Source organism: Phaseolus vulgaris, chromosome 3 (genome assembly GCF_000499845.2).
Source record: "Phaseolus vulgaris cultivar G19833 chromosome 3, P. vulgaris v2.0, whole genome shotgun sequence".
NCBI classification, from domain to species: Eukaryota; Viridiplantae; Streptophyta; class Magnoliopsida; order Fabales; family Fabaceae; genus Phaseolus; species Phaseolus vulgaris.
Window position 1 is genome coordinate 12,062,816 of NC_023757.2, and position 60,948 is coordinate 12,123,763.

Genomic DNA, 60,948 nt, shown 5'->3' on the forward strand with positions numbered 1-60,948 from the left:
TTAGAAGTTTGGTGTGAATTAGAATAATCGGGGTGCAACACTTATAAAATTTTAAATGGTGTGCATCCCATTTAATTTCTTCATTTTCTGCGAATGCCATAGCCTCACCAGAGCACGCCGCCCCTGCCACCACACAAGACCAACGAAGCCGTCGCTGAAAACCTCATTCTTTTCGCCTTTTTAGCTAACGACAAGTGGGTTTTGACTGGAGCAACCAAATTCCATTTTTTTTGGCCAAAAATTGTCGCGCACAAGTCACAATCTAGGATCGACAACCTCTGTCCATCCTCTGATCCACCGAGCCGCGCGACGCCTTTCCCTGATCCGCTCCCATCCCAATTTGTTGGTCGTGTCACCTTGGTTGGCCCTACAAACTTGCTTACTCAAGCAAGTAAACTCATGATCTTGACAACATTGCATGTAGGGACAAAAGATGACTCGAGCGGTTCAAAAGTCTCTTTAGCTTCGAAAGAACATTCCCCGTGAAGCTAAGGAAGCATGCAAAAAGATATAATTTCATCAAAAGTGACATCCATGGAGGTAAAAAAACTTTCGACTTGAAGGATTGTAATCCTTCTTATGAGATGCATATCCAAGGAATATGCACTTAATAGCTCTAGGATCTAACTTTCCATGAAATTGACTATGAACATGGACAAACACAACACATCCCAACACCCAAGTATGAAGACCAATGTTGTTAAAATCGTGATCTAGATCCTAAGATCGTACGATCTTGCGATTTTTTAGAAGAAACCATGTTAGATCGCACGGTGGATTGCTACCTGAACGGATCGAAGCAATCTTGCGAGTCGGTAGCAGGATCTTTGAGTCTTTGCAATCCGTGAAAACGAGGCACAAGAATGAGGCCCAAAAGTGCACAAAAACACTTATCAAAAACCCTAAAAAAACCCTAATATTAAACTCACGCCTCTGCCTTCGTCGCAACTCCCCACAATCTCCCCTCTCTTTTATTTCATTGTGTTATTTGTGTTTGCGGATGGAGAGGTTGAGATTTTATATTTGTTGCTGCACTGCACACTACTATTGATCAATTCTTGGATAATTTTTTTATTGCATTGGGTGATAATTATATTGGCAAGTAGAAGAAATGATCCTCTGTGGAACAGTGTTATCAATAATCGGTTATGGCGTCACCATGGTAGAAAGCGGTGGCGGATTTTCTGATCACTGCCACAACATGACGGTGGTGGTGCGAGTTTTTCATGGCGGCCGCTTTTTGAATCACGGGATGCTAACGGAGAAAGCGAAAAAGGCAGAAAGAATGAGGCTTAATGTGGCGACACAAGGTCCAATGAAAGTGGACAGCAGCGGCGCGCAATTCCGATAACATTTCGTGGTGGTAGCAGTGATGTGTGTGAGTGAGGAACCCTAACAACAACATAGTTGACCTAAAATGAATTGGACCACATAATACGCAGCCCAATTAAAATATGAACAATAATACATATAACTAGCCAAATAAAATGCTATAATGCTAATCTAATAACAACAAGCAATTGCTATCCTAATAAGTGCAAAAAAACCCTAAATTAAATTGGGCCATGTCATACCCGACCCAATTAAAATACTAACCTAGTAATATTCTATACAAAACACATGAAGAATTTAAGAGGATGCTTGAATTAGTTGCTACATGATGTCAGATTTAAGCCACCATCATATCATGAAATAAGAGTGAAATATTTAAAGCAACAGATTGAGAAGACAAATCTGATTCTGGAAGAACATAAACTGTTTTGGAAAAAACTAGATGTACAATAATGACAAATGGATGGACTGATCGGAAGAAGACTATACTAAATTTTTTGGTAAATAGTCCAAGGGGAACTGTCTTTCTGAAGTCTATTGATGCATCTAACATGCAAGACAGCTAAAAAATCTTCAAAATGATGGATTGATATTGTTGAAGAGGTTGCGGAAGAGAATGTCATTCAAGTTGTAACAAATAATGCAACAAATTATAAGACAGCTAGGGAATTGTTAATGCAAAAGAGGAAAAAGTCGTATTGGACCCCTTGTGAAATTCATTGCATTGATCTAATGTTGGAAGATTTTAAAAAGAGAACACCACTCCATCATGAGACAATCGCCAATGTTCAGAAAATTACAAACTATATTTATTCAAAAACTGGTTTTATCTCCTTGTTGCACAAATATAGTAAAGGAAAAGATTTGATAAGACCAGCCAATACTCGTTTTGCCACCTCTTACCTGTCTTTTGGATGCTTGAATGGGAATAAACGATCACTTATTAGGCTGTTCACATCCTCAAAGTGGCAATCCAGTCATTTGGTTAAAAGTAGAGATGTAGGGTTGGTGGAAAATTTGATATTGGACAAGGGATTTTAGAAAAACATTTTAAATTGCTTGAAGGGTGTTCTTCCCTTGATTAAAGTGTTGCGCATGGTTGATTCAGACAATAAACTACCCATGGGATTTATTTATGTAGAGATGGATATTGCAAAAGAGAAGATACAAAGTCTCTTCAATGGAGTTAGTGGTAATTTACGTTTCACTTGTATTTGATTTCTAAATTAGAAATATAGACATGTTTTGGAGATTAATTTATTTATATTTTATCTTATTTAGCTACCCTCCCCTTTGGGAAATCATTGATCAAAGATGGGACAACCAATTGCATAGACCATTGCATGTTGCAGGCTATTATCTTAATCTCATGTTGCCATATCATCCTGAGTTTAGAGCTGATTATGAGTAGAAAACGTGGAATGTATGACTGTTTGGAGAGGTTGGTGGGAGACATTGATGAGGTGAGTAAAATCGATGTTCAAATTCAGAGTTTCAAGAGCAAGTTTGGATTTTTTGGTAGTCAAATAGCTCAACATGCACTCAAGACCAAAACTCCATCACAATGGTGGGAATCATATGGTGAGGAAAATCCAGAACTACAAAGATTTGCAATTAGAGTACTAAGTTTGACTTGTAGTTCATCTGGTTGTGAGCATTGCGTGCCTTTGAAAGGGTAAGAATTTAAATTATTGAAATTGATTTTATAATTATTTTTTAGATGATAATATGATGTATTAACTAATTTTATAATTATTTAGGTCCACTAAGAAAAGAGATCGTTTACACCAAATGACCATGTAAATTAAAACAGTGAGACAAAAACAAACTTCAGTGATGGTGGCGGCAACGACTCTGATGGCAGGTGGTGATAGAACCACTAGTTGGGTGCACTTCAGGCAACCCCAATAATCAAAGGAAATGGGTGTACTTCTAGCAACCCTAAAAAGAACTGTACTAAGACAAAGAAATGCAGAAGCAGAGCTCCCCGGATCTGGAACTCAGATACCAACTTGAAAGGAATAATCAGAATGAAAAAAGATCTTTTTATTCAATTGAATTAATTGAAACAATACATCGGTCTCTATATATAAAGAACTCTAACCCTAAAGTAATTATTACAAAGAGATCTCTAGAATATTCTCCAACTTCTACCAACTTCTAGTAGTAAATTTAATATCCCACAACCAACACATTATATTCACTTCCTTTTGGTATTTATCTTAATACTACAAATTGCATAACCATTTTCAAAATCATCAAACCATTCTCCTCTGTCAACCCATCTCACCTTAATTACCAACTCATTTTAAAACAACATTTAGAACTTTACATTCACTGTAATTACAAGGTTTCATACCTGATTGACTTTTCAATTCTTCCACGGCTTTTAACTTCTCTTTTGTTTTTTGCAGCTCAGTTTGCAGTGCCTCTATGGTTTGTTTGGCCTCATTATCAACAGTAAGTGTATTCACCATCCGCAGAACTTTTGTATTAGCAGTAGAAAAATCACCATGACCTAACTAAAGAAGGAAAAACAAAGTCTAGATAGTCAGAATGTAAAATGAAAACCATAATCTGAACACCTTTGATAGTAGTACAGTAACATAAGACAGACATAAGAAATGAAGACACAATATTAAAAACATGAGCAATGTAATGGTGTACTAGTGTGCCTTGTGAGAGCACCAAGCCACCAACCTTTGCCTCTAGTAATGAAATCTCTGACCGGAGTCGATCACTCTCCCTCTCCAATGACTTCACTCTTCTTGCTTCACTGTGCAACCTTTCATTAAGTAACTTTATTTCCTCTAATTGACGATTGTTAATCAATCTCTGATCATGCAAGGTACTTTCTAATTCTTTAATGCAATCATCTTTCTTCATAAGAAATGATTCGGGTTCCTGTATGCATTAACCATGCAACAAGCAAAAAAACATTAAGAGAAAACATAATGGTAACGAAATTAAGGGAATTGTAACCTGGACAGTATTTACATTTTTTGATCCATCCAGATTTTCACCACTTCGTAATTTATTTCTTTCCTCAGAAACAACAGCAAGCTGCAAGACAATTAATATATAATTTAAAGTACATAACCAAAAAATAATGCCAACAAAATGATTACATAATTCACACAAAGCTACCTGCGGTAACTATCACTGCCACACAGCAGATCTTAAAGTTACAATAAATAGATTTCCCAGAGCTTAGTAGTGCCCCCAATAACAACCAGTTTCTTCAAAATATACCACATTGCTTCAATGGAGCAAAACAGGTCAAATGCAGAAATAATAAAAAGCATCATCGGGGTGATCTCAGTTGTCAATTTGTGTATTGTGATGCTCATTGAGTAGGATCTCTTGTAGGTCGACGTCCCACAACTAGCTATTGTGTTTTCGTTAGAAGCAATATTATTTCTTGGAAAAGCAAGAAACAAAATGTGGATATTCAATCTAGGCCAAAGTTAAGTATCGGGCAATGGCATTAATCACTTGTCAACTTGTGTGAATAAAACAATTCCTTTAAGAGCTGAATTTTTATGAGACAACAAATGAGCATATATAGTGACAACCAAGCAGCAATTCACATGGCTTCTGTTAGATATTATTAGATATTATGAAATATTATAGATATCGTTACATGTTTTATATTTATGTAATGGGCTTAGCCCATATGTTTCTTTTCCTATATAAACATAACCTTATATGTTAATATACACAAGGGATTTACCCTACTCTTTCTTTTACTTTAATATGGTATCTAGAGCATACGGTTAGGGTTCAATTTCCAACCACCGCCCCACCACCTCGCCGGAGGCGTTGTCGGACCTTCACCGAAGACGTTGTCAGACCTTCGCTAGAGACGCCATCGAACCTTCGCCGGAGACGTCGCCAGAATATCGATGGAGACGTCATCGGAATCTCGTCGGAGCCTTCATCTTTGTTGATGCTGCCAATTGCCGGTGACTATATTTGTCCTTATCTTCTATGGCTTCTTTTGTTCCCTCTTTCGCTTTCGCTGCCACTGTGGACCATACTTTAATTGATACCCTAGGCCAGCCTACTATTTTCAATGAATTTCTTAAATGGTATGAGGATTGTCAAAACCCTAGTTCCACTGCTTCTGTTGCACATTCAGGTACATCTTGTGTTGGCCTCACTCCCTCTAATTCCCTTGGCCCTTGGGTTCTAGATTCAGGTGCCACAGATCACATTACTGGTAATCAATCTTTTTTCTCTTCCCTATCTACTACGGGTTATTTACCTTCGGTCACCATGGCCAATGGATATAGGGTACCATCACATGGTGTTGGTACTATTAATCTTTTTCCCTCTATCTATTGCTAATGTTCTTTTTGTCCTTGGGTCTCCATTGAACTTATTATCCATTAGTCGTCTCACTTGTTCCCTTGATTGTGTTATTTCTTTTACCAAAGATTCTGTTTCTTTAAAGGACCGAAGTTCGGGACGGATGATTGGCACCGGATTTGAGTCTCATGGACTTTATCAACTACAAATCTCTGCACATGTCGGCACGATTATGGATTCTCCATCTCTCATTCATGCTCGGTTGGGTCATCCTAGTCTTGCCAAGATGCGGCAGCTTGTTCCAAGTTTGTCTAATATATCTAGTTTATCGCGTGAGTCGTGTCAGTTAGGGAAGCACATTCGTAGTTCTTTTCCTAGTAGTGTCTCACAACGTGCTTCATCTCCTTTTGCCTTAGTTCACTCTGAAATTTGGGGACCAAGTCGTATTAAGACTAATTTAGGATTTCAATATTTTATTACTTTTATTGATGATTATTCAAGAAATACTTCGGTGTTTTTAATGAAAAACCGTTCTGAGTTGTTTTCTATATTTCAAATATTTTACAATGAAATTAAAAATCAATTTGGGATTTCCATTTGAATTTTGTACAGTGATAATGGACGTGAGTTTCTTTCTCATTCTTTTAAAAATTTTATGGCTTCTCATGGTATTCTTCATCAAACTTCATGTGCTTATACACCTCAACAAAATGGGGTAGCTGAGCACAAGAATAGACATCTTGTTGAAACAACTCGTACTATTTTAATCCATGGTGATGTTCCTCAGCGTTTTTGGGGTGATGATGTTCTTAGTGCATGTTATCTCATTAATCGCACGCCATCTTCAGTTTTAGATGACAAAATTCCTCATTCTATTTTATTTCCACATGACCCTCTCCACTCTTTACCTCCCAAAGTTTTTGGGTCCACATGCTTTGTTCATAATTTTAGTCATGGTCTTGATAAATTATCTCCTAAGTCACACAAATGTGTCTTTTTAGGATTCACTAGATCACAAAAAGGATATAAATGTTTCTCACCTTAAAACCGTTATTTTATTGCAGCAGATGTCACTTTCAGTGTATCTTTAGGTGATGCCTTAGCTCATCCTGGTTGGCGTCAGGCCATGCTTGATAAAATGAATGCGCTTCAGAATAATGGAACTTGGGAACTTGTTCCTTTACCATCTAGGAAATCTATTGTTGGTTGCAGGTGCATTTTTGCTATCAAAGTTGGTTCTGATGGTACTATTGATCGTCTTAAAGCTCGACTTGTGGCTAAGGGTTATACCAAAATTTTTGGTTTAGACTATGGTGATACTTTTTCTCCAGTGGCAAAGATGGCTTTTGTTCGCTTATTCATAGCTATGGCTACTCTTCAACAATGATCTCTTTATCAACTGGATGTCAAAAATGTTTTTCTTAATGGGGATTTGTAGGAAGAAATTTATATAGAGCAACCTCCCGGTTTTGTTGCTCAGGGGGAGTCTTCTGGATTGGTATGTCGTCTTTGCAAATCCTTATATGGCCTCAAGCAGTCTCCTAGGGCTTGGTTTGGAAAATTTAGCAATGTTGTTCAACAGTTTGGTATGACTCGCAGTGAAGTAGATCATTCAGTTTTTTATCGTCACTCGAGTGTTGGGCGTATCTATCTTGTAGCATATGTTGATGACATTGTTCTTACCGGCAGTGATCACCATGGCATCTCACAAGTAAAACAACACCTTTGTCAACACTTTCACACCAAATATCTTGGCAAACTCAGATATTTCTTGGGGATTGAGGTAGCACAATCTAGTATTGGTATTGTTATCTCTCAAAGAAAATACACATTGGATATTTGGTAGGAAATTGGGTTGATGAATTCAAAATCTATTGATACTCCTATGGATCCCAATGTCAAGCTTTTACCCAATCAGGGGGAGCCTCTTTCAGATCCTGAGAAGTACAGGAGATTAGTTGGAAAATTGAACTATCTCACTGTTACTCGTCCTGATATTTCCTTTGCAGTCAATGTGGTGAGTCAATTTCTTAATTCTCCATGTGAAGATCATTGGAATGCAGTCATTCGTATAGTGAAGTACATTAAAGGCTCTCCTAGAAAAGGTTTGTTATATGGTCATAATAACCATACTAAAGTCGTTTGTTATTCAAATGTTGATTGGGCAGGATCTCCATATGATAGAAGATCAACTTTCGGTTATTGTGTCTCCATGGGTGATAACTTGATCTCTTGGAAGAGCAAGAAACAAAGTGTTGTGGCAAGATCTAGTGCAGAAGCAAAATATAGAGCTATGGCCTCGGCTACTTGTGAGCTTATTTGGCTTAAACAGTTACTTAAAGAATTGCAATTTGGAGAGGTCACTCAAATGACACTTATATGTGATAATCATGCTACTCTTCATATTAGCTCAAATCCAGTTTTTCATGAAAGGACCAAACATATTGAGATTGATTGTCATTTCATTCGAGAAAAGATTATATCGGGAGATATCAAGACTGAGTTTGTTAATTCAAATAATCAATTAGCAGATATTTTTACTAAACCCTTACGAGGGCGTAGGATTGATTACATTTGTAACAAGTTGGGTACATATGATCTATATGCACCAGCTTGAGGGGGAGTGTTAGATATTATGAGATATTATAGATATCGTTACATGTTTTATATTTATGTAATGGGCTTAGCCCATATGTTTCTTTTCCTATATAAACATAACCCTATGTGTTCAATATACACAAGGGATTTACTCTACTCTTTCTTTTACTTTAATAGCTTCCAATCCTATATTTCACGAGAGAACCAAACATATACAGATTGAATGTCATTTTATTCGAGAAAAGTTGTCAAAAGGAAATTTGCACGAAATTCATCAACTCCAGTGATCAACTTGCAGATATTTTGACTAATTTTTTGAGAGGACCTCGAATTTGATGCATAGGTTCCAAGCTTGGTACATATAATTTGTATGCACCAACTTGAGGAAGAGTGTTAGAATTGTTTAACTTATGTGAAAGGGTTAACTTGTTAAAATAGGTATACTCATCTTTTGTATTATCTATCTGACACCTCCATGTAGATCATTATATCTCTTGGATTTTACTGATGTAAAAACTCATAAATGAATGGACCAGCTAAGAGATAATTAAGCTCTCTTATACATCAGTTAGTACTATGAGAGTCGCTAAGTTCCCTGAAAACTCGACTACATTTATAGCAAACATGACTATCAGGGATGAAAAATAACACTAAAGGCCCCTTAGGTTATCCCATCCTCCTAGCATTTAAATCACTTCCAAATATACCATAAATTCTCCTACTGTCAAGCTCCTTACCTATAATTTAACATTCTAACTATAGGTTCCAGATCGTATATTTCCTTTAGGGGTATCCAAGTATCTGAAAGACATAACCTAATAGCCAAATATTTATCTATTAATTTAGATAAAGCAATTTTTATTAGTATTTCTCCATCTGTTCTATAAATGCATGTTTTAAAAATGGCAATGGAACAAATGCATGATATAAAGAATGCAAAAAATAAGTCCAATGTCCAGCAATTATCAAAGTCCCGTGAAAACATCCTAATCAAACACTGACCACTAATTCAATTCGTTTAATTTCTGATATCAATGCTTCTGATTTCTCTTTAGCCAGCGCAGCCTCAGCTTCAGCATTTTGTTTACCCATTTCAGCAGCTTCTAGAGCCACCTCCATTTGCTTCAAGCGAGCAGTTATTTCACCCTCCTTCTGCGTACTATAAATGATTTCTCTGCATATGATACAAGATATCAAGATCAAAGACAGATAGGTGCACACTCACATGTAAAGCAGCATAGCAATATCCAGCACTCTCAGTAATTTGCATACAGAAATATGCCACATAATAGATTCACAGACCAGCACTTTTAAGCATGTAGTGTCATAGGGAATAGGCTAATAGGACATCATCTAAAAAATTAATGGCCTCGAGGTGCTCATAGAAAAAAAGATTAAATAGAAGCAATCCAATCTCAACCCAAACAAAATATAAAGAATATTCCAGAATTATTAGACTTGACAATACCTCAAAAAGCTCAAATCTATTAATATAACCAAACAAAAAGATTTGTAGTTACTGACATACTTCTGTAAAGCTGCAAATTTAACAGGCATGTCCTCAAAACATGTGACACCAGGTATGTCTGTAATCATCATCCTCCATGATGATATTTGATCCTCTAACTTTTTCATGTTTAACTGTATATCCTGTAACTTGGATAGCTCTGATTCTGCCCATTCTCGGTGACTCTTTTCCTCCAATAGTTTCTCCTTCAAAAGGTCAATGTTCTCATGACTTGATCTTAGTTTCCGTGCTTCCCTTACTTCAGATTCCTAAAATGTCAATTGAAATACATCATCAGATTACTGTAGTGAACACATTCAGTGATAACTGAACTGGTAATTTCCTAGTGAGCAGGAAAGGCAAAAAATATATTAATCTACTTGAGGAAAATACAAAAAAAAACTAGAATGAATTTGAGGGTGTTGGATTAAACTACAGTCACTAAAATTTACAAAAAAATAAAGGGACAAAAAGTTGAAAAGGAAAAATACATGCATGGTTTAGGAACCAAACTATAAACATCCTAGCATATTTAACAGAAACACTCAAATCAAGGGTCAGGCCTACCAAAAAGAATTTATATAATATTCAATAAAATAATGACATGATTCCTCTTCATTTATGATTATGCCAGATGATTAACTACGAAAATTAGTCCATAGTCATACATCAAGCTATCAATGTACGCGTTCTCACAATACTATAATCCTAATAACCAGAGCATCAAGATACAAGATTAAAAAAGAAAGCATACTTACATAGTTCTGAAGCTCCTCTTGCAAATGTTTGACTAAAGCATTACTATCTGTAGAAACAACTTCTTGAAACATTAAAGTGGATACTTTTTTCTCAAGTTCAATCTTCTGGTGCAAACACTGGAAATAGGAATCATGATGTAATGCAATCAGATGTCAATAATCCAAGTGGAAATTAAGACACGGCAATGAAATGAATCATGTACAATACATTAATATACCAGAAAAGGGTCCATGTGAATGTCAAAGGGTTAATACCAAATCAAAATTTCATATTCCAGAGGATACCTTTGTTCACTGAACATTCTTAAAGAAACAATAAAAGTCAACAAGCAGCTAATTAGAAACCCAAACCTCATCATGTTGATCCTTAAGATCTTTCAGTTGTTCTTTTAGCAGCTCTGCTTCTCTCTCAGCATTATTAGCTCTGCATTCCATTTGTTCAAGCTACAACACGAACATTAAACAACTCAAAACAATAACTCAAAGATGTTAATAACTTTCTAATATGACAAACAAATATAGCGACTTACATTTGCAGATATTCTAGAAATAGATAACTTTGAGTCACTTTTCAGTTGCGAATGCTCGTCATGAAGTCGCTTTTTTTCCCTCTCTATACTTTCTGAGAGATGGCCTAGCTTTCCTTCTAAAGATGTCACTTTCTCCTCTGCTGAAGAAGCATGAGACTCAGCTTTTTTGCAAATGTTTGTCTCATTTTTTAGCTTAACCTAAATTCCAATTGGGAGCAAGTTGAATCAGTCTAGAATTGCATCACAGGCAGAGGGATAAAAACAAGATTCAACAATAAGTTTGAAAAAATAACATTAAATACTATCTCCAGACCAACACATCAAAGAAAACATGCTGACATAGTATTACAAATTGGTAGGAATGCCACACACAACTGACTAAACATAACAGATTCTCCAGCTAATGAAATAGTAAATAGAGTGTAGGCATTGAGTGATTGAGTGACAAATAAAATAGTAGAAAATGTGGAACAATCCAATAGGATAAGTACGCGAGCGCTCTTTCAATTCCTTTTCATTTAATAATTTAAGCTTGCACAACTTTTCCATTTCTTCAACAAAATATTGGTGAAAGAAAAGTAAGAAAAAAAAGAATATAGCATTGAATTGTGTGATTCGTAACAATGATACGAAATTACGTAATTCATTCGTGCATTGTAAGATAAAAAAACACATTTGAGATTCACCTTATAAGTTATAATGCAAATCAATAGGAAGACAGATTGTACCGAATCATAAAGTTTATTCATTATCTAAAAGAATTAAACAAAAAAGTTAAGCACACCTGGAGTTCGCTGTTCAATTGGATTTGTTTTCTTAATCGTTCTTGAGACTCAGTGACCTCCTTCAAAAGTTGTTCCTGGAGTGCCTGTTCACGGCCTTTTGCAGCTGCAAGCTCCTGTTCGGCATATAAGAATTGGTCCAGAAATTTCCTCTTCTCGGATTCTGTAACAAGTTAACAGTTAAAACAAACACACAAAATAGAGGATATGTTGGTATAGAAAAGGAAAAAATCACGAGGTTATAAATTAAAATGAAAAAGAGTGTTTTGAAAATATCAAATGAAAAGCCACTACGAATAGAAAGTACTGACCAACTTTTTGGAAATTATCTTCCAATGTTTCAAATTTTGATTGATAATCACGAGCTTGATTTTCAGCTTTGCTTAAGGCTTCAATAAAATCTGATTTGACCTGCAATAATTTGATATGCAAAAAATGTGTTGGAAGCAATAGCATAGACGGTTGATGCACTTATATTTCAATTTGTGTCATCTATCAATATCTGATAGTATCTATATTTGATACTCTTGGATACTTTACTGATACTTATCGATAAGGTATCCAATAATCTATGAAGCATCAATATTTTTATGATAACAATAATTTATAATTTTTTATTTTGAAAATCTATAAGAAATGTGATTTTAGTTTGGATCCATACAATAGCTATTATATATTAATTAATTATATTTTCCGAATTTGCATGCATTGTAAATATGTATATGTCACATATCGTATCCTGTTATTTTCAAAATAAGTGTATTGTTGTATCCAATACATACCGTATCCATGCATCATAGGAATAGACAGTGGAGGAGCTTCGATATTAAAAAGGGTAGTCATGGCTCCCACAAACTTTTTCTAGGAGTAAATCTGTGTCATAAAACCTACATATGTGACTTTTTTAAAATCTCACTGGTGTGTTTTAATCTCGACTATTCATGACAATATCTAATGATTTAACATTTATTTTTCTTACTTTCACACACGTAAATTAGTAAAAAGTGCAAGTGCAGAAATGATTTTAATTAAAACCTCTAACCATGAAACTTTTATTATACATTCATCTCTCAAAGTCCTAACAAACCTAAAAGAGAAACTTCATCAGCTCCTCTTCTTTCTTTGGAAAAAAGTGAGTGATTGAGACTCACAACAAAATCCAAGAAGACAAACTGTTCCTTTCTTCTTCTGTCATTTCTTCTCAGTTCTTGACTTCTCACACAAACCAAGGCCTTGAAAAGCAGTACACAACCGCCCTTTCAACTTCAGAGTGACAATGTTTTTAGGGTGTATGCAACTGCAATTGAGGCAGCTGCATTGGCCGCATTTATCCACAATTTCTCACAATATAAAGGATCTAAACCCTAAACAACAACACCAAACGCAACTGAAAATCCAGCACACATCAAGTGTGGTCTCGATTACAAAGCAACGGACAGTGCCATTAGTAAACTATATCTGTGTGTGTTACTTATTTTCTCAAATTTCAGCATTGCTATGCAGATGTCATATGTGTTGTCATATTTAATTTTTTGGCACAGCATGATTAAAAGGCTCAAATGATTTTAGATTTTTCTTTATTTTGATAAGCTTTTGGTACAACTTGAATACAAAAAAAAATGAAAAGCGATGGCATAGAAATGGTTGAGACAGTGGAAAAAGGATAATTAGAGAAAGCAATCCAGATAGCCGGAGCATGCGATTATCGATTTTCGAGGCGATAACGTGAATTGACGAGAAAGAAGGAAAATAAGAAGACAAACCATCTGGCGACACTGATAGGTGCAGAGCATGTGCTCCGAAGCCGAGGGTTCCTGAGATGACTCCGGCGGATCCTCGTAGATAACCAGCTGTCCATTTCCGTCGCCGTCGACATCGCCTTCGCGTGGCCTCTTCGGTGGCGGTGGAGTTCTCACTATCATTTTTCTTCTTCCCTCCTTTCTTTCGCTTCCCTTCTCACAATTCTATTTGAAATTCCCACACACACTCAACCCCTACCCAAGGCGCAAATTTTTTCATAAGCTCTAAGAACAAAACCACACTTTAATATATTCTCTTTTAAGTAAAGTTGTTACAAAACGGTGTCGTGGTGTAGTTGGTTATCACGTCAGTCTAACACACTGAAGGTCTCCGGTTCGAGTCCGGGCGACGCCATTTTTGGGTTTTTTTATGTAAAAACAACTTTTTATACGAAATTATTACAATTTAATATTTTTATATATATTATGAAACAATAACCTTGAGAAATACTACTAAGACCTTTTATACTACTTTTGCCATCAACGTGATAGATAACACTTATTAACAAGAGCATGGTGCATTTGATAACAGTAATTAACAAGAACGTGGTGTATTTGATAAAGTTGAGTTTTTTAAAAAAAATCAAAAAATGTTTGCATTAATATAACACTTTGAATACAATAAGACATAAAAGTAAATATATACTCAATATTTAATAATACCTCAAGTTATTTCTTAAAATTTTCAAAATGCTTAATTGGAAGTATTGGGGTGTTTTGACAAAAATGAATGAACTAGAATCCCTTACATCAAAACTTAATTAATGTTTATTACAAAAATAATATTTTTATATCTGACAAATAGTTATGTTAATGTGATTTTAATAATTTATTTTTAAAAAATGAACATGATTAATTTTGTCAGGGTCATATCTTAATATATTTATAATATTTGATTAAAATATTATATATAAATGTAACTAATTCAAAACTAATAAAATTATTATAAAAAATAAATACTAAAAATATAGATAAATTGAACTAAGAAAATATTTATACCAAATTTCATTAAAATACAACATAAATAGACAAACATGTCATAATTAGAAGAATCTTGTTTGACAACTCAAAATTGAATTACAACATTTTTTACTAAAATATGGGTTCATGTGAGAAGATTGAGAAATTTTAAAAGTTTGTAAATTGATGTTTTTGAGTAGAGTATCGATATTTTGACACTCCAAAAAGTGTTTGCTCTAAATTACGTCTGGGTGACGTGGATTACGTGCTTATGTGGCATCATGTGCAGTTTGAAAAGGGCAACGTGGTAATTGATTCTGAAAAGGCCAACACCCCCCAAAAAGCTTTCAATTTCAAAATTCCCAAACTGCAAGCATATGTGTGCGAAACGTTGACGGCGGAGACGCGGAGACCTAGTTGGACGGTGACGGGGGTGAGGTAGTGCGACGTTGACGACGGCGAGGAACGACAACCACGTTGTAGTGCAAAGGAGCGGTGGTGTGCGTTGTCTGCGATAGGGTTCGGTGGTGTGCGGGGTCTGCGATAGGATTCGGTGCTATGCCAAAGGTGCACGAAACGTGTGCGAGGAAGGAGGAGAAGGTAAGTGTCTGTATTTTTGTTTTTCTGGCATTTTGATTTTTAGGGTTTGATTTTTTTGATTTAGGGTTTTTCTATAACCTTTCTTCACATTGATATCAATTTATGTATCGCATGAACTACTTGAATTAGGTGAGACAGTTGGAAGTGAGAGTCGTAGTCTCTCCCAAAGAACAAATCTCATCAATTTCAGTATCAAAGTACAAGTGTGGCCGCTTCTTCTTCTTTAGGAAGAAGTCATAGGAGGAAAGGTTAATTTTCGTTTCTAGATTTTGTTTTAGTTTTTTGAAGAAGAAATTTACTTCATGTAAGTTGTTCTGTTAAGTATTTTTTTCAGAATTATATGCCTTGTTTCTTAAATGAAAGGTAATCTGGTTAAAAGGATAGATCAAAACCTAAGAAAATATTTCTATTTTGAGAGATGAAGTGTGTCAATAATCCATGTCTCAAAACCTTGTCTATTGGGATTTTTTTATTGGCTTGATTGCTCCCATTTGTAAGTCTATGTTGCCCTGTTTGATGAGCTGAAGACAAGTGCCAATTGATGCCACTTTTGTGATCATACTGCTTACTAATTGCTTGGAATTAAATTGTAGTTTATAGTAATTGTGATCCTTAACTCTTCTTCCAATATTTAAAATTGATAACATGCATTCTGTAATGTCCTTCTGACAATCTTTTACAAATAATTTCTTACTAGCGACATTCAAATAGAGATATGATTCCCCTTTGTATGGAGAAAACTTTATTAGAAGAAGTGTATGTTGGTTTGGTTCTAAACAGGAAACATTCACACAAATTATTTATTCTTAATTTTAAATCAACCAAGATTAAATAGGTTTGGGGTAATATATACATATATATATATATAGCTTTATATTATTGTTTTAATTTTTTTAACACTGGGACTTCAATTGTGTCTATTTTACATTATTGACAAAAATATCAAAAGTGAGAGAATATGAATAGCGTCATATTTACCCAGCAAGATAAAAATATAGTATAAGACCACGACTGAAATAACTACGAGTAAGTTGTTGGTAGTCCTTGAGATTATTTGGGTTGAGCAATTTAATCCCTATGATTTCAAAAGCCTTTTATTATTAGACATTGTACTTTTTAGTCCTTGTTGAGTGCAAAACAACAATGAAAACAAAGCTAAAAAAGTGAATGACTTTTTGAGGTCATCCAAAATGTATTTTGTTGCCTTCGGATTTTGAAATAAAGATTTAAAATCATTTGTAGAATTATGCTTCACTGCCCAATCCTCATGGGCCTTTCTTTGAGGGACCACCACTGCCACCAAAAAATATTCAAAATTGTTTGCATAGACCCAAATCTGCATGTAGAATAAAAAACTTATTTATTAATAGAACTACACATATATTTAAGAATTGAGATATTTGTAAGTCCACTTTCCCATTAAAACTAGGCATCCAACACAATTCATGTTGCTCTAAATTTACTGAATGTTCTATTATTGAAGCATAAGCATACCGATGTTATAAGAGCGTATGTTGGTTTGGTTCTGAACAGGAAACATTCACAACATTGTTTGAGGATATAATGTAAATTAGCGGATGTTCAGATGAGGAGGTTCTTACGATTGATCGTCATCCTGAGGATCAAGTTAATGTTTCTTTGAAATGATGTTTTTTGTTTTAAAGTAGACATGATATTTACATTTATTTATCTTTAATTTTAATTATTATAGTGTATTTGTATTTGATTTTGATATACAGGTGTTTAGGCATAATTGCAGGTCAAAGCGTTTGGCTATTATGAACATGGTTATAAGTTTGCAACAAAAGAGTATTATACGGTCCACCCCATTTGGATGGCTTTTGTTTGTTCGTGAGGACATCAAATTGAGCCGTGGACTTTTAAGTAAGTTATGTAGTTCTTGGGTGGAGAGGAAGCAAAGTTTTTCAATTCAGTATCAATTTGTGTCGTTTAGTTTGGTAGATGTGTGTTTAGGTGTAGGTCTTAGAGTAGGTGGTAGAAAAATTGACTTAAGGAAAAGTAGTATTATATCTCACATAAGGAGTTTTTTTTAAGAAGGTCATGTAACTGTGGAAATTATATATTCTGTTATTTTGAAACTTGGGAATGATATTTCCTTATAGGACTTTTGTAAGTTGTATATCTTGTTAGGTTTGTCGGAGTTTATTCTCCCTACTAGATTGGGTTTAGTTCATGATGGGTTGTTTAACCTTGCTGATGATTTAGACAAACTTGATATGTATAATTGGAGGGGAGGGGGGGGGGGGGGTTAGTGTATGAGATTTTGGTTGATAGTTTGTGTTCAGCTTCAAAATGGATTACGCGGGGAAATATGTCGTATATCCATGTGGATGGTTGCGTTTACCTCTTGTAGGTAAAATGACACATTGGTAAATGTTTGTAATAATTGTGCATCTGTGTTGACCTTTTAATAAATGTTTTTTTTGTATTCATTGTTCAGATATGGGCGATGGAACATTTGTTCTCTTATAAGCGTCAAGTACCTACGAGTGGGAATAAATATCCCCGTATCATGCATTGGATGGATGTTAGAGTTGATGACCATGAACTTGAATGTGGTCTGCGTAAGAATAAGGTATGTTTTTTTTTTAATTTGTATTACATTAATGTTGTTTTGAATGTAGATAATTAATTTTGGAATTATATATGTCAACAAACAGGTTCTTCTTGAGTTATGTGCTTCCAATGAAGAACTTTGCAGTAAATTTGTTGAAGAAGCTTTTGACCAAATTGGGTGTCGAATTACGAAGAAGAAACCAACAAAGGATGAAGTCCGTGCAATGAGGGTGAAAGTTCTTCAACTGATGCGGAAATTTGAGGAGCAGGAAGTATTAATCACAAGTATGGAGACAGAGGTGAATGACATAGTTGAGTTAATTGCAAAGAGAAATTGTCTTTGTCGTGATACTCAGTCAGAAGTAGTTGAAGTTGAACCTCTTGCAATGGATTGCACATACTTGAAAAAGGCAGAAAGCAGTCATGAAGATGTAGATGAAGATAAAGAATTACATGTAGATGAAGTCCAACCAAATGAAGAAGTCAACAGTCATGAAGATGTACATGAAGATAAACAATTACATGTAGATGAAGTCCAACCAAATGAAGAAGTCAACATGTTTCCTAAAATGAACGGTGAACCGAGAAAACGTTTCAAGAGTGTTGTTTTGAAAACACCTTGGACCACATATTCAAGGAGGAAGCCAAAAAAACCCAAAAACTATGCTTCATTAATGGATATGTTTTTAGGTGCTTTCTGTTTTTAAGTTAGTGGATGTATGCTTTATTGACATTGTTGAAACCCTTGTAATTTGTAGTATTGCACCAATAATTTTGTTCATGAGTAATTATTGTGAAAACTCTGAATGTGTAAGTGGATTAATTTTGTTATTCATTAACAGTATTGTTATTGATTAATTTTGTACTATTGTTTTTATTAATCAACTTTGTACTAAATGGTGGCAATTATATTGTCAACCCTGTTTGCATCCAAACAACACAAAAGTTATATATTCTTTCATCAATGAATGGCCTAAACCTCCAATGAGGTCCTTGGACTACCATGTGAACCCTCTTTGCATCCAAAAAACCTAAAAGTTATCACTCAGTTGGAGGACCAAATGACTGTGCAAGAAATTGAACATAGGTCCCTAGTTAAAATCAAAGAGGTCCCCACTTATATTAAATTACCAGAATTTGAGGTAGTCTTTGATCAATGAATGGCCTGAACCTCCAATGAGGTCCTTGGACTCCCATGTGAACCATGTTTGCATCCAAAAAACCCAAAACTAGTCACTCACTTGGAGGACGAAATGAGTGTGCAAAAAGTTGAACATAGGTCCCCAATTAAAATCAAAGGGGTCCCCACTTACATTAAATTACCAGAATTTGAGGTAGTCTTTGACCAATGAATGGCCTGAACCTCCAATGAGGTCCCCGGACTCCTATGTGAAACATGTTTGCATCTAAAAAACCCAAAACTAATCACTCACTTGGAGGACGCAATGAGTGTACAAAAAGTTGAACATAAGTCCCCAGTTAAAATCAAAGGGGTCCCCACTTACATTAAATTACCAAAATTTGAGGTAGTCTTTCACCAATGAATGGCCTGAACCTCCAATGAGGTCCCTGGACTCCCATCTGAAATCCTTTTGCATCCAAAAAACCGAAAACTAATCACTCACTTGGAGGACCAAATGAGTGTGCAAAAAGTTGAACATAGGTCCCTAGTTAAAATCAAAGGGGTCCCCACTTACATTAAAACACCAGAATTTGAGGTAGTCTTTCACCAATGAATGGCCTGAACCTCCAATGAGGTCCCTGGGCTCCCATCTGAACCATGTGTGCAGCCAAAAAACCCAAAACTAATCACTCACTTGGAGGACGAAATGACTGTGCAAAAAGTACAACATAGGTCCCCAGTTAAAATCAAAAGGGTCCCCACTTACATTAAATTACCAAAATTTGAAGTAGTCTTTCACCAATGAATGGCCTGAACCTCCAATGAGGTCCTTGGACTCCCATCTGAAACCCTTTTGCATCCAAAAAACCCAAAACTAATCACTCACTTGGAGGATCAAATGAGTGTGCAAAAAGTTGAACATAGGTCCCCAGTTAAAATCAAAGGGGTCCCCACTTACATTAAATTACCAGAATTTGAGGTAGTCTTTGACCAATGAATGGCCTGAACCTCCAATGAGGTCCCTGAACTCCCATGTGAACCATGTTTGCATCCAAAAAACCCAAAACTAATCACTCACTTGGAGGACGAAATGAGTGTGCAAAAAGTTGAACATAGATCCCCAGTTAAAATCAAAGGGGTCCCCACTTACATTAAGTTACCAGAATTTGAGGTAGTCTTTCACCAATGAATGGCCTGAACCTCCAATGAGGTCCCTGGACTCCCATCTGAAATCCTTTTGCATCCAAAAAACCGAAAACTAATCACTCACTTGGAGGACCAAATGAGTGTGCAAAATGTTGAACATAGGTCCCCAGTTAAAATCAAAGGGGTCCCCACTTACATTAAAACACCAGAATTTGAGGTAGTCTTTCACCAATGAATGGCCTGAACCTCCAATGAGGTCCCTGGACTCCCATCTGAAATCCTTTTGCATCCAAAAAACCGAAAACTAATCACTCACTTGGAGGACCAAATGAGTGTGCAAAATGTTGAACATAGGTCCCCAGTTAAAATCAAAGGGGTCCCCACTTACATTAAAACACCAGAATTTGAGGTAGTCTTTCACCAATGAATGGCCTGAACCTCCAATGAGGTCCCTGGACTCCCATCTGAACCATGTGTGCAGCCAAAAAACCCAAAACTAATCACTCAGGTGGAGGATGAAATGACTGTGCAAAAAGTACAACATAGGTCCCCAAATAAAATGAAAGGGGTCCCCACTTACATAAAAACACCAAAAATTTGAGGTAGTCTTTGACCAATGAATGGCCTGAACCTCCAAAGAGGTCCCTGGACTCCCATCTAAACCCTCTTTGCAGCCAAAACACCCAAAACAAATCACTCACTTGGAGGACCAAATGAATGTGCAAAAATTTCAACATAAGTCCCTAGTTAAAATCAAAGGGGTCCCCACTTACATAAAAACACCAAAAAACTAAGGTAGTCTTTCACCAATAAATTTACGAAATAATATGTAATGCAGATGTTAATAATCGTCATTTAACATTATTTGACGTCACATACAAGTTCGAGCTACATAATATTCAAGATCGTCTAATTCCTTATTTTTTGATGGCCTTGAATAATAACTCCATCTTTTCTGCTTCTAAAAATAGATGAGGAAGTCAAATGTTAGACAATATACATGGGCAACTTTCATTATAGTTTTTAAAGTGTTGTTCATTTCTTGTATTGTACCTAGAGTCGTGGGTGGAAGTCTTACTACTGGATGACAAGCACGAACTAAGTCGTCAGTGGGTGGACATATGTCAAAAATTGAAAGCCTACATGAATGACAATTTAATTTCAAGCATGTAATGTAATGTAAAGAAGACCATTATTATTTTAACCTCCACAGTTGTATTACATTTATGTTGTTTGACTACATACCTTGACAATGTTGTTAAGAGTGATATTAAGGTAGAAGTTCCTTCGATTTGGACTGAAAATGCCAACCTAAAAAACACACAAAAGTACTTGTATGAATGACATGACATATGGAATTGTAAAAGAAAAGTTTGTTTTTCGTGCATTAATACATTCTTTAAGACTAAGACATAGCCAACTTCAATTAGAGAACCAAATTCTTCATTCTTTAAAACCTTCCCATGAACACTTGCACTTGCAGTCCCCGTCGGATCCGGTAAAGCAAGAAATTTAATATATAACTTCTTCTGCAAAATGTAAGAAAGACTACATAATACGTATGTTACCTTAATTGTTATTAACATGTCTCCTAGACCAGTGTGCTTGCATGATTTGATTAGACAACTTAGGAGTGGGAAAACATCTAATTCTTTCAAACTTCCCAGGAATGATCTTTGTTGAGAACCACGTCCATCAATTTCTCCTTCGCAATAAAATGAAAACATCATTAGACATAAAATTTTGTTGTTCCATTCTAAAAAACGTGATTGAGTATTACTTTGGAATTGAAGGAATTTTTCTGCCCATTTCCATTGGTTGGATGTAAAATCACGCTCATAAGTTTGTTGACCTATACGGTTAATAAATTCTTGAGTGTTTACTTGCTGGTCAGAGTTTCGATTAAGAGTCACGGCTTGCACATTACCAGCTGGTCCCGGAATGACATTGGTAGTGGAGTTGCAACGCCATACATAACTACCAATGTCGTTTTCGTCGATATCAAGCCCTTCCCATGACTCCATTTGGAATGGATGTATAGTTCAAAAAATTCATCCTATCGCATGCCATATATAGATGAACGCTCGGCACATGTTAACGTTCGAAGGAAGGAAAAGGGACTTGTGTGAAAAAGCAAATGTCTTGTCTAATTAATAACATAACATAAATGCAAGAATAATTTTTTTTAAAATATTTTTGAAGGTGAGGTGCAGTACGACATTGTTAAAAGTAAAGGAAATATGGATTTTTTAACCAGCTTACGTGGAAGTATGGTTTTGTTGCAGCTTTACTTTTTGCAAGTGGTAGGTTCATTCATAAATGCCATAAATGCTGAATTTGCACTTAATTAATAAACTAATATTAAATTCCTGCAATTCATGTACCAATTTTTGATTTCCCTTCACACATTAAAGACAAATTGCGTGCCCTTCGTGAAAGTCCAGCACCGTCAGCTTCCACTGTATATTTTTTCAAACTGAAAAGTTAACGTTGTGCATTCATTGATAGCAACCTTTCTTCTTCATTGCATTAACTACACATTGAAGTTAGCAGACAAGCATTGAAGGTTCTGTTGGTGAAGGTACTCTTGCATTCAATTTATTTGTTCATTTCTTCTTTGTTGCATTGAATTCCATGGTGCATTGTATTTATTTATTCCTATCTTACCCACGTTTTTGTGTGTTAATGGTGCCCCTATGACGCATTCAATACCTTAGTTTCTATGCTCATGACAATCCGAAACAGGGGTTGTTGATGTACATTAATTATATAGATGAATATAGCTTATTTGTAACTTTGTGCAAATTGTTAAATAATGCATAAAACCAGTCATAGTTGTTTAATAATGTACACGGTAGATTTATTTTGTTCATTGTTTGAAATGTTTAAGTTAAGTTATATGAAGAAAATTGTATTCATATGCATTCATGTTTTTTGTCAATTTGAGTTAAGCTAAGCATTATATACACAACAGGTTTAAGGTAATGGCAGATTTGTCACTTGATGACATTCCGTTCTTTGAAGAATCTCAGCATTTGAATCCTTTAGCTGGGAATGATTATGTGGCAAATATACTTCCTGATACAGATTCCCAGATCAATATTGATGAGTCGGTTCCAAATGGAGTTGATGAATCAGCTCCTACGGTTGGAATGTGTTTTGACATTGCAGATACCGTGAAAAGTTTTTTCCGACAATATGGCATTAAAAAGGGTTTTGCAATTAGAACTCGAAGTTCGAAAAAAGGACCTGACAAGGAATTAAGGTACTTTATCTTGGTATGTGCTAGGGCGGGAAATTACGTGTCTGCGATTCCACCAGAATTAAGCACTCACCCTACTCAGACTGTTGAATGTTCGGCTCGTATAACTGTTGGAATAAAAGAAGGGAAGTGGTATATTATGTCGGTACACGAGGAACACTCACATCAATTGAGCCTGATGAATTCTAGATTGTTTCACGGTAATAGGAAAATATCTTTGCAGACAAAAAGAGTGTTGGATATTAATGATGATGCTGGAGTTCGTCTAAATAAGACTTTTAGGTATTTTGTGTCTGGTGTTGGTGGTTACGAGAATCTCGACTTTGTTGAACGAGATGTGCATAATTATGTTGCCCAAAGTAGGAGAGCATTGGGGAAGGAATGTGATGGAAAAGCTCTCTTAAATCATTTCTGTCGCATGAGGGAATTGAATCCACAGTTTTATTTTGACATTCATTTGGGCGATGATAACCGCATACGACAAGTATTTTGGGCTGATGCTAGAAGCAGGGCAACATGGGATAGTTTTGGAGACATTTTATGTTTCGGTACCACATACCTAAAAAATAAGTATGATATGCCGTTTGCACCTTTTGTCGGTGTAAATCATCACGGTCAATCCTATCTTCTGAGGACACCGATGCTTTTGTGTGGCTTTTTCAAAGTTGGTTGCGTTGCATGTCATACAGGCCCCCTGTAGGCATTGTGACCGATCAATGCAGGGCAATGAAAATTGCAGTTGAAGTTGTGTTCCCAAATGCACATCATAGGTGGTGTCTTTGGCACATTATGAAAAAAATACCAGAAAAACTTCAAGGATATAGTCAGTACTGTTGAACCAAGTGGTGTTTAATGTTTTGAAGAATCCAAATCCTTTAAAGGATGATGAAGCCTCTGCTGTGCTTGATGCTGCTATGCTGTTTTAGTCTTGTTCTGGGGTAGTTCTATGTTGTAATCAACACTTAGTTTAAATCTCAAAGCAATTAGCATCTCAATTTTATCAAAGCAAAATGTTTTTCAAACTAAGTTGAAACAACCGATTGTTTTGTCGAAACAACCGATTGTTTACACTTAGGTGTTTTGAGAAAGTTTGAAAACTGTTTTTGAATGGTGTTTTTGTTAAGTAACAAAACAACCGATTGATTCGAGGAAACAATCGATTGTTTGTTTTAAAACCATAACAGAAAAAAACTGTTTTCTTTGACTGAGCTTTAAATGCTTTAACTGAATACGCTCCAGTCATTAAATGCTTTGACCAATCTATTTTAAATGCAATTAAGAGTTTGTTAAGATTTTATAACAAACTATATTCTTAGATATATTCTGAAAAACAGTTTTGATATATTAAGAATCTTGAAACAAAGTTTTCATAGAAGAAGAGTTTTTCAAATATTCTGAGATTGCAAAAAGAGTTGAGAGATTGATCAAAGTGCTGAATAGGATTCTCTTGTATTGATTTCAGATATTCATCTGTAAGAAGTGTAATCTGTGTAAACTGCTGAACAATTCTGTTTTGTATGTGTTGCTGAGATTGGCTGTGTGTTATTGAGGTGTTCAAGATCAGCAATCTTAGTGTTGGTCAAGGAGAGTGTGTTTCTTGAGGTGTTCAAGGTCATTCTCTTGGTTGTTGTTGTAAGTGATCAAGGTGTGGTTGCTTAGTGGATTTCCTCAAGGTTTCTGAGAAGACTGGATGTAGCTCTGGGTTGGAGTGAACCAGTATAAACAGTTGTGTACAATCTTTCTATCCCTAACTCTTTAATTTCAGTTTGTTTGTTGTTTGCTGGTATAAACAACCGATTGTTTCGAAGAAACAACCGATTGTTTTTCCTGGTATTACAGTTTTGCTTGCTGTTTTGGCTAACTGAATTGCTGAATCAATTGGTTTCTGAAATAAGTTCATTCTAGCTCTGAAAAGTTTGCGAAAACCCCTTTAAACCATTCACCCCCCTCTAGTTTAAAGCCATCTTTTCTAACAAGTACAAGGAAATGAAATGTGGAATGAAGATAGTAGTCTATGAGTCCACAAGTGTTGATGATTTCTTGTCTTCGTGGGCAAATTTGATAAATACGTTTGACTTAAGTACAAACGATTGGCTTACTACATTATTTGAAGAACGACATCGTTGGGTTCCTTGTTATCTGAAATCATTTTTTTGGGCCGGAATGTCAACAACGCAGAGGAGTGAAAGCATGAACGCTTTTTTTGACGGGTACATTAATTCAAGCACAAGTCTCCAACAATTTGTGCAGCAGTATGAAAACGCTCTGCAACATAAGGCCGAATTAGAGTTTGAAGCGGATTTTGCTTCTCTTAACACCATAATTCCCTGCACATCTCAATCAGGTATTGAAAGACAGTTCCAATCAGAATACACACATGCAAAATTGAATGAAGTGCAAGGGGAGTTTAGAGGAAAAATGAATTGTGTTGTTACTAATGCCTATATTGAGGGTCATGCATGTCGTTTCACTGTTGTAGAAGAGTCTTTCCAAAATGGTAAACCTGAACACCGCAATGTAGTAGTTCTTTTTAACCGTGAACAACTACATGTATGGTGCACTTGCTTATTATTTGAATTCAGGGGAATTTTGTGTCGGCACTACCTTGTTGTCCTTGCTAAAAAAAAGTGACAAAAGTCCCAACAAAGTATGTATTGGAAAGGTGGAGTAAAAATATAAGGCGAAAGCACACGTACATAAGATCATCCTATGGCACAAAAGACAAGGATCCACAAGTTCAAAGGTATGATGGATTGTGCAAGAAGTTTTATGACATAGTTGAACATGCCAGCGGGGAAATTAATACAATAGAAATCTTGCATAAACAACTTGAAAAATTTGTGTTGGAATATGGTCAACGAAGACATCATCAAGATAGGACAAAGCATAACATTTGTGGAGGTCCTGAACAACCAACACCAAGTACTCCTACCACAACAATCAACATCAACGGTGATATCCGTAGCCTTATACTTGTGAAAAGAAAGGGTCGGTCGCGATCAACACGACAAAAATCCAGGTCTGAAAAGGCTCCGAGAAGAAAAAATACATGTACTAGACGTCAACTTCCTAGCCATCCAACTACGGTTAGTAAAACTATTTCTTTTCATTACCTTTTCATTATTTTGTTTACTTTGATATGTGAAATGTAAATATTTTATCTAATTCACAACTAAATGCCTTAGGGAATTGAGGAAGGAAGTTATGTGGGAGGTGTTCAAGCAAATATGCCTGATGAAACTGAAGGGAACATGAATACATTCAATGGGATGACTAATGCAATTCTAGGGGTACATGTCTATTGTATTTGTTGTTGTACTTCTTCACTATTTTTCACGTTTGAAACTTCTTGTTTTGTTTAATTAGTACGAATTAAACTGTAGGTGTCAAGTACGAGGTTTGTTGGCTTTCTTTCACTGTTGAACTTAGTCCATACTAATTTACCAATATCTCAAGAATCAAATGCATCAGAGTTGTTTAGGTTTGTGACCTTAAACCCAGCAAATGTTCTATAGATATCAATTTGTTCATATAAGTTAAATTCATTCTTTGGTTGCAGGTTGTAATGAAGGAACCACAAAACTTTTTTCACATAAGGAAGTGTTTTATATGACATAGAAGAGAACCTTTATCATTTTTGGTGCATCACAACTACTCACTATTTGAACATCGTACATGGGATACATTCCTATATGTACTGATAATATTTGTTGTACTGCAAGTTTAAGTTACAAATCAATTTCATTTCTTCTTTGTTTGAATAGATGGTTATATAAAAACCATTCTTGCACCACTTGGTTGTACCTTGGGTATTGAACAAAATGATAACCATGATGTCTTCAATTTCGTTGAATTGAATGAGAATTAGGTTGGTCATAAAATTATTGTAATCTCCTCCCCTGCATGCATGCAGTTGCAGTGAGAAAAAACAACATGAAAGCCATAACCATGCAAAAAGTTATTCATAGGTCCCCACTTATTAACACATGGGTCCCCACATACAGTATAAGGGTTTATATGACCACCACATCATGGTAAAACCCACCCAATTAACATTCATACACTCCAGCTATGTTTCACTTACACACAACATTCAGTTCCACTTCGAAGAATACAAAAACAAAATTGAAAGCAATGACCATGCAGAAAGTTATTCACGAGTCCCCACTTATTAACACATGGGTCCCCACTTACAGTATAAGGGTTTCTATGACCACCACATCATCGTAAAACCCACCCAATTAACATTCATATACTCTAACTATGTCTCACTTACACACAACATTCAGTTCCACTTCCAGGAATACAACAACAAAATTGAAAACAATGACCATGCAGAAAGTTATTCTTGGGTCCCCACTTACAGTATAAGGGTTTCTATGACCACCACATCATGGTAAAACCCACACAATTAACATTCATACACTCCAACTATGATGTGATTCCAATAGCCACATAGAACAAGATTCTTGACATTTTTAGGAATCACCTTGAGCTGGAAAATATAGAGGCACTTTTCTTAGAGTTGGATCATTGTTCTAAGACAAGAACTCACCAATTACTAGTACCAAATCCCAAACTCATTTGGATGAACCAAATATTGTCAAATTGAATCAACAAAGAGATTAAAAACTTGGAATGACCGAACAGAATTAAGCCAGTAAACATATGAACCGAACAAAATAGAAATTAAAAACAAAAACAGAACATAGGTGTTGAAAAATGGAAAAACCGAACCAAAACAACTCAAGAACACAAGGCAACATGAACAATTGAAAAAGAAGAAAGGAAGGAGAAGATAGTGCTCATGAAGATGGAAGAATGTTGGATGATCTCGCCACTAGAAGTGTGGAATGCTCCTAGATGAGAGTGAAGCCGCCACTTGAGGACTCCAATGATCCATCAAGATAAGACTAGAGAAGAAGGCTCCAAAAGCTCTCCAAAGGTCACTCAAAATTTGAGTAGAGTTTTCTTAGATTAATTCCAATCTGAATTTTACAAAGAGAGCACCTCTATTTATAGCCTAAGGTGCTAAAAATGCAAGCTAAAACAATTCAAATTTCCCTCCCAAAGCTAGCTAAAACCGGCGCCTATTTCAAGCCATGAGGAAGGTGTGACTCCTTCCTTCACTTTGGCACCTCCTATTCTACTTCTACACCTATCTACTAACACACCCCCCTAAAGCTCCTAACTAAAGCCTAAAAGATGCTATAACAAAAGAGGTTTCAAAAGTTTCCCTCTAAGCACCTTCAACTAAAGAAACTACAAAAAGAGAAAATAAATGTCCTCTAGCTCCCAAAGCTTTGAACATGCTTCTTGTAATCCTTTGAGGTGGACTTTGACCTCCATGGGCGTCCTCCATTTGTGCCTCCACCTCTTCTTGAGCTTGATGATTGGCCTCCATGTCCTCTTGAGCTTGATCTCCATCATACTCCCCGAGTTGGAGAGAATTCGACCACGAATTCTGGAGACCTACAGAAAAAGGAGTTAGATCGCTGACATTAAAAGTATGACTACCTAAGAATGTATCAGGCATATCTAACTCATAAGCATTGTCATTAATCCTCTTGAGGATTTGGAAAGGTTCATCCCCTCGAGGCATTAGTTTGGACTTCCTTTGAGTAGGAAAACGATCCTTCCTCAAGTGAAGCCAAACCCAATCGCCCTCATCAAACAACAATGCTTTTCTCCTTTTATTGGCAAGTTCAGCATACTTGCCAACCTTCTTCTCAATTCTCTTCTTGATGTCTTTATGCAAATTTTTCACAAAAGAAGCCTTTTCATCCCCATCTTTGCACAAGACATCTTCAAGAAGGGGAATAGGAAGAAGATCAAGAGGTGTTAGGGGATTAAACCCATAGACCACCTCAAAAAGAGAATGGGAGGTGGTAGAATTTACTACTCGGTTATATGCAAACTCAACATGGGGTAGTAAATTCTCCCACACTCTAGGATTCCCCGAAATAAAGCATCTCAATAGTTGTCCTAAAGTTCTATTCACCACCTCGGTTTGACCATAGTTTGTGGGTGGCAAGTGGTAGAAAATAAAAGCTTAGTTCCAAGCTTGCCCCACAAGGTCTTCCAAAAGTGACTCAAGAATTTAGGATCTCTATCGGACACTATAGACCTAGGAATCCCATGCAAGCGAACCACTTCTTGGAAGAAGAGGTTTGCAATGTGGCATGCATCATCCACTTTGTGGCAAGGAATAAAGTGAGCCATCTTTGAAAAACGATCCACTACCACAAAAATGGAGTCCTTTCCCTTTGATGTCTTGGGTAAGCCTAAGATGAAATCCATAGATATATCTACCCAAGGCATTGAAGGGATAGGAAGAGGAGTATATAAACCATGGGGATGCATTTTAGACTTAGCTTTGCGGCAAGCTATGCATTTATCACACAAACTATGAACATGTTTATGCATATGAGGCCAAAAGAAATGTTCATGCAACACATCCAAAGTTTTAGCAACCCCAAAATGTCCCATTAAACCCCCCTCATGAGCTTCTCTAACAAGAGATAATCTAATAGAGCATTGGGGAACACAAAGACGTTTTCCTTTAAAAAGAAAGCCATCTTGAATAAAAAAATCTTTGTGTCTTCCTTTAAGACACTCTTGATAGATGGGAGAAAAATCAAGGTCATCATGATAAAGTTCCTTAATGTGATCAAAACCAAGATATTGAGAGGTTAAAAGATTTAGCAAGGTGTATCTTCTAGAAAGAGCATCCGCCACAATATTTATTTTGCCTTGCTTGTGTTTGATCACATAAGGAAATTGCTCAATGAATTCCACCCACTTAGCATGCCTCTTGTTAAGTTTGTTTTGGCTTTTCAAATATTTAAGAGATTCATGATCACTATGTATCACAAACTCTTTGGGAAAAAGATAGTGTTGCCAAGTAAACAAAGCCCTAACAAGTGCATATAATTCCTTATCATACGTGGAATAGTTGAGATGACTTCCCTTCAATTTCTCACTAAAATAGGCTATGGGGTGGCCCTCTTGAAGGAGAACAGCCCCAATACCTATACTTGAAGCATCACACTCAATCTCAAATGTCTTAGTGAAATTAGGAAGGGCCAAAATGGGAGCATTAGTCAATTTTTCTTTTAAAGTATCAAAAGCATTTTGTTGTGCTTCTCCCCAATGAAAGACCACATCCTTTTTCACTATGTCATTGAGTGGTGCGGCAATGGTACCAAAGTTTGGGACAAATCTTCTATAGAAAGAAGCTAGTCCATGAAAACTTCGGACCTCATTCAAAGATTTCGGTGTAGGCCAATTTTGAATGGCCACCACCTTTGTTTTGTCCACATGGACCCCTTTACAACTCACAACAAACCCTAGGAATTCTATATGATCAAGAGCAAACATACATTTAGCAAGGTTAGCATACAAATGTTCCTTCCTAAGGGTTTCTAAAACTTGCCTAACATGCAACTTATGGTCATTCAAAGATAAGCTATAAATGAGAATGTCATCAAAGTAAACCACAACAAACTTACCAATGAAACAATAAAGACAAACAAGAAAAGGTATAAGCAAAGAAAGGTAATTGCAAAAGGAAAACTATATGTAAGACAAACTCAAAGAGTAAGAATGAAAGACAATCAAGAAAATAAAGAACTCAATGAAAAAAGTAGGCACACAAAAGAATACTTAAGGAAAAGCTCTAGAGTAGATGAAGAAAACAAAAAAATTAGCTACTGGAAATTTTTTAAAAAAAATGCAAACTGTGCTTGATATTCACTGATTTAACTGGAATGATGTAGAGCGAACTGGATTATGAAATTTAAACCATAGAAACTTCAAGATGTTAACTCAATAATGGCACTGGAACGAAGTAAAAACAGTAAGCCAATTGAGAGAAATAAATTTTTAAAAACCGCTGCCAGATTACCGTATTCTTTTCGGCAGAATTGTACACTTTTTTTATTTTATTTATCATTTTTTGTGTACTTTGAATTTTTGAATGATTCTTTTTTCTATTCTTTTCTAACACTTTGAATATCACAAATCCAGAATTTCAGAATTTTCCAGTGAGTAAATCAATTGCAATAAGGAAAAACAGTAAGCACTTTTTTCAGAAACAGAGGAATCCTAATAGGAATAAAAAACAGAATTATGAACTAGCAAAGACATAATGGAAAATGATGTATTGGAACTTGTATAGGTCTAGAATACAAGTATGAACTCAATTCTAAAAAGAAAATGCACAAAGGATCAATATCAATTCAGAAAATTATATGACACCAAAGCAAGAAACAATCAAAGCAATAAAAGTACTACTAGAAGTAATGACAATTATGGAATAACATGACTAAGACAAAACTTGACATGATTACAAAATTAAAAGACACAACACAAATTTTAACAACAACTGAAAGGAAGCTTAAGGTAAACTCTAGGAAGGATAATGCCATTCCAAAAGAGCAACCATACTCATAAGAAGAATGAGTGCCATAAACCTTTTCACAAACACTTGGTATAAAAGAAAAAAACAGCAAGAAAACTCAATTAATTCCTAAAACAGAAACTTAAATTGCAAGAAAATTAAAGAGCTCTTGAAATTAAAGTGCACACAACTCAACAATTAAACAAGAATGAACCTAAGACTCATGATACCACATGATGCGATTCCAATAGCCACATAGAACAAGATTCTTGACATTTTTAGGAATCACCTTGAGCTGGAAAATATAGAGGCACTTTTCTTAGAGTTGGATCATTGTTCTAAGACAAGAACTCACCAATTACTAGTACCAAATCCCAAACTCATTTGATGTGATTCCAATAGCCACATAGAACAAGATTCTTGACATTTTTAGGAATCACCTTGAGCTGGAAAATATAGAGGCACTTTTCTTAGAGTTGGATCATTGTTCTAAGACAAGAACTCACCAATTACTAGTACCAAATCCCAAACTCATTTGGATGAACCAAATATTGTCAAATTGAATCAACAAAGAGATTAAAAACTTGGAATGACCGAACAGAATTAAGCAAGTAAACATATGAACCGAACAAAATAGAAATTAAAAACAAAACAGAACATAGGTGCTGGAAAATGGAAAAACCGAACCAAAACAACTCAAGAACACAAGGCAACATGAACAATTGAAAAAGAAGAAAGGAAGGAGAAGAGAGTGCTCATGAAGATGGAAGAATGTTGGATGATCTCGCCACTAGAAGTGTGGAATGCTCCTAGATGAGAGTGAAGCCGCCACTTGAGGACTCCAATGATCCATCAAGATAAGACTAGAGAAGAAGGCTCCAAAAGCTCTCCAAAGGTCACTCAAAATTTGAGTAGAGTTTTCTTAGATTAATTCCAATCTGAATTTTACAAAGAGAGCACCTCTATTTATAGCCTAAGGTGCTGAAAAGTAAGCTACACAAATTCAAAAACTCCCTCCTAAAAAGCTTCTAGAATTTGCGCCTAAAACAAAGCATGAGGAAGGTGTGATCCCTTCTCTCACTTTGACACCTCCTTATTTACTCCTACACCTATCTACTAACACACCCCCCCTAAGACTCTTAACTAAAGACTAAAAGATGCTTTAACAATAGAGGTTTCTAATGTTTCCCTCTAAGCACCTTTCTAAACAATATTTATTTAAAACTTGGCTTTGCCCTTCATGGGATGGTCTTTGGGCTTTTGTGGGCTTTGGCCTTCTTGGGCTTGGGCTTGGGCTTTATCTTTTGCAAAGATTAACAAGAAAAACTTTAAATGTGAAGGCGAATGATCTTGTTCTTCATTACAAAAAGCCACCTTTAGTTGATTCTCATCATACTCCCCGAGTTGGAGAGAATTCGCCCACGAATTCTGAATCCCTGCATATAACAAAGTCAGTTTACTTTTACAATCAAAAGTGTAAGAAAAAGGAATACATGACTTAGCAGATGGAACCAAAGGGATTGCAGAAAAGGAGGTCCTACAAATCGACCAAGTTGGAAAAATGTGTTTGGGAATGATGATATTTTTGGGAAAAAGACCTCTTAAATGGTGAAATCCATTAGGAGGTATGAAAAAATCATCCCTAACATATTTTAACCAAGGTGGTGTTGAAATAGGAACCTTGGGTAATGAAAAAGATAAAGAAGAAGAAGACCTTGGAGGGTCCATTTGAGGTATAGCACGAGTCAACATGATGGATTTAGAGGAGAAAATGGTGTGACTCGGTGTAGTACTTACTTCTTTTTCTTCTCTCCTTTCTTCCTACTATTTCAATTGTTCATGTTTAGCTTGTGTTCTTGAGTTTTGGTTTGGTTATTTTTCATTTTCCAGCAGCTGTTCTTATTCTTTTCTGTTTTGGTTCGGTGCATTTTAATTTCCAGCACTTCTAATTCAGTTTGCTTATCTTTTGTTCCATTTTGTTCGGTTCAATTTGACTATAATTGGAACTTCCATAAGAGTTTGGAATTGGTGCTAGTTTTTGGAGAGTTCTTGACTTAGAACAATGATCCAATTCTAAGAAAAAGTGCCTAACTATTGTCCAACTCTAGTTGATTCCTAAGAAGGTCAAGAACCTTTCTCTATGTGGCTATTGGAATCACATCGTAATGAAGAACAAGATCATTCGCCTTCACATTTAAAGTTTTTCTTGTTAATCTTTGCAAAAGATAAAGCCCAAGCCCAAGCCCAAGAAGGCCAAAGCCCACAAAAGCCCAAAGACCATCCCATGAAGGGCAAAGCCAAGTTTTAAATAAATATTGTTTAGAAAGGTGCTTAGAGGGAAACATTAGAAACCTCTATTGTTAAAGCATCTTTTAGTCTTTAGTTAAGAGTCTTAGGGGGGGGGGGGGGGGGGGTGTTAGTAGATAGGTGTAGGAGTAAATAAGGAGGTGTCAAAGTGAGAGAAGGGATCACACCTTCCTCATGCTTTGTTTTAGGCGCAAATTCTAGAAGCTTTTTAGGAGGGAGTTTTTTAATTTGTGTAGCTTACTTTTCAGCACCTTAGGCTATAAATAGAGGTGCTCTCTTTGTAAAATTCAGATTGGAATTAATCTAAGAAAACTCTACTCAAATTTTGAGTGAACTTTGGAGAGCTTTGAGCCTTCTTCTCTAGTCTTATCTTGATGGATCAATGGAGTCCTCAAGTGGCGGCATCACTCTCATCTAGGAGCATTCCACACTTCTAGTGGCGAGATCATCCATCCTCCTTCCATCTTCATGAGCATTTCTTCTCTCCTTTCTTCCTACTCTTTCAATTGTTCATGTTTAGCTTGTGTTCTTGAGTTTTGGTTTGGTTATTTTTCATTTTCCAGCAGCTGTTCTTATTCTTTTCTGTTTTGGTTCGGTGCATTTTAATTTCCAGCACTTCTAATTCAGTTTGCTTATCTTTTGTTCCATTTTGTTCGGTTCAATTTGACTATAATTGGAACTTCCATAAGAGTTTGGAATTGGTGCTAGTTTTTGGAGAGTTCTTGACTTAAAACAATGATCCAATTCTAAGAAAAAGTGCCTAACTATTGTCCAACTCTAGTTGATTCCTAAGAAGGTCAAGAACCTTTCTCTATGTGGCTATTGGAATCACATCACCAATGATCCATCAAGATAAGACTAGAGAAGAAGGCTCCAAAAGCTCTCCAAAGGTCACTCAAAATTTGAGTAGAGTTTTCTTAGATTAATTCCAATCTGAATTTTACAAAGAGAGCACCTCTATTTATAGCCTAAGGTGCTGAAAATGCAAGCTAAAACAATTCAAATTTCCCTCCCAAAGCTAGCTAAAACCGGCGCCTATTTCAAGCCATGAGGAAGGTGTGACTCCTTCCTTCACTTTGGCACCTCCTATTCTACTTCTACACCTATCTACTAACACACCCCCTAAAGCTCCTAACTAAAGCCTAAAAGATGCTATAACAAAAGAGGTTTCAAAAGTTTCCCTCTAAGCACCTTCAACTAAAGAAACTACAAAAAGAGAAAATAAATGTCCTCTAGCTCCCAAAGCTTTGAACATGCTTCTTGTAATCCTTTGAGGTGGACTTTGACCTCCATGGGCGTCCTCCATTTGTGCCTCCACCTCTTCTTGAGCTTGATGATTGGCCTCCATGTCCTCTTGAGCTTGATCTCCATCAAACTATGTCTCACTTACACACAACATTCAGTTCCACTTCCAGGAATACAAAAACAAAATTGAAAGCAATGACCATGCAGAAAGTTATTCACGGGTCTCCACTTATTAACACATGGGTCCCCACTTATAGTATAAGGGTTTCTATGACCACCACATCATCGTAAAACCCACCCAATTAACATTCATATACTCCAACTATGTCTCACTTACACACAACATTTAGTTCCATTTCCAAGAATACAAAAACAAAATTAAAAACAATGATCATGCAGAAAGTTATTCTTGGGTCCCCACTTATTAACACATGGGTCCCCAGATACACTATAAGGGTTCCAATGACCACCACATCATGTTAAAACCCACCCAATTAACATTAATACAACCCAACTATGTGTCACTTACACACAACATTCACTTCCACTTACAGGAATCCAAAATTTTTTTTTGAAAACAATGACCATGCAAAAAGTTGTTCTTGGGTCCCCACTTATTAACACATAGGTCTCCACTCACAGTATAAGGTTTCCTATGACCACCACATCATGCTAAAACTGACCTACTATGTGTCAGTTACACACATCATTCACTTACACTTCCAGGAATCCAAAAAAAAATAATAATTGAACACAATGACCATACTTAAAGTTATTCATGGGTCCCCACTTATTAACACATAGGTCCCCAGTTACACTTATTAACACATAGGTACCCAAAAGAAAACAGTATCAGTTAATTTATTAACAAAGACCTTCACATTCTTGTGCTCCAATGCCAAATTTATGCCCAAAATATGATATAAAACAATACTTGAACTAAATAAGTTAAATGAAATTGAGAATGCTTCCATTCATGAAATAAAAGTATCTACATTGTTCACATCAGCTCATAATAACTAATTACAATTGAAAGTGTACAATTACATTCAAAATAAGTCCAATAAAAATCAACGACAATATACTTCCAAATCTGTCAATACAGCTTGTCGTTGAACGTTAGACTCATGCAGCACCCACGAAAATAGCATCTCTTGACGAAAGCGTAGGAGCTCCTTCTAATTAATATATCATGGAATCAGTTTGCAATCACCAAACTATAAGTAAAACGTGTTAAGTAATCAAAATAACTCTTACCGTGGTGTAATTGGGAAAGGTATTCCCTTCCAAGTGCTGTGAACCATCCCACAACTCCATATATTTCACAACTAAAATACCACAGTCATAACTGCATACAACCAAAATAAATTTAACCCTAAACAACAATTCAAAATATTAACTCCAAACCAAATTAGATAAAATATCAAATCAAAATAAATATCAATATTACTGTCAATACTAACCTATTCGGTTGTAGGGGAACATTTTCTTTTACCAATGAAATTTGAGGACCACTCTTTCCACAAAATTCGTCAAGAATTTCAAAAAGGTGTTGCAGACGATCAACCTACAACATACAATTTAAAAACAATGATAAACAAATCCAAACCAAATATATTCATAAGTATTCAAGAACATCCAAGTATTTACCATTGCTTTATCAATCTTGTATCGATCTTCAATTCCATGACCAATGGAGTCCAATACATGCAATTGCCTGGTTCGACAATTAAGTGCGTACAGCCACCAGTGCTCCTTGAACACGGTTGGGACAAACACCTACAAAACATTGCAAAGTTTAAAGTCACACTCAACATCACCATTGTGACAAACACCAACAAATCTCACACAAAACATTAATAATATTAACTTACACAATCACAATAAGATATTCCCTGATATGGGAATAAAACATTCTCATAAAATGACATGTAATCCGAACTGGACCATGAATTTTGTCCCCCATTGTTGATCATCTCCTCAATTACACGAGTCTGCAACAACAAACTCTATTATTAGTATTAACAAAAACTTAAAAGAAATAAAAATGAATTTAAATGAACACTAACCACAAAAAATGGATTGAATGAAAAGCGATTCACCACTCCAAAATGAACAATTTGATTCATATTTAAGAAGTCGGTTACAAATAGCATAACCTACAAACACATTCAACATAACTAAGTAAATATTACAAGTAAATAGAACGACTACTACAATACGTACATTTTTTACCATGTTGTCAACTCTTGACCGCGCCTTAATGATTGCAAATCCAGCCTCGTCAACATGTTGTTTTGTATATCCACAATGACACTACATCAACATTTAACACCAACTCAATAATCAAGCAATAACAACAAATGAAGTAATGGCTACAATTATATGTACTTACCGTTTCATGTCAAACTTGAATGCAAAAAATGTTTTATAAATTTTGGAAATATCCAAACTGCATGAGGTTGGACCAGCACAAGTTGCCCCATGAGAGGTTGGGTTGGCTCCACGCACAAATCCAATTGACCACTCGTTTTCTTTAACAAGCATTTGTCGGACCTCTTTAATTTGCTTATCCAAATGATCAATTTTTAATTCGTTATCTGCAACTTTCTTCTCAGAAAGTTTGTGCTGGTAAAGTAAGTCATCCCACTCACTTTTACCACCACTACCTTCCCCAACATCCGCATCAGAATCTGCTAAGGCTTCTTTCAAAATTTGGATTCCTTCCTCTTCAGCACTTACTGGTCAATCCCATACAATCTGAAAAAAAAAATTACTTTTGAGTTAATTAAAATTTTCTGCAATAACATGCACCAAAAACTTAACAAATCGCAAATATACCTTAGTAGAAAAAAAAACTTCATGTAACCTTCTTCCACGATTATTAACACATGACCAATGCAAAAATCGTGGAAAACCTATACACTGGGCACGATCACCAACACCCACATGGTGGACCGCCCACACCTATTTCCAAAAACATAATACACAACTAATTAACAATTAACAAGAGCACTAATAATTTAATACAACATAATTTTACAAATTTTAACTAACGTGCAAAACGGCGACACAACCTGCCAAATATATTTCACTAACATTCTTCACTTCATAGTAAACTTGGGATGCCCTCGTCAAACTTGTAACTAAGACATTATACATTGCACCCCCCTCCCCCAATTATATAATTGTAATGCATCTAAATTGTCTAAACACTTAAAAGCAAAAGAAGTAAATGTTCTAGAAGTTCTAGGAACATAAAATACACATAACCCTAGCAATATGTATAACCTAACAAAATCATCAACATTTTTTTTTCTGTTCAAATTTTTTTCTTCCAACTTTTTCAAAATTGTTGATAAATTCATTTCCTTCCCTTCATCAAACAATCTATTCACCACACCTCCCCCGTCATTCTCCATTTTCACCTCCTCCCCCACAACCGACAATCCTAATACAAAACACACATCAAGAACTGAAAATGGAACTATACTTTTTTTAATCCTAAATGCTTCCTTATCGGCTGCCCATCTACTTAATAGTTCTCTCATGAGGCTATTAGAAATGTCCAACACTTTGTCCATTTCAACCATCCACTTAAATGGAGTTTGTTTAATCTTTTCTTGTTGAAAACTACTAAGCTTATGGTTGACATCTTGAAGTGGGCGACAATTTGAAGTGGGCGACAATTGGAGTACTAACAGCTTTGCAATCTCGCATTTCAAATTTGTCAAGCATCTTAAAAACATACTTCTTTTGTGATAGAAAAAGTTTTCCAGCTTGACGATCTTTGTTGATCTCCATTCTTAAAATTTTCTTGGCAGGACCTAAGTCCTTCATATCAAATTCACTACTAAGCTGGACCTTTAACTTGTTAACTAAAGATTTATCTCTTGCAACAATCAACATGTCATCAACATATAACAACAAGTATATAAATGACCAATCAGATGTCTTTTGAAAATAGACACAATTATCATAGCTACTTTTGGAGTAGCCATGTCCAACCATGAAAGAATCAAACTTCTTATACCATTGTCTTGGTGATTGCTTCAAGCCGTAGAGACATTTCTTCAAACGACATACATGGTCCTCCTTTCCAGGAACAACGAACCCCTCAGGCTGCTGGATGTAAATCTCTTCCTCAAGATTACCATGAAGAAAAGTAGTTTTCACATCTAGTTGTTTCAGCTCCAAATCATACAAGGCAACTAAAGCAAGTAATATACATATTGAAGTATGACGAACAACAGGAGAAAATACTTCATTAAAGTCAATACCTTCCTTTTGATCAAAACCTCTTACAACAAATCTTGCTTTATTCCTTGTACTCTCAACACCAGTGATCCCTTTTTTCTCTTAAAGATCCACTTGCAACTAATGACTCGTTTTCCTTCTGGTAACTTTACCAATTCCCATGTTTCGTTTTTTAGAAGACTCTTAACTTTTTCTTGCATAGCAGCAATCCACTTTGTTGAGTCGTCACTAGAGATAGCTTCAGAATAATTATTGGGTTCACCTTTTTCACCCATCTCTTATGCAATAGTTAAAGCATAAGCAATGTTGGTAGATTCTGCAATTAATCTTTGAGTCGGTTTTCTTGGTCTCTGTTGTGGAAGTTCTTAAGCTATAGACCACAATTGTGGTAACCCTTGTCGTTGAGATGGACATTGCTCATGTGGACTCAAATGTTCATTTGTACCATCAATAGCAGTGGCTTGATCATCTTGAGTACTGGAGGAATTGGGAACGTTTTCCTCATGAGCAGGTGTTTTAATCTCAAACTCCACCTTCTCTCGAGCATCTCCCTAGTCACCTATATCAATTGAGGAAATGACGGTATCTTTTACAGAAGAGAGCATAACATTTTCATTAAAGGTCACATTCCGACTGTGAATTACTTTGTGAGATTTCGGGTCATATAAACGATAGCCTTTAACCCCTAAGCCATAACCCAAGAAAATGCACTTCTTAACATGAGGTTCTAATTTTCCCTCGTTTACATGAGAATAAGCAGGGCAACCAAATATTTTAAGATTAGAATAATCCACAGGGTTACCTGACCAGACTTCTTCTGGAATGTTGCAATCAATTGATCTGTTAGGAGGGTGATTTATCAAATAACATGTCGTTGAAGCTACTTCAGCTCAAAAATATTTTCTCAAACCAGAATGGGAGAGCATGCAACGAACTCTCTCCAAGATAGTTCTATTCATCCTTTCTGCAACCCCGTTTTGTTGTGGAGTCCTTGGGATGGTGAAGTGTTTGGAAATGTCTTCCTTCTTGTAGAAATCATTGAATTCATTCGAACAAAACTCAAGGCCATTGTTTATCCTTAGCCTCTTTATCTTCTTGCCAGTTTGATTCTCAATCAATAATTTTCACTCTTTAAAAGTGGAAAATGCTTCATTCTTATGTTTGAGAAAATATACCTAAAGTTTTCATTAGAAATCATCAATAATTGTCATCATATAACGACATTTACCTCTAGAGGGAACTTTTGAAGGACCCCAAAGATCCGAATGAATATAATCCAAAGTACCTTTGGTTTTGTGTATGACTTTAGAAAAACTAACCTTTTTCTGTTTACCAAAAATGCAATGTTCACATAAATTAACCTTTCCAGTACAGTGGTAACCAAGGTGACCCTTCTTCTTGAGGATTAGAATTCCCTTCTCACTCATATGGCCTAATCTCATATGCCACAACTTGTGTTATCTTTGTTGGGGAGGCAACAACTGCAAAACCTGTAACTGTGGAACCCTGCAACACATACAAACTATCACATCGAATTGCCTTTAGTAACACAAGAGCTCCTTTAGACATTTTTAAAATTCCACCTTCAGCTGAGTATCTACACCCATGAGATTCAAGGGTGCCTAAGGAAATGAGATTTCGTTTCAACTCAGGGACATATCTGATACTTGTTAAATTTCTAACAATTCCATCATGTGTCTTGATTTTGATTGTTCCTTCACCAACAACTTTGCATTGAGCATCGTTTCCCATCAAAACAAGACCATCATAAATTGGTTCATATGTGGTAAACCATTCTCTATTGTGAGACATGTGAAAAGTACAACCAAAATAAAAAAATTCATTCATTTTTAGACCTTTGTTCAGTGTTGGAAGCTACAAAACAATCCCCATCAGATTCAGTTTCAACAATATTGGCTTCAGCAGATTTTTCTGGTTGTTTACCATTTTCCTTATCTTCTCTATCTTGCTTATTTTTCAATTTATAACATTCAAAGATCTTGTGTCCCTTTTTCTTGCAATAATGACAATATTTGGAGTTCTTGCCTCTAGATTTTGACCTAAATTTATATTTAATGTACCTACCTTTCTCTTGGTTTCTCCCTCTAACTACTAATCATTCACCAGAACTTCCAGAATGAATTTTAGTATCAATTTTTTCTCTAGCTAGTAAATTAGTCTTGACATCATCAAAGCTTAAGGTAAGATAATTACCGTATAACATAATTTCTTTGAATTGTTGATACGAGGGTGGTAGAGAAACAATAAGTAGAACGACTTTATCCTCATCATCAATTTTAACATCCAAATTTTCCAAATAAATTATGATGGAATTAAATTCAACAAGGTGAGATTGGATGGGAGTACCTTCAAAAATTCGAAGTGTTAAGAGTCCGCTCCTTTAACCGGAATTTGTTTGCAAGACTATTGGTCATGTATAGAGACTCCAATTTACTCCATTTGTCTACTGCAGTTTTCTCGTTGATGACCTCACGCAACACTTCACGAGATAAGCATAACTGGATTGTAGACAATGTCTTTTCATCCATCTCATCTCACTGGCCTCGTCAATTTACCTGCTAGAACTTTCTTTAAACCATTCTGGGTGAGAATAGCTAGCATCTCGACTCGCCAGATAGCAAAGCTGATTTTACCATCAAATTTCTCAATATCGAATTTCGACATTATTGAACAACAAATCCTGGTTGAATTATCGAAAAAGCTCTGATGCTAATTTGTAGGGATATCATGTGTGGAAGCGTGATAATTTCAACCAAAGATTATGAGAAATTAAAGTAACAAGAAAAATGAGAATGATGCCAGAATTTTTAGGTGGAAAACCCCTTTAAATACAGGTAGAAAAACCACCGACAAGAGAGACAAAACTTCCACTATAATGGTACTGTGAGTACAATGAATTCCTCTCAGACTAATAGATAAATAGTCCCAAAACAAATATTCTCTTTATATGGGTTAAACACTTATACCCAAGAGAAGAAATAGAGAATATATGAAAGGAGAGAGAAAGCAAGTGTATGTTGCTCTTTGTTGTGTTACATTGCTTGAAGGAAGCCACTATATATATATAATATAGTGGTTCTAGGAGACAACAATAGTAAAAATAATTAATAGTAAGTAACCTTGTAAACGGTGAGTAACTTCTCTTTCAATTAATTGTAAACGGTAAGTAACCTTCCACCAAAAAAACGACAAAGGTGAATCAAATCCCACAATTGATGTTATTAATTGTACTTGTGCCCTAGATAATCTAATTTAATTCTCAGTAAAAAAAAGTTCAGATTTTATTATGATCTATATAATAAAATCAGTGACTATCAATTTTTTTTTCTAAGTCAAGTATCCCACCGTTCAATATAGTTAATAAATTTGAAAAATAAGAGAAAATGTTGTTTCTTTCCATTTTTGTTATTTTTTACCATAGCAGAAACAGAAATATTAGAGTAATATGTGATTTATCATCCAGGTTTTGATATAATAGAAAGTAGCAAGAAACCAACTTTATTATTCATATTGATATTCTAAATATTATGTACCACATATTATAAAAATAAGATCGGGAATTCCAAATTATAGAAATTATTCTCCAGATAGATGCACTTTAATTTCCTTTTTTTTTTCCTCTTTCAACAATTTTTTTATCCACTCAACTATTCTTTCTACCACAACAAAGTAGACAAATATAACTTGTAGGGTGTAAAGTTGAATCACATTATAGTCACATTCACACTTTTCAAAGGATTTGGGCGATTAGTTTGTCAATCTTCTTTCTCCAAACAAAAGAAAATACGCGAAGTGCTCCAATTTGATTTCCAACAGATCAAACGCCTCAAGACATGGGAAAAAACAACATACATATAAATTGTCAACCTCATTATTAACCATCTATTACATGAATATCTTTTCACATTCAAAACAACCCAATCCAAAATATTATTATCAAACTCCTCTCAACCTTACATTTTGCTACAAGCTCCATTGAATCATAAAGTTTAAAATGACTCAGCACTTCACAACCAACCTTAGAAAGCATTTATTATAAGTATCTAAAGAGTGACATTTGCTCTTTTATAGCAATGAAGTATAATAAACTCACTGACAATTCTTCCTCCAAATATATAATTCATTTATAGGCTTAAATCTCAATTAAGATCATTAATTAAACTGAAATAATCATTTATTCATCTATACTTTTTATCATTCTAACCACACTAACACCTTATTTGAATAATTCATGTTAAACTCACTTCCTTCTGCCACTAATCTTTTTATATAAGTGATATTAATAATGGTAACAGTAATAATTAACACCAATAATATAAACTGTAAAATATATAAAAAAATTATGTGTACTGTGTAACTATATTCCTCATAATTTTTTCTATTTACTTCCTCTCCCTCTTTCCTTGAGCCAAAACCTTAAGGATCAATTAGCAAATTATAAATACATAGCCCATAGTAATAGGAAGTCGGTACAGTATAGTCAAATTGAAAGGATATGGTCAACGCATACATAATTAAAAAAGGGTTTTCTAATATTTTCAATTTAATGAACGAGAAAAGGTTAGACTGAGATACTCTACAAGGTTGTAATACGAAGAACTTTACCAGCTATGCACGAGACTTTCAGGTAAAGTTAACCCACAAGAAAAAATTATGGTAAGAAACTCCAATGATTTCGTAATATGTTAAATTTTTTTCCTTTTGGTTTAAATTTTTCCCAAGGCAATCGGGGCCGGCAACTGATAATCAGATAATGTAGTAAAAACAAAAATAAATACAGAAAAAGACAAAACATTTCGTCCTATACAAGAAATCACCACTAGTATTTCGATTGCTAGCATCGAATTCTCCTATGTTACAATGAAATGAACAAGTTTTCCAGACTTCTGCATCAAACAGCGGAGATGTCTTGGTAGGTGATATATTTCAACACTCCTTCCAGAACTATGATTGAGAGAAATTAAAGCTGTATGTGAATCATTCATTGCGGATTGAATAATATTTATCCCAAAGAGTTTGTGATTTCGATATTTCGTTCATAAGATTCTTGAACTTGACACTGCAATCTCCTCCGCTGCATAAAGCAAAGTAGAAAAAAATACACATAGAGACAAAAATAAGGAGAAACATAAAGGAGGAAAGATTCACTTCAATAATAACCAGATCCACTACCAGAAAATGAGGGAATTGTAAAACGCGACTACTATATTTGTCGGAGAAAAGGTAAATGGTTCTTGTTCTTGTCTCACATAGATTTAATATGGTTGTAAAAATAACAACACTTAGCATAGTTGCGTGTGTTTTCAAAATGCCTTCATGGGCTGAAACAAAAGTTATCCACTTTAAACAGTAATCTTGTTACAGTTTGTAACATACTGTTATTTATAACCTTTTCAATTAATAATACTATTACCACTTGATATTCAATGAAAAATCTAAGTTAAGATGCAAAACATAAACTTTGCCTACAAAAAGAAGAAAATATCACAACCTGATCTGAGTATTCTCAAGTGGCGATTGGCTATAGTCTTAAAAGCTAATTTAAAGTAAAAAAAAAAAAAATTAAGGTTATTTAGTAATTTATATTTTTTTTAGCTTCACGGTTACTTCTAAATTAAAAATTCTTTAGGGTATCAGGCTGGAATAGCGAAGAAAAAGGAGGAAAAAATAGCTTATCTAAAAGCCTTTCCTAGAATTGTTAGGTCGAATTTTTCCTTTTAATAGCTGGCTATACACTACCTTTCTAGATTTCTACGGCATTAATTTTACTGAGATGCTTTTTCATTTGATTTATTAAGCCTTAGCAAAAGACAATTAGTTGGGTTCGCAAACAGGTCAAACTACATACCTTATGCGATTCAAGGATGCAATAGCCCGTAGTGCACTACGAATCATGTCTTCATTACGATCTACTTCTTGCTTGACAGCGTCTTGCTTCGGCTTAAAATTAATAGTCTTCTGGAGAGGATCAACCAATGAATCCAACACTGAAACATAAAATGCGGGTTAGAAAAGAGAGATGCAACAGGGAAAAGGCTTGATACTTCGACAGAGGGAAAATCAACCTGCTAAGACTGCAGATGGACATTTGTCAGCTAGTTTTGAAAGTATCAAGTGGCACGGCATTTTAACATCATAATGATCTGAAAAAACACAAATATATCCTTAAAATTAGTACCAACAAAGAAACGGAAAAATAAGGTTGGATTCTGAATCCATTGAGCATTACCAGTACAATAATGTAGCCAACAAAACTAGAAAAAAGGGAAGCCAAAATGCTAAAAGCTCCCGCATTATACAGAGTCTAGAAAACACAATTTCCAAGTGCTGTTTAGTAGCATTAGTACAAAACTAGTTTTTTTCCCCGGATAAAATTAGTACACAAATCATCATAAAAAATTGCATTTGTGCCATGATGCCATGGAAAACGGATGAAAGATAGAGTTCATCTAAAGAAAATATATCAACTGTCAACATGAAATTAAAATTATTAGAAAAGTGAATCACAGAAGGCGAGCTTTCACAGGTTTCCTTGAAGCAGACTATAGCAGGAGTAAGGCTATGACAGATAGAGTATTGTGCACCAGGTTTCCTTTAGCACAAGTGAATCAGAACAAACAAAATGTAATCGGCAGTGATGAAGAAAAGATTACAACTAGTGCTCACCATCCAAACCAGATTTAAGATAAGGAACAATGAATGATGAAGGGTTCACTTGATCAAGACAACTATCCAGCAATGTGTCTACACATTCAAAAGCTGCCTTCCTCAATTCAAGTCCATCATCCACAATATGCTTGAAAGGACCAAGATCAACCGTCCTTATGAGCTCTTGCTGTCAAAATTTCATTATAAAAATCAGACCACCTCCCATCTTTAGAGTAGACTCATCCATTGTTAAAATTAAATTAAATTCATAGAATCACAGGGAATATAAAGTGCTTTTATTGTAAAATTTATATACACAACAGAAACATATGGAACAGAGTGTAACACATTCAGGTTACCTTAACAATTGTTTGATCATATAGAAGGGGCAACAGATCAGGAAGAAGCCCCTTGATGAGATTTGGCTTATTGTGGGCAAATGTGCTCAGAGCCAAAACAGCAGCTCTCCTAACATGCTGCATGCTCATAATAACAACCAGAAATAATTGAGTTCAAACTTAATACACCATCGCAATATAAGGAACAAATACACAACTAACAAAAATAGCATAGCATGTTATATTTCTTAACATTCAGTAACGTGATTAAAAACTCACCCTGTCGTTATCCTTGATAAGCATCAGAAATGATGATATTTCAGGGTATATGATCTCATCTATCTTCTCTGGACGTTCAACTATAGAGTACTTCACAGCAATGACAACAGTAGCTCGAGTAAATGCAGCTGGGCTGGTTGTTCTTACCTATAGAAGTTTCAAAACATACAAACACAATTATCAAGTTTGAAAGATGTAAAACACAGGCCCAAGTACAGGATACCAAAAGAAAATTTAGATACCTTGAGTGCAGGAACAAGTTTTACAGGCTCAATAAGTGCAATTTTGCCCAAACACTCTGCCACTACATTGCGCACTCCCTCTTCCTCACTTTCACAGTGGTTGAAGAGTAAATTAAGTATTTTCTCCACACTGGACTCTTGAAACTCTGCATTATCTACAGATTGTCTCACAATAACCTGTCAGGTAGGGGGCGAGAGAATTGTGTATATTAATATTAAACTAAACATTTGTGAAAAATCTTGATACTGTATATATTTAATAATAGAAAGAAATCACAACCAACAAGATAGAGTTTGTAAGACAACCTCTTTCAAAGAATGAAGCAAGAGATATTGTTTCTTCTGTTGATTATCAATCTGATCCAAGATAAATGGCAAGTATTTTGGAAGATTACCAACAGCAATGTTACCAAGAGCATATGAGGCAGCAGACTTTATCTCTTCAAAAGGAGACTGGAAAGATTCAATAACAATGTTTTCTATGTGTTCATGTGTACTTAGATCCTTCCTTCTACCAATCTCCCCCAAGCATAAAAGGGCAAGGTGCTGCTTAGCCTTTGAAAATTAGAAGGGAAAAACATTAATGACCACTAAATACAGAAGACATGAACAATCTATTTTTGAAGCAATGTACTTTATTTCCTAATGGAGAGCAGTGTTGGGAACAAGAATTCTATGGTATATTCTGAAGATCTTCATAAGATGATAAAATATGCCATGATAGCATGATATTCTATTAGTTGAAAATACTATTGAAGGTATTCTAACAGAGACCATAGCCATTTGAAAAAAAAAATAGAGAAGAGAAACTGGAAATCACAGGATAAAAGTGATAGCAGACTAACATTTATAAACTGTACGATCAGATTGAATTAAAGCAGGCTGTATCAACATAAATAGTAAATACTAAGGAGATGGATTATCGAGAAAACATTGACGATGCACATATAAGATAAGCGTATCCAATATGTCAATACAATTATTTTTAAAATGATAGGATATGATGCGTGCAAGATATATATTTAAAAATGTATAAAAATTAATAAAACATAATAAATATACAACTACAAGTGTGCAAATACCAAACAAAATCACATTTCTCAGGTATTATTCCAAGTAAAAAAATTTAAATCCTTGTCATCATAAATTACTTTGTACTATTGCATATAGAAATAACACTATCAATCTCATTACTTTTCAAAAATAATTCATAAAGACAACTTTGGTTTTACAAAGAGACAACGTTCCTATAGTTCTATATTACCCAAACTTATATATTTCTTGTAGTTTTATTGGATATAAACGTTTTAAGAGATTGGAAAATTCACATACATGTATAAACGAAGTACCCAAAAGTATCGGTGTAGGATACATGAAACAAATTAGAGTATTGGTGCTTCACATGTTTGAGTACTACATGGATAAGTATCAGTATGGATACATGAAGCAAATTGAAGTATCGGTGCTTCGTAACAGTAGAAACTCGAGAGAAAAAACTTACCGAATTAGAACTACTGTCATCCTTGAGAATGTCAGTGAGCATTTTCACTGTAGATGAACACTTCTGATCACCAGCAGCAAGGCATAGAACAGCCACACACTGGGCAATCGAATGCAAAGCTTGTTTAGCAATGCCACCTGACTGAGGAGAAGGCTTAGCACAGGCAAGTAGTGACTCTAGCAGAGAATCAAAACTAGTATTTGCAGAGTAGACTAAAGCGGCAAAAAAGTTTTGCAAAGCCTGTAGCAATAAGCAAAAGAAAACCCTTATAATGCATATATAACACTTCATATAAACTGGGACAAGATCAGGCACATGTGTAAAACTTACCAAAAGTGCTTGCCCCTGCAACAATGAGCTTTTAATTAATGTTAGAGCTTGAGGAAGAACTTTGTTTCTAACAGCCAAACCAATACTTTGATTTGACCTCTTATCACCCATTAATGTGCAGCAGAGTTCCAGGGCAAGAGCTGTCATGTGCAAGTCAGAATCACTGAAACACAAGCAACAAAATTAAGCAACAAAAAATGGAAACAATTATTCCATATAACCTATACCAATGTACAGAAAGTAGATTAGTAAGACAAACCTAATTAGTCCAGACAGTTCTACAATAATAACTTCATAAGCAGACAACACAATCTTATCACCGTAAGCAACTATAAGTGAATTCAAGGTTCCCAAGGTAGCCTGTCTTAAAGCACGATTAGCCTGTTTGTAAACCAGTAAAACAAGGCTTAGCATATTTCACATGTTACAGTGGGAAACTCTCAAGAATATAAGCAAATTGAACTTAAAATAAAATCACCTACATGAAATTTCAAGAAAATGCATCATAAGCTGATAAACATATTATAGTGAGAAGAATAGCATACTTTTCGAAGGAATGCAGTCAACTCTGCTACCACATGCTCCAGAACACATGACAGATCCACCCGAAGTGGAGAAGCGGCAATGACGGCAAATGCCTGCATAAGAATGGTAACATTCAAGAGACATCAGCAGCTAGCTACACAAGTACTTATAGAAAAAACAACTAAAATATTTCAATTTAAATAATTGCACATTTAATTGCCACTACTTTGGATAAGGGAAGAGTTTAATCCCCAGATTGGTTAGGTTGGGTATGTAGAAAAATTTGCACCAAAACTGATTTAAAATCCTGATCCTTGAGACATCGACAAAAAATAACTCTCTTCTGACTGAATTCTACAGCTCCACTTGGTTCCACCCAAAAAAGGCCTAGTTGTGAAGCACCAGAAAACAATCTCACGAAGCTTCAGTGGTGACAAACCTGATAAATCTATTTAATTGCAAATTTTTAAAGTTGCATTTTCAGTAAGTTTTGTAGTTGCCAATATCAAGACAAAAATCCAACAGTGGCATCCATTCACATGATTAAGTTTCATTTGAGATGAAAAGGACGACAAGGACATAGCAGCAGTATGAATAAAATAATTAATGGCAAGGGCTTAGTTTGACCAAATATATTTTTAAAACAAATAATACAATGTATATATAAACTTTTAGTCTCCATATATTTTTAGAATGTGTTGTCCCTTGACTAATATTATAACTACACCAATATAATGCTTTCACTCCATAAAAAAATACATCAAAATAATTGTATGAGTTGGAAATCACACACGGACTAGAGATAATGAAATTTTATAGTATAAGCAGTGTTATCGATATCGGATCATATGGAAGACTCCATAAATCCTTTATAAAGTTATAACGGAAATCATAACGGGCAGAAGGTGTTGTGGCAAAGATAAAAAGATGTGTTGTGGATTGCAATAAGTATAATGTTTTAATTTGGGCCAAACATAGGCCCAAAAACACCTAGTTTTAATTGAACTCTTAATTGGGTTTAAGAGTTGATGCAGCCGCAGCACATTCAAATTTTATTTGAATAATTAGAGTTTTAGGGTTTTATTAGTTAAGGTTTTTTCAGAATTAGGTTTCAAAAAATGTGCCCAAAATAGAAGCCTAATTGTGGTGTGTATGAAAATAGTTATAATGTTTTAAATGGGTCCAAAATAGGACCGAAAAGCCTAATTTTAAGTGAGTTATGATTTTTTAATTAGGGTTTCAGCGGCACACCATTTAGAGCATTCAATATTTAAATTATATTTAATTTTTAATTAGGGTTTTATTAGATTAAAGTTGAAATGGGCCTTTGGCCAAAACTTAAGTTTCTTAAAAATTAGGTTTAGGTCATGCGCCACAACTCCTTCCTTATGCGCAGCACCGCTGCAGCTCCTTCTTCGTCATGCTTTGTCGTCGTCACAGTGTGCGCCGCCACTGCCACCTTTTTTTTCTCCACTATTTTGGATATTTCCGCTTTCTGTTACCACTTCGAGATGGCAAAAGCAACCGTCATGCAAAATCCGCATCGCCACTGCCTTCCCCCATGGCGCCGCCGACATAACCGAAAATTGAATACGTTGAGTATAAATGGGTGCAAACCTCACCTTATGAACCAGTTTTGTAAGGTTGAGTTAAACTTAAAATCTATTTCTTAATATGGTATTAGAGTTATTTAGAATTCATCCTAGCAAGAGTTTGTTGGGCTTATTAGGTCACCCATTATCGGGCCGCTATCGGACCATCCATAAATATATAGTCTCACACGCATGCAGTCTCAACATGAGAGGGTATGTTGAAGATCTCATATCATAAGAACATAGTATAAGTGGGTGCAAACACAACTTACAAACCGACTTTGTAAGGTTGACTCAGACTTAAAGTACACTTAATAGTAGGTAAAGTAAGATTTAAAAAAATAATTGTATGTAAACCTCCACAAGCTATCTTTTTCATATTACTTCTTAAAAAATATAGGGAGACATAGGGTGCCTCTTCCTCCCTAGTACAACAAGGCCGGTTGGATTAGGGACTATAAAAAAATTCAAGAAATTAGAAACTGAACCTACCAGCTAATCTAGTTAAAAACAAAAAGAACCCAACTAAATTTTCCCAAGTTTTCCCACAAAAACATGTTTGTTTGGATTTCAAACAACCCTAGTCTGGATCGTGTAAAGGAGGAAGGGACACCTAAAGAGTATTGCAAAAAATAAAAAATTTGGAATAAATTCTAACTAACTATTATGTTGAAATAAAAGGAATATCATATTTCACAAACATTACACAATAGTTAACATTTAAAAAGTGATTTTATATGAAAAGATTTAGACCTTTATCTAAATTAATAATCATGACAAGAAAAAAAGTATACACTTTGGATACACTACAAGAAGTCAACCTCTTAAACCTTAAAAATTTAATTATTATTATTCAATAAACAGCTTTTCAACATCACAATAGACAAGTTGCAAACCAAGACAATAATCTTAATGCACAATATTCCACAAACAAACCTTAACAGCAGTAAGTCGAGTTATCTCATTTCCCATCCGATCAACAAGCACAGGAAGACATGCAGGTAATTCTGCAATTAGATGGTCACCAAATGTTGACACAATGAGTCCCATGCAGGAGATAGCACACTCCTTAACCTCCTGCAGATGAAAAAGGTTATATATGATGAAACAGATAAGAATTCTTCTAAAATTATCCAACTAACCTGATCCTGATCTTGGTTTATTAGGCGTGACATAATGCCATTATATAGGGGCTGAACATATGGTCTGAAAAAAAAACCAGACCCCTACACAACAATGTCATTCTGATTGTTAGATTAGATATAGGACTAAACATTATTTCTAAAACCAAAGAAAATATAGACATACCTCAATGTTTGGCCGCACAACCCGAACAAGTTCTCCGCATACTCTCAAGGCCTCTGCAGTGACCTTGTAATAACGCTCACCTACAGCTGAGAGAACTGGAGCAGAAAGAGCCTACGAGCAGAAACATAAATGCAATTGATCTCAAAATGCAGCCATATGTCAGTCACTGCCTTGCATCAAAGAATTTGACAGAAAAATTTAAACCAATTTATCAAGGAATTGCTTCAAGTAAAGGATTATGCAACCAAAGGGAAGGATTTATTTTGACACATCCCCTCTCATGAAGACCCAATACTGAGCATAAAAGATGGAGAAAAACAAGACTTTTTACAACTGCCTATTGTGTGTACTGGTCTGGTCTGGCAGTAAACAAAACCAAATCAGTCATAACACTGGAATGGCAAAGAGATTGAATTTTACACAACTAGGTTAACTAGGTAATGACACTTTGTCAAAGAAACCATTGAACAAAAACCTCATCGCATACACTCCCTCTAGACTCAAATATAAGCAAAAAAGGGTTGACAGGTGGACTAAAATATAAGCATATTTCATTCCCCAAACCTTATTTAATGCTACTATTTCAAAAATACCCTTATCTTTAAACCTAAGCACATTCTCAACAAATATAATTGAGGGTAATTTAGGAAAAGTACCTCTATTGTATGAAAACAAGAATATTGAACAAACTTAACCACTAGTAGCTACTTTAAGATGATCAACATACTCCATCAGTGGAATAAGAAAAAAAAAGGAAGAGAAATGGTGAACTAAAACAATAAGTTAATAACAAACGAATATAAAATTAAAAATCTGGAAAAAAATGAGGAAAAACACTAGAATGAGTAATAATAATTTCAAAGGAGCATATTTTGTGGGGTCTTCTCTGAATTCAACACAATAATAAAGGCTATAGATATCATATATTGGAAAATCACAAAATAATCCACTTTTTCAAGTATCAATTCTAGTGTTTTTCAAATCTAAATTATTATAAGCAGTGTGACAAACAGTCCAACCCACAAATCATAAACTAAAAATATGACCTACTTTTCAAATTTTGGAGATATGAGTTATTGGTACTGGGTCCTGCACGGAAGGCTACCACTAGTGCTGCTCAAGTTTTTTCTTTTGTTTTAAAACTCCACTCAAGATGTTAAAAATGCCACTTTCAGCACCTACTATCTAGTGTGACAACAGGAGCAAAGTTGCTTTCTCTCATAATCCAATTCTTCATGCTCAAACGAAGCATGTTGAGCTTGGTGCCTTTTTCCGTCATGAGAAAGTTGTAAACAACACTTTGAAAGTTCTGCATATCCCTTTTGATCAACAAACAATGTGTTGATTCTTCAGCAAATCTCTTTCTCCTAGACCCTTCCGGTTCTTGAGGGACAAGCTGAAAGTAACTTCAGGAGACACACCTTCAGCTTATGGGGTTATGTTAAAGTATATAGTCTAGTGTACTCGTGGGAACAGACTCTTACTGTAACCTGCTGTATTGTATCTCTCATCAGTTTAGATTAAGACAGCTAGTTAGTGTCCACATACATTGAACCTGGACACTCTTGCACTCATTTCTTCGATGACAAAAAATCAATAACAAATTACAGATTCAGTTTATCTAGTTTCTTTAGAAATTTTAACAGCAGATATATATTTACATTTTCACATGATAAGCTCATCCATTACTGTAACTGGATTGTTGCTACAACACAAGAGGTAAAGCTTCACAAAAACCAATTCAAAGATTGAATTAAACAAATAATATTGTTTACCTTGATATAAGGGTGAAAAACTTCAGGAGAATGAGAAGATAACACCAATCTTGTAAATGTTAGAGCCTCAATCTTCAAATTTGAGGTGGATGATTTGTCCTGAAATTCAAAAGAAAAGACAAAGCAATCAGTACTGGAAAACAAGCTGAGTTTAAGATAAATTATAATTGAAACCAATATTGCCTACATTTAATGCTTTTTCAATCCCTGGAATGAGAGACCCAATGTGGTCCGCAAGACAGTTCGGCAATACAACCACAAGTTCTTTCAAAACAGAAAAGGCTCCAACCTGCATATACAGTGATGCTTAAGATTCGGCAATAATATAATAAAAACCAATTACCAACTTTTGATGACTACTACCTTTGTTTTGATAGATTTCTCACGCAACTGCCTATTTATAGATTTGACAATCTTTGAGACTTCTTGCTTCAACAACCATCGAGGACTGCATTGCATATCAGCCCCAAGACAGTCAATAATTGCTACATTTCATGACTTACAGTAAAACCAAGCCTTGTATATAGGAAAAGCTGAAGTAATAACCATTGTAGAAGTTAATTTGTATTGCTCTTGAAAAACAGATAAAAGTCATTAAACCAAAGGTGACATTAAAATTTGGACGTATATTTATGAGCACCTAAAAGCAGTTGTTATAGTTACACTGACAAGATAATATTAAAAAATAATTTTCTCATACACCTGCACTAAAGAACAATATTCGGATCCAAATTCTGTTAGCTGTCACCTCCATATAAGCAGCAAAAAATATATAGGTACATATCATACCAGAGTTTCTGCTGGATAACAAATCTTAAGGAGGCTACTACTTGGTCTTTCTAAAATATTCATCTAAGATTTACATACAGTAGTATTATTGAGTGTGCATCTTAAGTTTATGTCTAGAAGTGCACAATAAATTTAATTATAGATTATCACACACACTAAACACATCCATTTTCAAACATCAAAAGAAATGAAGTTAAAGTTAGAAATAAAGAGATTTTGCAGTAGGAAAAGGATTAGCCACTTGCCTCATTTCATTTGCATCAATCTGCCCTTTTGTGACGTTTCCGGTTTGGCGCAAGAGCTCAATGAAAGTATTAAATACATCCATCTGCAACATAATCATGTTAAAAAGCAACCTTGTGCAGTAAAGATGACAATTAAAATCTTTATTTGGGCCTACCTTCACATTTTCTTCCCTTTCTTTGAATCTGTCAATTAGTTTTGGACAAGCCTAAAAGATAGATTTAAATTTCAAAGTTAGAAAGTCGTGCAACTAAATATTATAAGAGGGAGCAAACAGGTATACATGCAAACACAAACTGGTTTTCTAGGGAATAAAAAACTTAAAAGGGCGTAAGAATATAAACAATATATAATCAAACTATGGAACTAGTAACTCTAATATTTATCCAATACCAAGAGATACATAAAATAAGAACAGCAATATTTCTATTGAAAATTTCATATTGACTAAAGATGAGACCAAATTATACTGTATAATTGGGATGCAAACCTCACCTTACAATCAAGTTTTGTGAGGTTGAGTTAGGCATAAACTCACTTACTGAGATGGTATTTGAGTCATTCCAGAACCTATCCTAGTAAAGTTGATTGGAGTTGCTATATCACTCTCTATAGGGCTCCTATTAGACCACTCACAAATATCTAATCCCACATCTGAGATGTTCATTCTCAACGTGAGGGGGTGTGTTTATCGCCTAGAGATGAGACCAAATTATAATATATAAATGAGATGTAAATTTCACCTTATAAGTCGGTTTTGTGAGGTTGAGTTGGGCATAAACCCACTTACAAAGAATTTCAAAATAAAGGGAGCAATGGAATATTTATATAGAGATGAATAAGGCCTAGATAGCATAACTACCTCATCATACAGTTTTGACAAAATCTCTGGACGAGAAACAATCAATGCTGCTAAGCATTTAGCTGCTGCTCGGCGAACTTTCCAGCTGACATCTTCATCATCTGTATATTCATTCGCACTCTCACTGCAAAAGGTGGCATTTTGGGATGATTAAAAAGAAGAATATCATGCAAATATTAAAAACATACTGCAGCTAAGTGAATAAAAAAAACATACTCATCCTCCTCCTCTTCAAGACCTTCATCATCAGTATCCTCCTCCATGTTGTCAGTGAAGTTTGGATCATAACTTAAATATTCTAGTGTCAGATGAAGAATTTCATCACAGTAAACAGAAATATCCCTTGGACACCTTAGGAGAAAGCTTTCCAGTGCCTTAGTAAAATTTTAACATCATTCAGAAGACAGTAGTATAATACACTTCAGAGTACTGAGGTTACTGATAATAAACAAACATGGCACCTGCAAGCTGTACTCACGAAGCTCTTCATCATTTTCCGAGGCATTAGTACAATAATTAATTAGCACTGGAACAGTGTCTCCAAGATGGGGCCCAAATCGGTAGCCAACAGCCCGACTGAAAATTAGTTCAAACTTGTTGATAACAAGAAAAATATTCCTTCTCAATATTCTCAATATAAAAATAAAACAAAGCACAAGGTATGGATTAATGAGAATACTAACCTCAAAGCACCGATCATCTGTATATTTGTACGGATCATTTCAGACTTGGCAACTTTATTTTTCAAGTTAGAAACAACTTCAACTGTTGCCTTTGCCAACAAATCATCTGACAAGCTTGAAGAGAGAGATGCTGACAAAATGAAGAAGAATTTAGCGAGAAGAATACAGTTATGCTTTCATTGACAACATCTACAACCAAATTAAAATTGAGACCATTTTAGGGTTGCAAACAGCTTGCTTCAAGGTATTTCATTTTGAAATTAGTAATTACATGTATCGGGTTCAATTAAGTTAAGTTCCATCCCAAACAACATAAACATGGACTTGAATAATCTATTTAAGTCCTGAACTTAAATTTGTCTGGAGGCCATCATCAGTTTTTTCATGTACGAATTAGTGTTTCTAATTATTTGCTCATAGCTAAATAACACTGACTTAAAAAATAAAAAACATCAATTATATTATATGACAATAATCCTATTTTAGAGATTAGTTCCAACTTGCAAGTAAACATTGAATTTAAAGATAGTTTTCAATATAGAATACATTAAGGATTAGCAACTTAGTCCGAGTCCAATTTTTGTTTATCGAATAAAGTTCAAAGTCAAATTTACCCCATATTCCAGTTATCACGAAAATGTAAGTGAATTTTTCAAAAATCAAAAGGGTCCAAATCGGAATAAAGAAAAGCCATAAATGGTACAAATTGAGTACAAAACAAATTCAGTAATGGAATTCAACAAAGGTGAAGGAGGAAAATTGACAACACTCAAACTGCAAAAAAGTAACACTAACTCTCCAATAATAAGTAATCAACAATTCTTTCTATGAAAAATCAAATACAGCAAATTTAAATTTATCTTACCAATGCATGCCACCGTCTTCTTGCGCACACTAGCTTGATTAGAACTTAACTGAGAAAGCAAGGAACTTAATAATAGTTCGTGGTCAGCTGCCATTAGATTCCCAAATTTATGAAGCACATCACATAAAATATCCAGAGATTCACATTTAATCTCAGAGCCCATTCCCTGCAGACGAGAAGACTATATTATGACACAATGTCACTTAGAAAATACTAAATAAGTAGTTCATGATTATTAAGTACAGGAGGAGGAGAACCAAACTAAGCAATTTCATAAATGATTAGCCCATGGGCCAGTGAGCGTGAGTAGACCCCAAACCAAACCACAAGGCTAAAATCAATTCTAAAAATAAATCTAATCCCCTTTTTGTCTGACATGTCAATTAAGTCATGGACAATGTAGACATAAAACCATTCAAGTTCCTTTTTGAATAGTTGGTTCATAACACAGTACCAATGCTTGTATGAACCAGTTGTCTAGAGCTCAATCCGTATCACTGTTATTCATCTAAACAAGTTGAATTTCAAAGCAAAGCAGGTGGGCTAGTGCATTGCCCGCAGTTAAACCTCAAATGGTCCATCTTGCATGATAGAGTGGGATGGATAACCTAATAACTCATGCTTTCAGGATGGCAGATTTATGGAAAGAGTATACAAGGGTAGCAAAAAAAAAATATGTAGAATGAAAATGAAAGACATTGAAATTTGTACACAATTATCGTCTTCTTGAACAGGTACATAACTGAAGAGAAGCCATGGAACACAAATTAAGTAATCTGCACAATGAAGTTTAATTGTGGCATCAGCCTATGACAAAACCACAACCCGATACACTCGACCTTACATAGAGACCAAGCAAACCTAAAGGACTTTAATTGAGTCACTATACAGATAATTTTAAATGGCGTGGAAATGGGTTATAACTGTCAGTACTGCTTTTTGCTTTTGCCAGATTCCTTTTGTTACATAAAACTTAATATAGCCAATGATTGGCTCTGTACTATGCTACATATTTCTACTGTGAATGAAAAGGTGGCAGAGAAAATTATCCATTTATCAGTATTTTGTAGCTTAGCATAGTTAAACTTATTTCTGCAATAGAACAGGGCTCTTTCATTGGTCCAGCCTGCCATGGCAGAGCACAGCACCGGCAATACAATAATAGATTTTAAGAAAAACTACGAACTTACAGAACCAGTAATTCCTTTTATCAATTGTGGCGTGAGGGTTTGGAGAATAGATTGTGCAAGAGACTGAGTAGAAACTTCAGCAACAACTGTCTTCAAAGCTATGCTAGCAATGTCACGATGCTGATCCTTCCCATTTAGCAATTTGTCACATAGTTTACTGGTCATTTCCACCACCCTTACCTCACTCACCTTCCTCACTAACGGAGCAAGACTGCAATTTCAATCAAATTTGAAGTAATAAATAAACTAAAGAAACACTAATGTTTTATCATTGGTTATCTCATCTTCATGGGGCAACCTGAATGCCCTAGAACATAAGACAAACACCTACAGACAAATCAGTAGCAGCAATAATAAATGCTATGACTTATTAAATTATGTGATGTAATTTTTTGTATCAATAGCAATTAAACACACTTCAGGGAGTTTACAACAACTCAAGCATCTCAGCCAACTGACCTATACCCCTTGACTGTGATGTAATTTCAATTGTGCCCTATACTGCACGAGTAATATTTCTGGTACCGAGCTTTCAAAAACCTTTAAAAACCTTGTCATTAAATTATTCATAAATATCCTTTTAAACTCTAGAGCAATGAATGTCCGGCTCAATTTAACCATGAAAAAACAAAGGAATACTAGTACTAGCCGAAATGTCGTGCATACATTACATGTGAGGGGAAGCAAATGAATGAGCAGAGAGAAAATGTGTACCATTTGACAGCAAGTCCAGAAACATCTCCAGCTGCATCATCAAGCTGTTGTATGATGATGTTTGTCAATTTTACCTCCAGATCAGCATCGGCCTTAAACGTCGCTTTGCTCAACTCATTGAGCAAATCAGATGTGGCCATATATCTGTAATCTTTGTCCTTGCCAGTCATCTGCACGAAGAAATCAATAAGCATTCAACATAAACAGATATAATGCATAGGTACATGAACATCAGAACAACTATATGCATACCTTTTCGAGTATGCCAGTCAGAGCTAAATTGGCCATGTTTCCGCAGTTTGAGTTGAGTGAAATCTAACTCAGCAATCTGAGAAGTAGCAAAGAAACATGTTTGATAAAAGAAGAAGAAGAAGAAACGTGCGAAAACCTAGATTGAGAGTGAGATGTGAAGTGTGAGTGGCAGCGGAAAACCTGATTGTTTGGAATTGCAAAATTGTGAAAAGCTGAAATGGTAATGGCGAGAAGAAGCGGAACAGAACCCTAGGAAGAAAATGGATCAGAAATTGAAACCGATGCACTCCTTCTTCTTCTCTGCTCTTTACCGATTGCAAGTGTCTATTCGCTCCTCATGCCACGGCGTAAAAACTTTCATATCAAACCCTATTCACTTTAACTTCTTTCCTACATACTATTACATTTTATTATTATTTTATTTATTTTTAATTATTATTACTATATTTTATTAAGTAATTATATTATTATGCAATAAAAACTTGTGTGTTTCGGAATATATTACGATTTACATAGAAAAAAATATTATATTAAATATTAAACCGTTACAGTTTTTAATAAATCGTTATTTTTCAATGTATAAATTATATTACAGTTAAAATTGTAACAAATATTACTTAAATAGAAAGTCTCTTTTTTTCTAATCCTTCCTAATATACTATTTTTTTGTAGTCTTATAACATGTAGATATTCTTTTAATCACTATAAAATTTATTTTTCAAATGTACAAATATAAAATGAACATATATTTATAAAGAATAAAATAAGATTAAAATGACTAAATATAAATAGAAAGAAAAAAATTACAAAGATCAAAAGTTAATAAAAAAAATAGGAATAAAAAATAAATACAATTATATTAGATAAATAAACAAGTGATATAACCATGAATAAATTTTTAAGCACCTAAAATTATTTAAATTATTGATGGAGTTGTTAGGAATAATGTTGCATTGTACCCGAAAAATAAAGATACACATTAACAAAATATTCTTGTAGTTGAGATTATATTCTTGTTGTTGAAATTATATTCTTGTTGATGAAATTGTTGAAAGAATGTCTATAAAAGGGTTTAAAACCCTAAGTAAAGGTAAGTTTTTATGAGGACTCTATATTGATACAGAATTTTCTAGTTTGAATGCTCTCACTGACTTGGTCATCAGAGTGTGATCAACAGGTAGACCCCCTTCGTCACGAAGCGCTAGCATCTTGGTTCAACTATACCAAGCACAATCGCTTCAACTCGGAGCCCACTTCCAAGTCCAACCAAGGTCAGCAGGCGATAACATTTGACGC

The 60,948-nt window shown here is 35.1% G+C and overlaps 3 protein-coding genes, 1 long non-coding RNA gene, 1 other non-coding gene and 3 pseudogenes across 5 annotated transcripts in view; 4 read left to right on the forward strand and 4 right to left on the reverse strand.

Annotated features, from left to right (window-relative positions):
- Window positions 1–13,850, reverse strand: part of LOC137806675 (mitotic spindle checkpoint protein MAD1) — a 23,317-nt gene extending 9,467 nt beyond the window's left edge. Inside the window, exons 1-11 of the mRNA XM_068606907.1 lie at window positions 13,582–13,850; window positions 12,130–12,229; window positions 11,821–11,981; window positions 11,037–11,234; window positions 10,858–10,950; window positions 10,507–10,623; window positions 9,770–10,017; window positions 9,244–9,415; window positions 4,330–4,395; window positions 4,033–4,236; window positions 3,692–3,854 (exon numbers count right to left, since the gene is read on the reverse strand). Of these exons, the coding sequence (XP_068463008.1) occupies window positions 3,692–3,854; window positions 4,033–4,236; window positions 4,330–4,395; window positions 9,244–9,415; window positions 9,770–10,017; window positions 10,507–10,623; window positions 10,858–10,950; window positions 11,037–11,234; window positions 11,821–11,981; window positions 12,130–12,229; window positions 13,582–13,740 (1,681 nt within the window). The 5' untranslated portion in view covers window positions 13,741–13,850. The remainder of the gene's footprint in view (window positions 1–3,691; window positions 3,855–4,032; window positions 4,237–4,329; window positions 4,396–9,243; window positions 9,416–9,769; window positions 10,018–10,506; window positions 10,624–10,857; window positions 10,951–11,036; window positions 11,235–11,820; window positions 11,982–12,129; window positions 12,230–13,581) is intronic.
- LOC137808799 (uncharacterized) lies at window positions 5,323–7,030 on the forward strand (annotated as a pseudogene).
- On the forward strand, window positions 7,232–8,260 carry LOC137808800 (uncharacterized mitochondrial protein AtMg00810-like; annotated as a pseudogene).
- A 48-nt stretch (window positions 13,851–13,898) lies between the features above and the next one.
- Window positions 13,899–13,972, forward strand: TRNAV-AAC (transfer RNA valine (anticodon AAC)). Its single transcript has one exon. It is a non-coding gene; the product is annotated as a tRNA-Val (tRNA).
- Window positions 13,973–23,007: 9,035 nt separating this feature from the next.
- On the forward strand, window positions 23,008–26,851 carry LOC137839117 (protein FAR1-RELATED SEQUENCE 5-like; annotated as a pseudogene).
- Window positions 26,852–36,296: 9,445 nt separating this feature from the next.
- LOC137805816 (uncharacterized) lies at window positions 36,297–36,790 on the reverse strand. The gene is made up of 3 exons (XR_011080244.1): window positions 36,702–36,790; window positions 36,496–36,586; window positions 36,297–36,416 (listed from the first exon to the last, which is right to left on the reverse strand). It is a non-coding gene; the product is annotated as an uncharacterized lncRNA (long non-coding RNA).
- Window positions 36,791–38,880: 2,090 nt separating this feature from the next.
- On the reverse strand, window positions 38,881–41,307 carry LOC137839118 (uncharacterized). The gene is made up of 5 exons (XM_068648245.1): window positions 40,919–41,307; window positions 40,815–40,820; window positions 40,140–40,335; window positions 39,941–40,046; window positions 38,881–39,449 (listed from the first exon to the last, which is right to left on the reverse strand). The coding sequence occupies exons 1-5, from the start codon at window positions 41,305–41,307 to the stop codon at window positions 38,881–38,883; spliced, it is 1,266 nt and encodes a 421-aa protein (XP_068504346.1).
- A 2,882-nt stretch (window positions 41,308–44,189) lies between these two features.
- On the reverse strand, window positions 44,190–60,032 carry LOC137806676 (cullin-associated NEDD8-dissociated protein 1). The gene is made up of 29 exons (XM_068606908.1): window positions 59,833–60,032; window positions 59,653–59,728; window positions 59,401–59,570; window positions 58,687–58,897; window positions 57,497–57,662; window positions 56,632–56,761; window positions 56,410–56,524; window positions 56,165–56,322; window positions 55,949–56,072; window positions 55,244–55,294; window positions 55,089–55,171; window positions 54,418–54,502; window positions 54,242–54,343; window positions 54,055–54,153; window positions 52,280–52,390; window positions 52,114–52,197; window positions 51,908–52,048; window positions 49,400–49,492; window positions 49,114–49,235; window positions 48,855–49,017; window positions 48,525–48,764; window positions 47,330–47,578; window positions 47,024–47,200; window positions 46,782–46,928; window positions 46,524–46,640; window positions 46,183–46,351; window positions 45,582–45,659; window positions 45,365–45,503; window positions 44,190–44,590 (listed from the first exon to the last, which is right to left on the reverse strand). The coding sequence occupies exons 2-29, from the start codon at window positions 59,686–59,688 to the stop codon at window positions 44,494–44,496; spliced, it is 3,657 nt and encodes a 1,218-aa protein (XP_068463009.1). The 5' UTR covers window positions 59,689–59,728; window positions 59,833–60,032; the 3' UTR covers window positions 44,190–44,493.
- Window positions 60,033–60,948: the final 916 nt, after the last annotated feature.

What these genes read in the sequence shown, in the direction of transcription:
- LOC137806676 (XM_068606908.1), bottom strand. Translation starts at nt 59,688, where the DNA reads ATGGCCAATTTAGCTCTGACTGGCATACTCGAAAAG. An exon ending in TGTCAAAACTGTATGATGAG is followed by an intron (nt 55,295 to 55,948) that starts GTAGTTATGCTA and finishes TCTATCTTTTAG; the next exon opens with GCTTGTCCAAAACTAATTGA. An exon ending in TTGTGCGGCCAAACATTGAG is followed by an intron (nt 52,198 to 52,279) that starts GTATGTCTATAT and finishes ATTGTTGTGTAG; the next exon opens with GGGTCTGGTTTTTTTTTCAG.
- LOC137839118 (XM_068648245.1), bottom strand. Translation starts at nt 41,307, where the DNA reads ATGTCTCACAATAGAGAATGGTTTACCACATATGAACCAATTTATGAT. An exon ending in ATGACCCGAAATCTCACAAA is followed by an intron (nt 40,047 to 40,139) that starts GTAATTCACAGT and finishes ATAGGTGACTAG; the next exon opens with GGAGATGCTCGAGAGAAGGT. An exon ending in TCAAGCCACTGCTATTGATG is followed by an intron (nt 39,450 to 39,940) that starts GTACAAATGAAC and finishes TACTTGCTTTAG; the next exon opens with TTGCCTTGTATGATTTGGAG.